Here is a 57,033-nt window from a genome sequence, read left to right as displayed (position 1 = left end):
AGTCCCTGGACTTCACCTTGACTTCCTTTTAGATCACTTCTCTCCATAATCTCATCTAACCCCATTATCCAGAGATTAACCCATATTTATCCCTCAGTCCTGACTATCATCCTGTAGGCTTTTAAATGCTTATCTAACTTTTCTATTAAGGACATATACTGGCCTCTCAAATGCATTACTCTTTTTTTAAAAAAAGATTTTAGGGGCACCTGGGTGACTCAGTTGGTTGGATGACTGCTTTTGGCTCAGGTCATGATCCCGGACTCCCAGGATCGAGTCCAGCATTGGGCTCCCAGCTCCGCGGGGAGTCTGCTTCTCCCTCTGACCTTCTCCTCACTCATGCTCTCTCTCAAATAAATAAATAAAATCTTTAAAAATAAATAAATAAAATAAAAAGGATTTTATTTATTTATGTGAGAAAAAGACAGAGTGAGAGAGAGCATGAGAGGGGAGAAGGTCAGAGGGAGAAGCAGACTCCCCCTGGAGCTGGGGGCCCAAAGCAGGACTCGATCCTGAGACTCCAGGATCATGACCTGACCTGAAGGCCTAACCAGCTGAGCCACCCAGGCGCCCCTCAAATGCATTACTCTTGACTTCCTTCTACAGGCTTCCAAACTCTGATGGCTTTTTATTTCCAATCCTTCAGCAAATCCTACTAATTGTACCATCAAATATAACCAGAATATAACCCATTCTCATCACCTTCACATATTAAACCCCATTCCAAGCCACTGTTATCTCTAATGTGGAATTCTGAACTAGCCCTCTAACTGGTCTTCCTGATTTCATTCTTACCCTCATCCTACACAAGCACCCAGAGTGATCTTTAAACAAAGATGCCTTACTCCCTCCAACAGCTTCTTATGCTTAGAATAAAATCTTGTTCCTTGCAATGGCCTATGGCCTTACGTGATCTGTTTTCTGTCTATTTCTCTGAATTCATCATTAATTTCCACTTTCACTCTCCTTGCTCTAACCACACTGACCTTCTTGCTGATCCTCAGATAAGTGAAGTACAGCATCTCCTCAGGACCTCTGCATTCCTGCACCATCTGCCTCAACACACACTTTTTTTTTTTTTTTTTTTTTGGCATGGCTAATTTCATTCAGGCCTCAGTTCAAAATTACCTCCTCTGGGAGATCGTCCCTGGTTATCCTAATCTAAGAACACAGCAAGCTCTCCACAAACATTGGCTGACTGGAAATACAAACCCAATTAAAAAAATAAGTAAGAAAAGCGGCGGGGGCTGGTCAAGCCGTGCGAGGTCAGCTGTGGAGGGCGTGAGAGCCTTCGCCACCCGGCGGTGGCTCAGCTCCGGCGTCCTGACTGCCGCCTTTTGAATGGGGAGTCTTCGCTGGTGACTGTCGCTTCAGCCCTCCTGTTGGGGCCGCGAGTCCGCACAACATTCTGAAATTTTTTGGTCATTGCAATGATCTCGATCGGGAGATGAGAAAATGCTTGAAGAATGAGTACATGGAAAAGAGGACCAAGAGCAGGGAGCGTGGCAATGCGATGAGAAAAAGACTTTTTAATCCCGCAGAGGAATCTGAAAAATAAATTAGAGGCATACCTCGCTTAAAAAAAAAAAAAAAAATAAGTAAGAGAATTATCTCTGGAAGAGACCAAAAGTAGCCCCCTCATCAAAACTAATAGGGAAAACTATAAGATACCTAGGAATAAACGTAACCAAAGAGGCTAAGAATCTATACTCAGAAAACTATAAAGTACTCATGAAAGAAATTGAGGAAGACACAAAGAAATGGAAAAATGTTCCATGCTCCTGGATTGGAAGAACAAATATTAAGAAAATGTCTATGCTACCTACCTAAAGCAATCTACATATTTAATGCAATTCCTATCAAAATACCATCCATTTTTTTCAAAGAAATGGAACAAATAACCCTAAAATTTATATGGAACCAGAAAAGACCTCGAATAGCCAAAGGAATATTGAAAAAGAAAGCCAAAGTTGGTGGCTTCACAATTCTGGACATCAAGCTCTATTACAAAGCTGTCATCATCAAGACAGCATGGTACTGGCACAAAAACAGACACATAGATCAATGGAACAGAATAGAGAGCCCAGAAATAGACCCTCAACTCTATGGTCAACTAATCTTCCACAAAGCAGGAAAGAATGTCCAATGGAAAAAAGACAGCCTCTTCAATAAATGGTGTTGGGAATATTGGACAGTCACATGCAGAAAAATGAAATTGGACCATTTCCTTACACCACACACGAAAACAGACTCAAAATGGATAAAGGACCTCAATGTGAGAAAGGAATCCATCAAAATCCTTGAGGAGAACACAGGCAGCAACCTCTTCGACCTCAGCCGCAGCAACATCTTCCTAGGAACATCGCCAAAGGCAAGGGAAGCAAGGACAAAAATGAACTATTGGGATTTCATCAAGATCAAAAGCTTTTGCACAGCAAAGGAAACAGTTAATAAAACCAAAAGACAACTGACAGAATGGGAGAAGATATTTGCAAACGACTTATCAGTTAAAGGGCGAGTATCCAAAATCTATAAAGAACTTAGCAAACTCAACACCCAAAGAACAAATAATCCAATCAAGAGAGCACTGGGTGTGGTGCAAAAATAATGAATACTGTTATGCTCAAACTAAAAAATAAATTTAAAATAAATAAATAAATAAATAAATGGGAAAAAAAAAAGAAAGAAAGAAAGAAATGGGCAGAAGACATGAACAGACATTTCTGCAAAGAAGACATCCAGATGGCCAACAGACACATGAAAAAGTGCTCCACATCACTCGGCATTAGGGAAATACAAATCAAAACCATAATGAGATATCACCTCACACCAGTCAGAATGGCTAAAATTAACAAGTCAGGAAATGACAGATGCTGGTGAGGATGTGGAGAAAGGGGAACCCCCCCTACACTGTTGGTGGGAATGCAAGCTGGTGGAACCACTCTGGAAAACAGCTTGGAGGTTCCTCAAAATGTTGAAAATAGAACTTCCCTATGACCCAGCAATTGCACTACTGGGTATTTACCCTAAAGATACAAACGTAGTGATCTGAAGGGGCATGTGCACCCAAATGTTTATAGCAGCAATGTCCACAATAGCCAAACTATGGAAAGAACCTAGATGTCCATCAACAGATGACTGGATAAAGAAGAGTGGTATATATATACAATGGAATACTATGCAGCCATCAAAAGAAATGAAATCTTGCCATTTGTGACGACGTGGATGGAACTAGAGGGTATTATGCTTAGCTAAATAAGTCAATTGGAGAAAGACAAATATCATATGATCTCCCTGATATGAGGAAGTGGAGATGCAACATGGAGGGTTAAGGGGGTAGGAGAAGAACTAATGAAACAAGATGGGATTGGGAGGGGGGCACCTGGGTGCCTCAGTGGGTTAAGCGGCTGCCTTCGGCTCAGGTCATGATCTCAGGGTCCTGGGATAGAGTCCCGCATCGGGCTCTCTGCGCGGCAGGGAGCCTGCTTCCCTCTCTCTCTGCCTGCCTCTCCATCTACTTGTGATTTCTCTCTGTCAAATAAATACATAAAATCTTTAAAAAAAAAAAAAAAGATGGGATTGGGAGGGAGACAAACCATAAGTGACTCTTAATCTCAGAAAACAAACTGAGGGTTGCTGGGGGGCGGGGGTTTGGAAGGGGGGTGGGGATATGGGCATTGGGGAGGGTATGTGCTATGGTGAGTGCTGTGAAATGTGTAAACCTGGCAATTCACAGACCTATACCCCTGGGGATAAAAATACACTATATGCTTATTAAAAAAAAAAAAAAAGAACATGAAAAAAAGAAACCTAAAAGGGAAAGGAGCTCCTGGGTGGCTCAGTGGATTAAGCTGCTGCCTTTGGCTCGGGTCATGATTTCAGGGTCCTGGGATCGAGCCCCACGTCGGGCTCTCTGCTCAACAAGGAACCTGCTTCCCCCGCTCTCTCTGCCTGACTCTCTGCCACTTGTGATCTCCCTCTCTGTCAAATAAATAAATAAAATCTTTAAAAAAAAACCCTAAAGGGGGAAATAATTAAAGGGGAATATGAGAGAGGAAGAATGGTAAATGTGAGTTGGAAAGGAAGTTCCTTTGGAAACTCATACTGATATCACTTTCCTGCTGAGACCTTAGACTTCTTTCCACAGGCCTTTGAAGAGAGCTTCACACAAACATCTCGAAGTGCGGCCACCTCACAGACCAGCTGTCTTATTGTCAGCAAGAGCTGCTCCTACGTGACTAGCTCTTATCCACCTGAGCTCCTTCTTCTTATCATGAATCTCAGCACCATCCAGGGTTCCTTCCCTTGCTCCAATAAGGAAAGCACATCTGGTTTAGGGATCTAACATCCAGCTTAAAAGAAAAGAAATGTCATATGGTCATGGCATAGGAGTCCCAGATTCAAATCCAGGCCATTGGACATCAAAGAGAGACACCGAAGGAAGTGACAGAGGACAACATGAAGATCTGAAGGATGGAAAACAAGAAGGCACACAGTGGAGCTGTTGACTTCTGTTGGTTAGGATGCAAGGGGAAGTTATTCAAAGAACAAATGTGTCTTAAAGTGATCAGCAGAAAGGAGGAGAAGAGACAAAAGCAGGGAAGGAATGTGTCTTGTTTTGTAGAATCCACAGTTCCAGTTCCAGCCAAGGAGACACCTAAGTAGGTGTTTCACCTGAGAGCCCCCTGCTAAGTGTGTCCAGCCAGATAGCCCCTCGCATGAGTCAGTTTGAGCTGGAAGGGAGCTAAGGACCTGTACAGAAGCCTTAGCTGAGCTGACCTGAAGTTACCTTTAGCCCGCTGTAATCTAAGATGTACTTTATGTTGGCTAATTGAATTTAAATTTAAAAATATACAAAGACATCCTCCTGTGAGTGGAATTTTCTGCCATGTTTTGAACATACAATACACACACTGGCATACTGAAATGCCAGGCATGTCCAACTGAACCAGAAGGGCACATATGAGTCCCCTGTCCCAGCGCCCTGCCACACTGCGTAAGAACTTCCTCTACTAACCCCACAGGGAGACAGTGCTTTCAGAGCGATCTCCCGGTGTCCTTACTTGTAACAAATAATAAAAAGGTCTTTGCTTTCAACATTTCCTTTGGGTTGTGCTTGATCTGCTGCAGGCCATGCTGTGAACTACTTGACTTTGATTACACTTCTACCTCCAAAAAACTCAAACCTTTCCTTAGGGAAAAAAATCAGAAAACCATAATGACACGGGCAGAAAATGTGGGAGTCAAGCTCTGAGTATTGTAGATGATCTTACCCAGTGAGATCAGGTTGCTGTAGTTCTCCAACATCACATCCCTGTATAAGTCCCTCTGAGTGGAGTTAAGGCATTCCCACTCTTCTTGAGAGAAGTTGATGGCCACATCCCTGAAAGTCACCAACCACTGAAACAACAAATCCACGTGTTATTGGTAAAAATATGACAATGACTTTGAGGTAAAGTGAGGGAAAAAAAGAGCAGGCCATGAATGAAGGGGATGACACAGTAAATGGGCCATGGCTGAACACCTTGTAACATTAAAGGAAATTAAGCCCCTGTACTATAGTGTCAACGGGATCCTTGATCACTCCATTGCACAGAGGAAGACAAAACTTCCTATGTATGATAGGATAATTCTATTAACCAGAAAAGTCCAGGAATACAAAAGGCCAGATGAATGCAGTTCTCTCATTAAATGAAATAGTATATGCATATTAAGCTTTCAAACCCCCCAAAATAGTAAATTCTCAATAAATAGGAGTTCTTGAGGCGCCTGGGTGGTTCAGTGGGTTAAAGCCTCTGCCTTCGGCTCAGGTCATGATCTCAGGGTCCTGGAATAGAGCCCCACATTGGGCTCTCCACTCAGCAGGGAGCCTGTTTCCTTCTCTCTCTGCCTACCTCTCTGCCTACTTGTGATCTCTCTCTCTTTGTGTCAAATAAATAAATAAAATCCTAAAAAAAAAAAAAAAAAAGAAATCTGTAGGCTAAAACATTGGACTTGGGGGGTTGGGGGGTACCTGGGTGGTTCAGTCAGTTAAGCATCTGATCTTTGGCTCAGGTCATGATCCCAGGGTCCTGGGATTGAACCCTGCATCGGGTGCCCCACTGGGCAAGGAGTCTGCTTGGGATTCTCTCTCTCCCTCTCCTTATGCCCCTCCTCCCACTCACACACACACTCTCTCTCTCCAAACAATTTTTTTTAAATATTAAAAAAAAAAGAATTTTTTGAAGATTCAAATTCTTGAAGTCCCAATATTATGTCACTGAATATAACTGACATTTCCATTTTATGGATGAAATGATCTGCTTATTTGGGAATATTTCAATTAAATTCTCTAATGTCTTTGAGCCCTAAGAATCTACAATTTTCAAGAGAGTAGGCATCTGACAGATTTTATTTCTTCTTCCTTTGGTGCAAGCTGATGGATGCCAATCTAGGTGTAATAGGCACCATGAACACATTTCTGGCCAACTCCAAGGTAAACCTGACTGCTGATCATCCTCTCATTGGTTCTGGAGCAAGAGGGTTGTGGTATATAGAATAACAGCCCCCCCGCCACAAAGATGTCCTCATCTGAATCCCTGGAACCTTTGAGTATGTAACGTTATATGACAAATGTAGATGTGATTAAGGAACGTTAGATGGGTAGATTTTCCTGGATTATCTGGTTGGGCCCAATGTAATCATAAGGGTATTTTAAGTGATAGAGGCAGGCAGAAGAGTCAGAGAAGGAGATATGATAATGAAAGCAGATGTCAGAATATGAAAATGGAAGGAAGCCATGAGCCAAGGAATGTGGGCAGCCTACAGGACCTGGAAAAATGCAAGGAAATAGATTCTCCTCTAGAACCTCCAGAAGAACACAGACCTACCAACATATTTATTTTAGCCTATAAAGCCAATTTCAGACTTTGACCTCCAAAACTATAAATAATAAACTTGGGTTGTTTCGAGTCACTAAGTTTGTGAAAATTTGTGACAACATCAACAGGAAACTATACAAGAGGCAAGATCTCTTCCTTCTCAGACTCAATCTTAAAAGCCTCGCAGAAAATGTCATCATATACTGAGACCTGGAACATCCAGCAGAAATGCTGTCATTTCCAAGTGGGAAACCTAGGTTTGTAGAGATCAGTGTTATGGGTCCCATATAACTACCTCACCAAACCGTTATACTAATATTGCTCTTAAGGGGAGACGTTTCTGTTTCCTTAGGGTTCCTGGCAGAAGACTTTGCATGTAAAAAATGTTTGAAACGGCGGGGGGGTGGGAGGTTGGGGGAACCAGGTGGTGGGTATTAGAGAGGGCACGGATTGCATGGAGCACTGGGTGTGGTGCAAAAACAATGAATACTGTTATGCTGAAAATAAATAAATAAATAATAAATTAAAAATTAAAAAAAAAAGAAAGACAAAAAAAAATGTAAAAACAAACAAACAAAAAAAACACCTAAACACTGATGAGGGGGAAAGCATTTAGAGAAGAATGGATCTCTTTGCTAGGATCAGTCACTGAAATGGGAAAAATTTGGGAACAGTTCCCTTAGGAAACTAAGGAAGGCAGAACATTTTGAGATAAAGAAATCTGGTATTCACATCACACAACAAATGACTGCACTTGAAGGAGGAAAAATGAAATAGCAACTCACATGGGGCATGTTTTTTAGAACTGTCAGGACTGATCGGTTTTCTGGCTTCTTCTTCTGGAGATGTGTGGAGTCCAGAGAAGGCAGGGCTGGAGAGGGAAAAAGAAGCCATGAGGTCAGGCTTGCCTCAGAGCCTACAAAATGAGCACCTTGGGACTACCTTTATTTCACCTCTTTGAAGGAGTTTGGAAAAAGCTTAGCCTTCCTTCAAATCCAGTGGAATATAGCTGTGGCACAAGGAATTCAGGCCAGACTTTTCCTTAATCCCCATGATGCTGAACAGGACTTCAGAGAGTGCTAGTTTTCTAGGGTATCTCACATCCTGATATAGGGGCATACCTAGGAAGCACAGCTGCCCCAGGTATCTCTCCCCCACCCCCACACACATACATACAAGGATAAAGTGAGATGCTTTGTTCCCACAGCTTAAGGGCTCAATCCCACAAGGCTGTGCCTAACTCCAGAAACCAAACTGAACTCCCTAGCCACCAGTACTTCTGACAAACTAGCTATAGACTGGGGGCTCCCACAATCTCCTGCTAAGTTTTATACTTTGCTAGGATAGCTCACATAACTCAGGAAGGTATTCTACTTACATTTATGAATTTATTATAAAGGATACAGCTCTGGAACAGCCAAATGGAAAAGATGCATAGGACAAGGTATTGGCAGGGGGAATGCTTGGAGCTTTCCATGCCCTCTCTAGGAATGCCACCCTCACAACAACTCAGTGTGTCACCAATCCAGAAGCTCCTAGTGCAAGATCCTAGTGCAAATATCCTAGTGAAAGAGTTTTTATGGCCCTTAACCTCCAGGGCCAACCACCCCTTTCCTGGAGGTCAGTGGATGGGTTGGAAAGTTCCAATCCTCTAATCACTCAGTCTTTCTGGTGAACCCAACTCTATTCTGAGACGATATAGGGGCCCACCCCTAGCCACTTCATTAGGATAAATTCAGGGCTTCTTATGAAAAATGAAAGACACTCCTATCAGAAAAGGGTGTTAGGAGCTCTGTGCCAAGAACTAGGGATAAAAACCAAATATATGGGGCACCTGAGTGGCTCAGTGGGTTAAGCCTCTGCCTTCAGCTCAGGTCATGATCTCAGGGTCCTGGGATCGAGCCCCGCATCGGGCTTTCTGCTCAGCAGGGAGCCTGCTTCCCCTCCTCTCCCTCTGCCTGCCTCTCTGCCTACTAGTGATCTCTCTCTCTATGTCAAATAAATAAATAAAATCTTAAAAAATATATATATATATTATTATCTCACAAATACTACTGCATAATTTGACATACCAGCAAACAAAAACCCAACAGCATGTTTAAAAAACTATCATAATTAAGTGGGACTTTCTCTGTAATAAAAAGATGGTTTGATATTACCACGTTCACTAATATAATCCATGATATTAATCATTCTATGGAAGAAAATCATACTATCTTCATAAATACCCCCAAAATTTCCCAAAACTCATGATCCACTTCTGATAAGAACACAATAAGAAATAGGAATTGATGACTATTTTAATGATAGCTGGAAAGACTGACATGAATGAAGCCTTTTAAAATGAAGCCAGATGGACCACTTGAGAGAAACTGTCTTATGCCTCTCCTTTTGAACTGGCCCAAAACCTGCAGACTGAGCAAAACAGCAATTGTTTCAGGCAACTGCTTGAAATGTCAGCCGGAAAACAGAGTCTGATCATAAGACTGATGGTTATAGACTTTCTAAAGAAATAATCAGTAGTCATTCAGTGTATAACCAAGGATAGCTTAGCCTTTTCTTTTTTTTCTCTTAACTAATGTAGGAAAAAAAATCCTTGCTTTCACTCTCCAAGTGGGACATTATTTGGTTTCTGCCTGAGTTTGTGCTCCCTGAATTGAAATTTTTTTATCCTAATAAATGCTTGTTTGCCTTTCATTGAAGCACACTATTTCCAGGTTAATAGTAGAAACAAGGCAAGAATACCCACTATTCTCACTGTCATTTATCACTGTATTAGTTATATTAGCCAATATAAATAGGCAAGAGAAATCAACAAGACAACAAGAATAGAAAATAAGCAAAACTCCCTCTATGAGATATGACAGCATGCCTAAAATCCCAGGAGTGCAATGAAAGAAAAAGTGACGACAAATAAAAAGAGAACTTAGTAAATTAGCAGGATATAAAACTAGCATGAAAAGAAATGACCTTTATATAAAAAACAATAATCACACAGAAAATATAATAAACAATAGCCACAAAAAAGGATGAAATACATAGGCCCAAGCTTGACAAGAAATGCATAAAATGTGCAAGAAGAAAAACTTGAGGAGCGCCTGGGTGCCTCTGTGAGTTAAGCCTCTACCTTCGGCTCAGGTCATGATCTCAGAGTACTGAGATTAAGCTCCGAGTCAGGCTCCCTGCTCAGTGGAGAGCCTGCTTCCCCCTTTCTTTCTCACTGCTTGCCTCTCTGCCTACTTGTAATCTCTCTCTCTGTCAAATAAATAAATAAAATCTTTAAAAAGAGAGAGAGATAAAGAAAGAGGGGCACCTGGGTGGCTCAGTGGGTTAAGCCTCTGCCTTCTGCTCAGGTCATGATCTCAGGGTCCTGGGATGGAGATGTGCACTGGGCTCTCTGCTTGGCAGTGAGTCTGCTTCCCTCTCTCTCTCTCTCTGCCTACTTATCATCTCTGTCAAATAAGTAATTAAAATCTTTTTTTTAAAAAAGAAAGAAAGAAAAACTTGAACCACCCCTGAAAGACCTAAAAATAGATTTGAGCAAATGGTTTGAACAGCATTTCTCAACAACTTTTTCCATCATTACTCCTCTGAAGAGCCATTTTAGACACTTTTTTTCCTGTCCCCCTCCACCATGAAATTTTAATAGGACAGGTATACTGTAAGATACGTACTTATATAAGTATATAATATAAACAATGTAACCAAATTTTTAACATATCATTCAAACCATTCTTTTCCAGAAAAAAGTAAAACAATTGAAAAATTAATTTCTTAAAATTTTTAGTGAACTTAACTTTTACTAGATAGAAGAATCCTTCAATTAGTTGCTTGATCTTCATTCCTATATTGTCAACATTTTAACTTCTCAGCGCTTGACATAATTGATGGATTTCACAATATTAAAATTTACCCAAGATCTATGATCCTGAAAAATAGCCGCGATGAGAGATACCCAATCTTTGTGGATTAGGAAACAAATGAATCTCCTTTCCCCACATAACTTAGATATGACTGGAGGATGACCCCTCCCCCGTTTTCCAACCTACAAGGCCAGGCAGAGCCTCCAAATGGCTATTCTTTGTCTCATAAATGACTAGCTGAGCTGCTGGACGCCACTGACTAATCTGGACAAAATGCCTGATAACTTCACCTGACCACACTTTGGTCAGATTTCTCTCCTTCTCTCAGGCCCTTGAACTTCACAGGCCTACCCTGTGTTCTGAGTCAGCACAGGATGCAAACAACCCTCTTAACAATGACTCAAACCCCTCTGCAGCTGACTTGCAAAGAACACAATCTACACAACTAACCACCCACTCATCCCACACTGCCACATCCACTTCTTTCTGGCCTTGTTTACCTTCCTTATAAAAGAAAATTATTGGGCGCCTGGGTGGCTCAGTGGATTAAGCCGCTGCCTTCGGCTCAGGTCATGATCTCAGGGTCCTGGGATCGAGTCCCACATCGGGCTCTCTGCTCAGCAGGGGGCCTGCTTCCCTTCCTCTCTCTCTGCCTACTTGTGATCTCTCTCTGTCAAATAAATAAATAAAATCTTAAAAAAAAAATAAAAATAAAAGAAAATTATTTTCTGCCTGACCTTTTAAATGCCTGCAGATCTATAATTGGGTGTAATGTTCTCCCACTTACAAGTCTTCCTCCCCTCACTGCAGTGATCCTTTGAATAAAGTCATTCCTTAGTTAAGTCCAAATTGTCTCTTATGAGACATGTTGAATAACTTTATAGATAATAAAACATTCTTTTTATTTAATCCTCAAATCCCAAGTCAAACACAGAAGCATGATCAAAGGCAGCCAGTGGGCCCATGCAAGGCCTCCTCTTGTGATACAACTTCAAGATTGAGCCATCATTTGAAAGAAAGTTCTCCATTTCCAGACACCTATTTGCCACAGTTTGGAGCACTGATCTTTTGTGGTAGCATTTATCTTGCATGCATACATATTCTATCACCTCAATGTCGGTGCTGTTCATATGATAACCCAAGAAACGCCAGTGAGAGAGTAAATAATGAAGAATAAGATTTTGTTGGCTGAACTGCATTTCGGAGAGCCACAAACCATTACTGTAGCTAAGATTTCCTTGCTCCATCCCCACCCAACACCAGTTTTCATCCCCTAGGAAGCGGTATCACCCTTATTGAGAACACATGGGATAAAATGAGATTAATTCTCTGAATTAAAGAGGTTAATTCTCTGAACATGGATGGGATATTTGATATATAAGTTAAACTGTAAATTAAATATGCTCCAAATAAAAATACTAACAAGTATGGCAATAGACACATTAAATTTAAATTCATTAAGCAAGAAAATAAAAAAGCAAGAATAGCCAGAAAATGCCAAAAAAAGGAAGAGAACAAAGATTTTAAAGATACTAAAAAATCTCTATCACTAAAATACTGGCTACTGGCACCCAAATAGACATTCAGATTAATGGAATTGTAGAACCTTTGATCTCTAGGGAAAGACAGATTATTTAATGTTATTGAAAAAAGTATAATTGGACCCACATTTTATACCACATCCCAGGATTAACTCCAAATGTTTAAGAGATCTAAGCATTAAAACCTGAAATCATAAAAATACCAATCTTAGTTCATTTGGGCTTCTATAACAAAATACCACAGACCAGGCAGCTTACAAACAACAGAAATTTATTTCTCACAGCTCTGGAGGCTGGAAGTTCAAGATCAGGGAGTCAGCTTGGCCAAATGAGAGCCCTCTTCTTGGTCACAGACTTATTGTATCCTTACTGGGCTTCTTTTATAAAGGCACTAATCTCATTCATGAGGAATTTACTCTCATGATCTCATTACCTCCCAAAGACTCCACCTCCAAACACTACCATTCTGGGCATTAGGATTTCAACATATGAGTTTTTTGAGAAGGGTCAAACATTCAGCGCACAGGCATGCTAAGGGAAAAAATGGTTGAGTTCCTTTTAGGTTGAGAGGTGAAAAGCCTTTCTATTTCTTACAGTCAAATGAATACATTTTACTGTATTTAAAAACTGCCTAGAGAAAAGAATACGAACACAAATAAATTGGGAGAAGATATCGACAACCTAAAAAAAAAAAAAAAAAAAAAAAAAGAGTGACTCTTCCTAAGACCAAAAGAGCTTCATTTTAAAAATGAGAAAAAAAGAGAAAAATTAAAAATCGTTATTAAAAAGGACAAAACAGAGGCACCTGGGTGACTCAATCGGTTAAGCCTCTGCCTTCCCCTCAGGTCATGATCCCAGGGTCCTGGGATGGAGCCCCGAATAGGGCTCTCTGCTCAGTGGGAAGCCTGCTTCTCCCTCTTCCACTCCCCCTCTTGTGTTCCCTCTCCTGATGTGTCTCTCTCTGTCAAGTAAACAAACAAAATCTACACTATGGAGTAGTATTATGCCTCCAACAGAAAGGACGAATACTCAACTTTTGTAGCAACATGGATGGGACTGGAAGAGATTATGCTGAGTGAAATAAGTCAAGCAGAGAAAGTCAATTATCATATGGTTTCACTTATTTGTGGAGCATAACAAAAAGCATGGAGGGCATGGGGAGTTAGAGAGAAGGGGGTTGGGGTAAATTGGAAGGGGAGGTGAATGATGAGATACTATGGACTCTGAAAAACAATCTGAGGGGTTTGAAGTGGCAGGGGTGTGGGGGGTAGGGGTACCAGGTGGTGGGTATTATAGAGGGCACAGATTGCATGGAGCACTGGGTGTGGTGAAAAAATAATGATACTGTTATGCTGAAAATAAATAAATGAAAAAAAAAAAGCAGGAGTCAGGTGGTACTCAAAATAAACAGACTCACTTACTTTTGGGACTCTTTAGGAGATTGTATGACACCAACTAATTTCTCTGAAAACTAATACATAAAGGGAAAGAATCAAATAGATTTTTGTCTATGTGAACTAAATTTTAAGATAACCAAATAGCTGACAAAGAAAAGTTCTTATTTATAGAACCCCCAACTAAGAAATCCAGAAGGAAGTGAGAGAATTTTAAAAAATCACTAAAAGTAGGCAGATAGCCTCTGCTTTGCTGTCTTGCCCACCAACCCCCTTTGGTATATTCAATAAACTTCCATCTCCTTTAAAAATAAATAAATAAACAAGCAAATAAACAAACAAATAAATATCACTATATGTGATATAGTGAAATCCTTAATGGAATAACAGATTTCACCATCAATCATAAATGGATGTTATAACCTTTAGATTAGTGTTTCTTAACCTTATTTTTCATTATTAGTTCCCAAAGAACCTTTTTTTCCCTATCACCAACTATGAAATTTTAATACTACAAATATACTGTATTTATGTGTTTGTGTACTCTGTGGCTTCAAGGGCCACAAACCATTGTACCCTTCCCTACTAAGTACCAAGTTTTAGCCCCTTGTGGCGGGGCGCGTGGGGGGGGGGGTGCGCAATACCTTCTTCTATTAATAGGTGTAAAAGGAAGGGAGAACATTATAAAAGGATTAAGTGGACAGCACTTGAACATTGATCAATATAGCATCACCACAAGTGGGACTTCAGGCTCTAAAAGGATGTGAATAGGAAGTATACAACACCAACTATGAATTATTTTTGCCCAAATATATGGCTTATGCAAAATATGATCTGAATTTGATGAAGCCCCTAGATCTAACTACTTGTTTACAGAAATATGGGGCAATGGGAAACAAATTATATGACACCACAAGTTAGTAATTAGCCAAAAGCAAAACGTAGAATATTCTATAAAAAACCTAGTTTTCCTCAGAATGTTGAAAATAGAACTTCCCTATGACCCAGCAATTGCACTATTGGGTATTTACCCTAAAGATACAAATGTAGTGATCCAAAGGGGCACATGCACCCGAATGTTTATAGCAGCAATGTCCACAATAGCCAAACTATGGAAAGAACCTAGATGTCCATCCACAGATGAATGGATCAAGAAGATGTGGTATATATACACAATGGAATACTATGCAGCCATCAAAAGAAATGAAATCTTGCCATTTGCGACAACATGGATGGAACTAGAGCGTATCATGCTTAGCGAAATAAGTCAAGCAGAGAAAGACAACTATCATATGATCTCCCTGATATGAGGAAGTGGTGATGCAACATGGAGGCTTAAGTGGGTAGGAGAAGAATAAATGAAACAAGATGGGATTGGGAGGGAGACAAACCATAAGTGACTCTTAATCTCACAAAACAAACTGAGGGTTGCTGGGGGGAGGGGGTTTGGGAGAAGGGGGTGGGATTATGGACATTGGGGAGGGTATGTGCTTTGGTGAGTGCTGTGAAGTGTGTAAACCTGGTGATTCACAGACCTGTACCCCTGGGGATAAAAATATATGTTTATAAAAAAAAAAAAAAAAAAAAAAGAAAGGACCAATACCCAACTTTTGTAGCAACATGGACGGGACTGGAAGAGATTATTATGCTGAGTGAAATAAGTCAAGCAGAGAGAGTCAATTATCATATGGTTTCACTTATTTGTGGAGCATAACAAATAGCATGGAGGACATGGGGAGTTAGAGAGGAGAAGGGAGTTGGGGGAAATTGGAAGGGGAGGTGAACCATGAGAGACTATGGACTCTGAAAAACAATCTGAGGGTTTTGAAGGGGTGGGGGGTGGGAGGTTGGGGTACTAGGTGGTGGGTATTATAAAGGGCACGAATTGCATGGAGCACTGGGTGTGGTGAAAAATAATGAATACTGTTATGTTGAAAATAAAAAATAAATTAAAAAAAAAAAAGAGAAGGGAAAAAAAAAAAAACCTAGTTTTGTTGTTTTTTTTTTTTTTACAAAACAGTGATACCAATTAAAATACAATAAAAGCAAAAAACAGAAGGGAAACTTGTAGATTAAAGAAATTTAAGAGGCTTGGCAACGGAATGCACTGTGTAGACCTTATCTGGAGCATGATTTGAACAAACCAATTGTAAAAACCTATCTTTGAAAGAAATGGAGAAACCTGGATATGTACTGTGTATGTGCTATTATGGAATTAACTGTTTTTAAAGTTGGGATAACATCACAGATATTATCTAAAAATGATATTGGTTTTGGTTACATATACATACACATGGATAAAATTATGTAATTCTTGAAATGCTACAGAAAAAAGGAGAAAGGATAGATATAAGCGTATTTGTAAATGTTTTAAATTATGGCTGGGTGTTGAGCACATTGGGGTTCATACTATTTTCTTCTATTTTAATTTTTTAATTAAATTTTTAAATTAAAATAAATCAAATTAAAATAAAAATCTTCAGATTTCTTCCAGAAAGTCTAGTTCTCTCTCATCAAAATTCAGGCCAGAAAGGGCTGATCTATCATTGGGTGGAAAGGAGAGGAGTAGTGTGGTTGGAGAATGGAGTTAGCTTTGTGAGCTTATCCCTGCAGCGTCATCATTTATGGGGACAGCTAAGCCTAATGACCAATCACTGAAAGGCTGGTTCCTCCTTAGGGTGTTTGTTGATGGAGGTAGCAATATCCTGAAAAGTAAGAAATTTGAGGGAAGAAAGAAAATGACAAGTTATTTTAGGCAAGCTTTTTAAACGTGCAAGATTATTTTTCCTTTCCTGTGTGGACCTGTTGTTAAAAGAACGGAAAAAACAATCAGAGCCAACAAAACAATTTAGGATCATCTCCTACAACTTCAAGCCAGAGAAAGGGGTTGGCTTTCCCCACAGGACTCTCCAAGTAGAAAAGGGCGTCCTGTTACGATGATCTCCCTTCTGAGGGCACTTCCAGGTGTAAATCCTCATTATAGCGGCAGTTTCAAAATAGGCACGTTCTCTCGGCACAGTAAGGCGAAGGAATTACAGCAGCTGGAACCGCGCGATTCCCAAAGGGACTCTGTCCCTTACAGAGGAGGGTTAAGTACACAGGTGCGAAGGATCCCAGCCGCCAAAAGCATTAGATGACGACAGGTGAGCCTATCGTGGCGCCACAGATGGGGACACACACACATACCGTGCGGTGGAACGTTAAGGGTAACATATTCCTGATTCCCTCCTCCCGGAACGAAAGTCATGGTGCTGAGTTTGCCAGCGGAGAGGGGTGCCAAGTGCACTCCACTATAACCCCGGCGAAGGAACGAAACTAATAACGCCCCGCCCCTGCCGCTCGGAACCGAAGTGACCGCGCGGATATGGGCGGCAGAGAAGGGCACAGGCACCGGACAAGCGCAAGGCCGACTTCCGTAAGGAATTATTCTGGAGCGCTACGACTCAGGAGAAATGTAGTCCAGAGCCAGGGTCGTCCTGGGTCCTGTCAGCACCGAGCCCCAGCCGGCATACCAGTATTCCCAGCACCACGCGGCAACTTTTTTCTGGGTGCTACAAACCAAATGCAGCGTATGGGTCCCAGTGAAGCGGTCCACTCACCTGGCCGCTGCGGACTGGATCCTTGCATCAAGACGTAACGGAATAAGTGGACGAAATGGCGCAGGGACGCGGTGGCCTCCGGGAAATGTAGTCAAAAGTGTGACCCCCCGCTCGATCCCAGAAGATGCAGAGGCAGTGGCCACATTCAGCCCTGAATCGGGCGCGCCGTGAGTCTCCCGTGCTCCAGTGGGGGATCTCGCGCTACTCAGATGTGAGCCGACCTATTTCCTTTTCACTCACATGACCCCAGAAAAATCCCATGGAGGTTCCCAGAAATTGGGTCTTGCAGTGATGCCTTCAGAGAAATGGAGTCCGGATCTGAAAAGCTGCGCAAGGCCAGTAGGTAGGGTCTGGGTTTCTCAGACCAAAGCTCTGGCTCTCTGGCTCCGTCGCAGTAGTTGTGACTACAGGTTTCTGCTCAAGAGGCACTGGGGGTTTGACGCTTACTTCACGGAAGCGTGTTTATATCCAAGTGTCCTCTGCAGGGGATGCGGGGACTGTCGGGGAGTGTGCCATGTGTCAGATGGTGTTTGCAACTGTGAGAGGGATGTTTGTTGAATAAGCGTGGGATCCTTTCGGGATTTTGTGCGCGCGTCTCGGGGACGGTGTGACTGACTCTAAGGCTGCTGTCTGGGATTAATCAGACAGTCTGCAACTAAGTATTTTTATAACTTTTAACAAAGAAAATGCTTTTTCTATGTTTGCATGGTTATGAATTTAGAATAGATTCCTATGTAATTCTAAACTTGTTAAATGAATGATACACAGAGTTCACCTGTAGCAGTGAATGTGGGGAAAGAAGCGCATGCAGCACTGAGTAATAGTGGTATCTCTAAGCTTCTGTTTCCTCACCTGTAAAATGAGGTTGACATTTATGTAATGTTTTGGAGCACCGCTGTCCAATTGAACTTTCTGTACAACTAGGTTCTGTGTTCTGTATCTGCACTGTCCAGAACAGTAGGCACTAGCCATATATGACTGTTGAGCCTCTTAAATATGGCTAGTTTGAGGAATGAATTTTTCATTTTTTTTTTAAGATTTTGCTTATTTATTTGACACAGAGAGAGATCACAAGTAAGCAGAGAGGCAGGCAGAGAGAGAGAGGGAAACAGGCTCCCTGCTGAGCAGAGAGCCTGATGCCGGGCTCCATCCGAGGACCCTGAGATTATGACCTGAGCCGAAGGCAGCAGCTTAACCCCCTGAGCCTCCCTGCCTGCCTCTCTGCCTACTTGTGATCTCTCTCTGTGTGTCAAATAAATAAATAAAATCTTTTAAAAATGTAGAAACTTTCTGAGGTCATTGGCCTTACCAAAACAAGTGACAGGTCATATTTAATAATTATTAATAGGGCATCTGGGTGGTTCAGTGGCTATAGCCTCTGCCTTCAGCCCAGGTCATGATCCCAGGGTCCTGGGATGGAGCCCTGCATTGGGCTTTCTGCTCAGCAGGGAGCCTGCTTCCCTCTCTCTGCCTGCCTCTCTGCCTACTTGTGATCTCTGTCTGTCAAATAAATAAATAAAATCTTTAAAAAAAATAATTATTAATAATTATGAGTGTGAAAAGACAATTGGCTTGACATATATAAAGCAAGCTAAAACCTTTGGAAATCCTAGTTATAATTACAGTTGCTAAAAAATCATTGCTATCAAATCATGTGTATATAGGACAACAACAGAATGTTGGTGGAAACATTGAAATCAAGAATGGCTTCTCCCTCAGATTGCTTCAGAAATTCCTTTAGGTTGTTCTAACTTAAAGAAATTGAATCTGGATGATAGCCTTTGTGTGATGTGTATAGTATGGTAGGCAGAGTTCTAAAATGGCCCCAGGACATTTGAACTCTGGTGTTATTGCTGTGATTATCTGGATGATCTTCTCTGTTGCCTATTGCTATGTAACAAATGATCCCAAAGCTTAATGCCTTCAAATAACAACAAATCAGTTTGGGTCAGAAATCTGTTTGCAGTTGAGCTCATCTTCAGGATCTCTCACAGACTGCAATCAAGGTGTCAGCTGAGGCCACAGTCATGCCAAAGCTCACATGGAGAAAGATCTGCTTCAAAGTTCTCTGTTACAGTTATTGATAGAATTCAGTCTTCATAGCTATTGGAATGTGAGCCTCGGTTCCTCATTGGCAAGCCAGAGATTATGCTTAGCTCACAGGGAGGCAGCTTACTTCATCAGAGCCAGAAAGCACAAAGAACCAGAATGTGTGAGCAAGACAGAAGTTACAGACTTTAACTGTAACTTTAATATCACTTTAATATCAAAAGTGAAATCCCATCACTCTTGCCATGTTCTATTCATTAGAAGCAAGCCACTAAATCTAACCCACACTAAAAGAAAGAAAGTACAATAGGATGTGAATATTTGGAGGCAAAGATTCCTGGAAGTTGTTTTGGAAGCATCCTACCATATATTCTTACTTGCTACTCTATTTTCCATTTCTCCCCAAATTTCTCATGCCTGAGCCCCACATTGGCTCGTTCCTGAGCCAGAGAATACTGTTATAGGTTAATCCAGTCACGAACATGTCCCTGAAATATGTACCTCTTCAGATAAAAAATTAACATTGCTATAGGTTTTCATCTCTCAGGATCCCCAGGAGAGACCCCTTTACCAATCTGTAAGCAGGCTCCAATCATTTCCATACCCACCATTAAAGGAGATTTCACCACATACTTAAACTGAGGCCAGTCAACTTTTCTGAGGGCCATCAAATGAGATCATCCTTTCCTTATCATCAAATGGGGATCTGACAAGAGATGGTCAAGTATCTCTCTGAAGGGACTTCATTTTTGCTCCATCTCTGCTCTAGGCCAAAGACTGTGTATAGAGGATATGCTGACTTTTTAGTACACATATGAAGGGATTTTTTAGTACACATATTAAGCAAACTGGGGCACATAGGAGGGACCTGGATAACATCCCTCTAAAAATGGGAGGAACTGGGGGACAATTCTGGTACATAAAGAAGTTTCAGAGTAAAAAATTAAACTCTTCACATAACCAGAATTCAACATTGAAAACCAACTTACTTGAGCCATAGTTTTAGAATTGCAAGAACCGAACAGTGCCTCTTGGAGTTTATCTACTTGAGAAGCCTAGAATCCAGGGAAGCCATATCCCTAAGGAGGAAAAAATGAGACCAAATTTGCCATGGAGTTAATAAAATGTCCAGTTTTCTTTTTTTCCAAACCAACCCCCCACCTTCATATATACACTAGGAAGATTAGCAGGAATTTAGATATCTCTATGCTTTTCTCAAACTCCAGAGAACTCTGATATAAAACAGGTGGACTCTAGCAGAAGCTCTCCTGCACAAAAGCAAAAGTCAGCACTTTAACAGGATTTCCAGAAGTCTTCTGTTCTGGGATGCTGAGCTGCACTTGTGACCAGACTGTTCAGACTTCCTTTTCCAGGCTTTAGGAGGGACCATTTCATCCATGTAGAAGCTCCTTTAAGGCTTTGGGAAACTGCCTGTTTTTCCACATCTGAACTAAGAAAACTGCACAGACCACACCTGGCAGTGACTAAACTACACGTTACCCATGTGCAGCCCTTTTCCTAGCCAGGATTACAACTTCCAGAGCTCTCAGGGCTCACCAATCTCTCTTAGTATTCAGAGGATGAAATCGTGGCCACTATCTCTAGACAAAAATAAATACTTTTGGTCCTTTTTTTTTCTCCTTTTGCAGGTCAAAGCCCTAATCTATCACTGCCTGCTATGAGATTAAGAACAGTGTGGGGGCGCCTGGGTGGCTCAGTGGATTAAGCCGCTGCCTTCGGCTCAGGTCATGATCTCAGGGTCCTGGGATCGGGTCCTGGGATCGGGTCCCGCATCGAGCTCTCTGCTCGGCGGGGAGCTTGCTTCCCGCTCTCTCTCTCTGGCTGCCTCTCTGTCTACTTGTGATTTCTCTCTGTCAAATAAATAAATCTTAAAAAAAAAAAAAAAAAAGAACAGTGTGAAGAACCTGGCTGGCATAGCTGGTTGACTTTTGATCTCCAAGTCTGAGGTCAAGCCACAGAGATTACTTAAACAAACAAACAAAAAAACCCCAAAAAACAAACAAACAAACACACACACACCATAGATTACCAGACCTACCTTGTTGAAGGACCAGGTGCCCAAAACACATATGCATTAGGTTATACTTAGAAGAGATATAAAGAGGCAACTACCATACAGTCTCATTCTTCTTCCACTTGATTATTTAAATTGAGGTATAATACACACACAGTAAAGTGCATAAAGGGCCTCATCATCTTTCCCTCAGCAGCAGCAGTGGATTGTGCAGACATGGCCAAGATTAAGGTTGAAGACCTTTGTGGCAAGAAGAAGCTGCTTAAACAGCTGTGAGACCTAAAGGTAGAGCTGTCCCTAATAAACAGCACCAAGGTGACAGGCAGCACAGCTTCCAAGCTCTCCAAGATCTAAGTTGTCTCCATATCTAACCCCTGTATTCTTACTGTCATCAACCAGACACAGAATGAGAACCTCAGGGAATTCTACAAGGGAAAGTACAAACCCCTGGATCTATGGCTCAAGAAAACACGTGCTTTGGCCACCCAGGTGGCTCAGTGAGTTAAAGCCTCTGCCTTTGGCTCAGGTCGTGATCCCAGCGTCCTGGAATGGAGACCCACATAAGGTTCTCTGCTCAGCGGGGAGCCTGCTTCCTCCTCTCTCTCTGCCTGCCTCTCTGCTTACTTGTGATATCTATCAAATAAATAAATAAAAATCTTAATTAAAAAAAAAGAAGAAGAAGACACGTACCTGCTGAATGACCAGAAGAACGAAGACCAAGCAACAGCAGCAGAAGTCGCAGCTGTACCAGCTACAGGAGTACACAGTCCATGCCTGAGAAACCACGACAATAACCCCCCCACAAAGTGTATAAAGCACACTGATGTATACAGCTTATTTTTCACTTGTGTGTATACGAGAGTGACCACCACCCAGATCGAGATGTATGTTAGATTACTACATAGGAAATTACGTCTAGAAGTTCCTGAGTGATGTATGTATTGATAAAGGATTCATTGCTGTTTTTTCCCATATCTTTCTGAAATGGGTTTGTTTGCTTCCAAATACCTTCTAGACATAATGTTCCTCAAAATGTTCTTCAAACATCTTATCCTAATAATCTCCCTTTGCATCTAATGTCATTTTAATAAGAGGTGTAAGGCATGTAGCTTTCTGCATAAATCCATTCACCTCTAGAGAGCCTATGGATTTAAATTAAGTTGCAACTTGCCAGAAAGTCTTTCATTCACATCTTCAGAGGTATACCATCTAATTTTTCTGGAGGCCTTTATCACACTCTACTTCAGATTTATCCCTATGAAGATTACATCTTTCTTGCTCAATTATGAATATCCAAAGGATAGCTACTACATTTTTTAATAAACATATAATGTACTTTTATCCCCAGTGGTAAAGGTCTGTGAATCACCAGGTTTACACACTTCACAGCACTCACCATAGCACATACCTTCCCCAATGTCCATAACCCCACCCGCCCTCTTCTAAACCCCCTCCCCCCAGCAACCCTCAGTTTGTTTTGTGAGATTAAGAGTCTCTTATGGTTTGTCTCCCTCCCAATCCCATCGTGTTTCATTCATTCTTCTCCTACCCCCTTAACCCCCCATGTTGCATCTCGACCTCCTCATATCAGGGAGATCATATGACAGTTGTCTTTCTCTGATTGACTTATGTTGCTAAGCATAATACCCTCTAGTTCCATCCATGGCATCACAAATGGCAAGATTGCATTTCTTTTGATGGCTGCATAGTATTCCATTGTGTATATATACCACTCTTCTTTATCCAGTCATCTGTTGATGGACATCTAGGTTCTTTCCATAGTTTGGCTATTGTAGACATTGCTGCTATAAACATTCGGATGCATGTGCCCCTTCAGATCACTACATTTGTATCTTTAGGGTAAATACCCAGTAGTGCAATTGCTGGGTGGTAGGGTAGTTCTATTTTCAACATTTTGAGGAACCTCCAAGCTGTTTTCCAGAGTGGTTGCACCAGCTTGCATTCCCACCAACAGTGTAGGAGCATTTCCCTTTCTCCGCATCCTTGCCAGCATCTGTCATTTCCTGACTTGTTGATTTTAGCCATTCTGACTGGTGTGAGGTGATATCTCATTGTGGTTTTGATTTGTATTTCCCTAATGCCGAGTGATATGGAGCACTTTTTCATGTGTCTGTTGGCCATCTGGATGTCTTCTTTGCAGAAATGTCTGTTCATGTCTTCTACCCATTTCTTGATTGGATTATTTGTTCTTTGGGTGATGAGTTTGCTAAGTGCTTTATAGATTTTGGACAATAGCCCTTTACGTGATATGTCGTTTGCAAATATCTTCTCCCATTCTGTCAGTTGTCTTTTGATTTTGTTAACTGTTTCCTTTGCTGTGCAAAAGCTTTTGATCTTGATGAAATCCCAATAGTTCATTTTTGCCCTTGCTTCCCTTGCCTTTGGCGTTGTTCCTAGGAAGATGTTGCTGCGGCTGAGGTCGAAGAGGTTGCTGCCTGTGTTCTCCTCAAGGATTTTGATGGATTCCTTTCGCACATTGAGGTCCTTCATCCATTTTGAGTCTATTTTTGTGTGTGGTGTAAGGAAATGGTCCAATTTCATTTTTCTGCATGTGGCTGTCCAATATTCCCAACACCATTTGTTGAAGAGACTGTCTTTTTTCCATTGGACATTCTTTCCTGCTTTGTTGAAGATTAGTTGACCATAGAGTTGAGGGTCTATTTCTGGACTCTCTGGACTCTCTATTCTGTTCCATTTGTCTGTTTTTGTGCCAGTACCATGCTGTCTTGATGATGACAGCTTTGTAATAGAGCTTGAAGTCTGGAATTGTGATGCCACCAACTTTGGCTTTCTTTTTCAATATTCCTTTGGCTATTCAAGGTCTTTTCTGGTTCCATATAAATTTTAGAATTATTTGTTCCATTTCTTTGACAAAAAAAAAAAAGGATGGTACTTTGATAGGAATTGCATTAAATGTGTAGATTGCTTTAGGTAGCATAGACATTTTCACAATATTTGTTCTTCCAATCCAGGAGTATGGAACATTTTTCCATTTCTTTGTGTCTTCCTCAATTTTTTCATGAGTACTTTATAGTTTTCTGAGTATAGATTCTTAGCCTCTTTGGTTAGGTTTATCCCTAGGTATCTTATAGTTTTGGGAGCAATTGTAAATAGGATTGACTCCTTAATTTCTCTTTCTTCTGTCTTCTTGCTGGTGTAGAGAAATGCAACTGATTTCTGTGCATTGATTTTATATCCTGACACTTTACTGAATTCCTGTACAAGTTCTAGCAGTTTTGGAGTGGAGTCTTTTGGGTTTTCCACATACAGTATCATATGATCTGCGAAGAGTGATAGTTTGACTTCTTCTTTGCCAATTTGGATGCCTTTAATTTCTTTTTGTTGTCTGATTGCTGAGGCTAGGACTTCCAGTACTATGTTGAATATCAGGGTGATAATGGACATCCCTGCTGTGTTCCTGACCTTAGCGGAAAAGCCTTCAGTTTTTCTCCATTGAGAATGATATTTGCGGTGGGTTTTTCATAGATGGCTTTGATAATATTGAGGTATGTGCCCTCTATCCCTACACTTTGAAGAGTTTTGATCAGGAAGGGATGCTGCACTTTGTCAAATGCTTTTTCAGCATCTATTGAGAGTATCATATGCTTCTTGTTCTTTCTTTTATAATGTGTTGTATCACATTGATTGATTTGCGAATGTTGAACGAACCTTGCAGCCCTGGAATAAATCCTACTTGGTCGTGGTGAATAATCCTTTTAATGTACTGTTGAATCCTATTGGCTAGTATTTTGGTGAGAATTTTTGCATCTGTGTTCATCAAGGATATTGGTCTGTAGTTCTCTTTTTTGATGGGATCCTTGTCTGGTTTTGGGATCAAGGTGATGCTGGCCTCATAAAATGAGTTTGGAAGTTTTCCTTCCATTTCTATTTTTTGGAACAGTTTCAGGAAAATAGGAATTAGTTCTTCTTTAGACATTTGGTAGAATTCCCCTGGGAAGCCATCTGGCCCTGGGCTTTTGTTTGTTTGGAGATTTTTTTTTTAAGATTTTATTTATTTATTTGACACAGAGAGATCACAAGCAGGCAGAGAGGCAGGCAGAGAGGGAGAGAAAGAAGCAGGCTCCTGGCTGAGCAGAGAGCCCGATGTGGGGCTCGATCCCAGCACCCTGGGATCATGACCTGAGCGGAAGGCAGCGGCTTAACCCACTGAGCCACCCAGGCACCCCTGTTTGGAGATTTTTGATGACTGTTTCAATCTCCTTACTGGTTATGGGTCTGTTCAGGTTTTCTATTTCTTCCTGGTTCAGTTGTGGTAGTTTATATGTCTCTAGAAATGCATCCATTTCTTCCAGATTGTCAAATTTGTTTGCATAGAGTTGCTCATAGTATGTTCTTATAATAGTTTGTATTTCTTTGGTGTTAGTTGTGATCTCTCCTCTTTCATTCATGATTTTATTTATTTGGGTCCTTTCTCTTTTCTTTTTGATAAGTCTGGCCAGGGGTTTATCAATCTTATTAATTCTTTCAAAGAACCAGCACCTAGTTTCATTGATTGGTTCATTTTTGTTCTTGTTTCTTTCTATTTCATTGATTTCTGCTCTGATCTTTATTATTTATCTTCTCTTTCTGGGTTTAGGGTTTGTTTCTTGTTCTTTCTCCAGCTCCTTTAGGTGTAGGGTTATGTTGTGTACTTGAGACCTTTCTTGTTTCTTGAGAAAGGCTTGTACCACTATATATTTTCCTCTCAGGACTGCCTTTGCTGTGTCCCACAGATTTTGAACCATTGTGTTTTCATTATCATTTGTTTCCATGAATTTTTTCAATTCTTCTTTAATTTCCTGGTTGACCCATTCATTCCTTAGAAGGATGCTGTTTAGTCTCCATGTGTTTTGGTTCTTTCCAAATTTCCTCTTGTGATTGAGTTCTAGCTTCAGAGCATTGTGGTCTGAAAATATGCAGGGAATGATCCCAATCTTTTGATACCGGTTGAGACCTGATTTAAGACCCAGGATGTGATCTATTCTGGAGAATGTTCCATGTGCACCAAAGAAGAATGTGTATTCTGTTGCTTTGGGATGAAATGTTTTGAATATATCTGTGATATCCATCTGAACCAGTGTGTCATTTAAGGCCTTTATTTCCTTGTTGATCTTTTGCTTGTATGATCTGCCCATTTCAGTGAGGGGAGTGTTAAAGTCCCCTACTATTATTGTATTATTGTTGATGTGTTTCTTTGATTTTGTTATTAATTGGTTTATATAGTTGGCTGCTCCCAAGTTAGGGGCATAGATATTTAAAATTGTTAGATCTTCTTGTTGGACAGATCCTTTGAGTATGATATAGTGTCCTTCCTCATCTCCTATTATAGTCTTTGGCTTAAAATCTAATTGATCTGAGGATCAAGGATTGCCACCCCTGCTTTTTTCTGATGTCCATTAGCATGGTAAATTCTTTTCCACCCCCTCACTTTAAATCTGGAGGTGTCTTCAGATCTGAAATGAGTTTCTTGTAGGCAACATATAGATGGGTTTTGTTTTTTTCATCCATTCTGATACCCTGTGTCTTTTGATTGGGGCATTTAGCCCATTAACATTCAGGGTAACTATTGAGAGATATGAATTTAGTGCCATTATATTGCTTGTAAGGTGACTGTTACTGTATATTGTCTCTGTTCCTTTCTGATCTACTACTTTCAGGCTTTCTCTTTGCTTAGAGGACCCCTTTCAATATTTCCTGTATATCTGGCTTGGTGTTTGCAAATTCTTTCAGTTTTTGTTTGTCCTGGAAGCTTTTTATCTCTCCTTCTATTTTCAATGATAGCCTAGCTGGATATAGTATTCTTGGCTGCACATTTTTCTCATTTAGTGCTCTAAATATATCATGCCAGCTCTTTCTGGCCTGCCAGGTCTCTGGATAAGTCTGCTGCCAATCTAATATTTTTACCATTGTATGTTACAGACTTCTTTTCCCAGGCTGCTTTCAGGATTTTCTCTTTGTAACTAAGACTTGTAAATTTTACTATTAGGTGATGGAGTGTGGACCTATTCTTGTTGATGTTGAGGGGGGTTCTCTGCACCTCCTGAATTTTGATGCTTGTTCCCTTTGCCATATTAGGAAAATTCTCTCCAATAATTCTCTCCAATATACCTTCTGCTCCCCTCTCTCTTTCTTCTTCTTCTGGAATCCCAATTATTCTAATGTTTCGTCTTATGGTGTCACTTATCTCTCGAATTCTCCCCTCATGGTCCAGTAGCTGTTTGTCCCTCTTTTGCTCAGCTTCTTTATTCCCTGTCATTTGGTCTTCTATATCACTAATTCTTTCTTCTACCTCATTTATCCTAGCAGTGAGAGCCTCCATTTTTTATTGTTCCTTATTAATAGCTTTTTTGATTTCAACTTGGTTAGATTTTAGTTCTTTTATTTCTCCAGAAAGGAGAACTCCCGAGAGAGTTTCTCTAATATCTTCCATGCCTTTTTCGAGCCCGGCTAGAACCTTGAGAATCATCATTCTGAACTCTAGATCTGACGTATTACCAATGTCAGTATTGATTATGTCCCTTGCCTTTGGTACTGCCTCTTGTTCTTTTTTTTTTTTTTTTTTTTGTGGTGAATTTTTCTGCCTTGTCATTTTGTCCAGATAAGAATATATGAAGGAGCAAGTAAAATACTAAAACGGTGGCAACGACCCCAGGAAAATACACTTTAACCATATCAAAAGAGACCCCAAATCGTGGCTGGGGGGGAGAAAGGGGATAAAAAGAGGTTCAGAAAAAAAAAGAAACAATAAAAAAAAAAAAAACGAATAAAGAAAAAATATATATGTATTAGATAAACTAGTTTAAAAACATTTAAAAAGAAAAAGGTAAAAGTTAAAAAAATTTAGCAGAAGAAGGAAAAAAATTGAAAAAAAAAATTAAATTAACTGCAAGACTAATGAATCATGGGGAGAAAGCCATGAGTTCCGTGCTTTGCTTTCTCCTCCTCTGGAATCCGGCTGCTCTCCTTGGTGTTGAACCTACACTCCTTGGTAGGTGAACTTGGTCCTGGCTGGATTTCTTGTTAATCTCCTGGGGGAGGGGCCTGTTGTAGTGATTCTCAAGTGTCTTTGCCCCAGGAAGAGTTGCACTGCCCTTACCAGGGGCCGGGCTAAGTAATCCGCTCGGGTTCACTTTCGGGAGCTTTTGTTCCCTGAACACTTTCCGTAGAGTTCTGGAGGACGGGAATGAAAATGGCGGCCTCCCAATCTCCGGCCCAGAGGAGCCGAGAGCTCGGGGCCCCATTCCTCAGTGCGCCCTCAGAGAATAGCACCCAATAACTCCTGTCTCCCTGGCCTCCCGCCCCACTCTGAGCTCATCCAGGCTGCGACTGGTACAAGTTAACCCCAAGCTGAGAGCTCACTGCTCAGCTCTGTCTCTGTAGATGGCTTCCCCGTTTTAATACCTGCAAGCTCTGCGACACTCAGACACCCCCAATCCTTCTGTGCCCCTGTGGGACCTGGGGCCACGCTGACCCCGCATGGGCTTCACCCTGGTTTAGCCTCTGGAGCAATGTCCCTCGGCAGAACAGACTTTTAAAAGTCCCTATTTTGTGCTCCGTTGCTCCACCGCTTGCCGAGAGCTGGCCCCTCCTACCACGGTCTATCTTCCCATTGCTTTGGATTCACTTCTCTGCCAGTCCTACCTTTCAGAAAGTGGTTGATTTTCTGTTTCTAGAATTTCTGTTCTTCTTCTCTTCGATCTCCCATTGGATTTGTAGGTGTTTGCAATGTTTAGATAAGCTATCTAGCAGATCTCCTGCTACCTGATGTAGCCTTAGCCTGCTACTTCTCCGCCATCTTGACTGAATCAGCAACTACATTTTTAATGCTGGTATCTCTTATACACTAGCATACAGTCTGGTATATTGTGAGCAATTATTAAATGTATAACAATTACTCAGAAATTCAACTTCTAGGAAAGTATCATTGGGAAAGAACTATAAAATGCATAATGAGACATACCTCAGGATGTATCAGAGAATAACATGTTAGAAATAAACATATCTAATAAGAGTTAAATTATGGTCACCAATTTAGTAATATATTGTGCCATATACCAATAATGATGGTATATATTTCACATAACTGTTGAAGAACAGTATTCCTGATGAATTACTGAGATGTAAAGCACTGAATGCATGAAGTTGGAGGCAATATTCAGTCATAACTTTTTCCCTCCCTCCCTCCTTCACAACTTTTAAAGTGGGCTTTGTTGTAAAACTTCTCAGATGTGAATCTCAGCTCTTATAAAAACTCACCATGTGCATGAGATGGTGACATCTCATTGGACAACTTGTGTTCTGGGGTCCAGTTTCATCATCTTACTTTAAAGTGGAGATAATAATTTAGAGTTACGTGTCATTTAAAATAAAATGAACAGGTTTTAAACACATGCTATTGAAGACTCAGAAGGAAAAAAGAAAAAGAATGGGACAGAAGAGTATTTAAAAAAATAGATGAAAAATTTCCCAAACTAAAGCCCGTCAGGCTATAGTTTCACAAAAGCCCAAGAAGAATAAATACAAAGAAAACTCTGCTGAAGATTTTAAAAAAAGAAGAGGAGGAAGAAGAAAATTTTTAAAGTATTAAGTAGTGGGGTGCCCAGGTGGCTCAGCTGACTGTCTGATTCTAGATTCTAGCTCAGGTCATGATCTCAGGGTTCTGGGATCAAGTCCCATGTCAGTCTATGCAATTAGCTTGGAATCTCTCTCCTTCTTCCCCCCATCACCGCTGGCACATGCGCCCGCTCTCTGTCTCAAATAAATAAATAAATATTTTTTTAAAGAGTAGTAGAGAGAAGGCAGCTGATATATCCAAACCAACAAACTAAAGCCACAGCAACTAAATGATATCTTCAACATACTGAAAGAAAAATGTTCAACTAGAATTCTATACTAGGTTAAAAACCACCTTCAAAGAAATGGTGTGGGCACTTATTCTTGAAATGAGTTTGCTTGACTGACTATAATTTCACAATACTGATTGAAATTCTCACTCTAAATTGACAGAATAGGAGAAGATATTTGCAAACGACATATCAGATAAAGGGCTATTGTCCAAAATCTATAAAGAACTTATCAAACTCAACACCCAAAGAACAAATAATCCAATCAAGAAATGGGCAGAGGACATGAACAGACACTTCTGCAAAGAAGACATCCACATGGCCAAGAGAAACATGAAAAAGTGCTCCACATCACTTGGCATCAGGGAAATACAAATCAAAACCACAATGAGATACCACCTCACACCAGTCAGAATGGCTAAAATTAACAAATCAGGAAATGACAGATGCTGGCGAGGATGCGGAGCAAGGAGAACTCTCCTACACTGTTGGTGGGAATGCAAGTTGTTAAAGCCACTCTGGAAAACAGCTTGGAGGTTCCTCAAAATGTTGAAAATAGAGCTACCCTACCACCCAGCAATTGCACTACTGGGTATTTACCCTAAAGATACAAATGTAGTGATCTGAAGGGGCATATGCACCTGAATGTTTATAGCAGCAATGTCCACAATAGCCAAACTATGGGAAGAACCTAGATAACCATCAACAGATGAATGGATAAAGAAGAGTGGTATATATACAATGGAATACTATGCAGCCATCAAAAGAAATGAAATCTTGCCATTTGCGACGACGTGGATGGAACTATAGGGTCCACAGGCTAAAGGTTCAGTCCCACGATACTGATCACCCTTTCAGATGCCAATTGCTAGTAGTAGGTGTCCAGATTACCTAAAATTTCTGTCCAATTTAGCTACAAACTGAAGGTTCCTATGACCTCCTCTGTTTCAATTAATTTGCTAGAGTAGTTCATGGAACCAAGGGAAACACATTTACCAGTTAATCAAAGGACATGATAACGAATACAGATGAAAAGCAAGATGAAGAGGACACATTGGGTAAAGTCTTAAAGTACCCCAAGTACAAGAACTTATGTCACCATGGAGTTAGGGTGCATCACACTTTTGGTGGAGTAGATTTGCAACCTAGAAGCTCTCTGAACCCTATAGTTTGGGTATTTTTTTAAGACTTTATTTATTTGACAGAGAGAGAGAGAGATCACAAGTAGGCAGAGAGAGAGAGAAGGGAGGAAGCAGGCTCCCTGCAGAGCAGAGAGCCCAATGCGGGGCTCGATCCCAGAACCCCGGGATCATGACCTTAGCCGAAGGCAGAGGCTTTAACCCACTGAGCCACCCAGGTGCCCCTAGTTTGGGTATTTTTATGGAGGCTTCATCATTTAGGCATAATGGATCATTAACCCCATTCCCAGCCATCTACTTCGCAAGGGAAAAGGGGTAGGGCTGAAAATTCCAAGCTTCTAATCATGGTTTGGTCTTTCAGGACCAGTCCCCATCTGGAAGTCATCCAGCTGCAGACCCAGAGTTGCCTCATTAGAACAAAAGACACCACTATCACCTAGGAAATCACAAAGGGTTTAAGAGCCCTGTGTTAGCAACCATGTGAAAGACCAAATATTAGAACAAGAGATGATCATATCGTTATTACTTAGGAAATTACAAGTTTTAGAAGCTCTGTGCCAGGAACCAGAAGCAAAGACCAATATATATATTTTCTATTATCTCACACTACTCCTTGACCCGCATATCTATGAATTATGAATATTGGAGAAATAACCCTATATCAGATGCTGATTCAGAGCATATAGAGTACAAGATATTCACACCCAGCTGGTGCTATAATTGCATCTTTGAAGTGTCATTCCATCATTCTACCAAGCCAACTGTTTCAGATTGTTGGGAAACATAAAATGATCAGTTTATTCCATCAGCATGGACCCACTGCTGCACTTATTTTGCCATGAAGTGAGTTCCCTGACCAGAAGTAATGCCATAAGGGATACCATGACAGTGATAAAGCATTCTGTAAGTCCACGGATGGTAGTTTTATGAGAAACTTTGCATGCAGGGAAAGTGGATCCACATCCCAAAACGCTGCCTCTTCCTTGATGGTCCAATGTAATCAACCTGCTTCCAGGTAGCTGGCTGCACACTCCAGGGAATAGTGCTATACTGGGGAGCTCAATGTCTCTGTTACTGGCAGACTGAACACTCAGCACCACAGCCAGTTCACCCTTGGCGACTGGAAGTCCATGTTGCTGATCACATGCATAATCTCCATCCCTGCCACCACGAGCACTTTGTTCACAAGCCCATTGGACAATGACATGGGTGGCTGGGGGGAAAAAGCTGTTAGCTACACAATAGTCCATTCCATCTACTAATTAAAATCCTCCTTTGCTGAGGCTACTTATTTATGAGACACAGGTATCTTCAAATTTTGCCCTGATTCAGAGGTCTATTCACCTATCTCTTCCCCAGATTTTATTGCTCAAATTTCCAATCATGTTCCTTCCACTATAACAACACCATACACTATATCCATTCCCACCCTTGTTCCCGGATTTGTCTGGATAAGTTAAGAAACTCTAGTTCTTTTGGACTACAGCACTCCTCTTCATGGTTCACACTTCACACTGTACTTCTAGGAGCTTGCTGGGACTTGAGTCTGGAGATTAGTCTGCAAAGAAAAGGGGATGGTTGTGGGGGCTTCTATTGCCTTGCATGGCCACTGTCTCAAAGGGAGGTCATTACAGTTCCTTCAGGCAATGAATAGTTAATTCCATAAGATAGGAATGTAAAGACTGATGCCACTGTGGATGGGGATTCCACTGTCACTAGGAGTGGAAAGGCCACATCTGCTGATGAGGCTGCTTCCACTGGTAAAGAAGACTCAGAATTTAGGAGCTCAATGTCCCAGCTACATCAGAGCCTTCCCACTTGTCCACATGCCATCTTAAAGGATTCCATTCTTTCCCAATCAATGCCCTCACTTTAATAGCATTTTAACACCACTTAACTATTCAGCTAAGAATTTTCCAAGTATCTGTTCTTTCTTCTTGCATTTTAATCAGTCAGGGAGCCAAGGAACCAAGCCACACCTTCATTTTCATTACTCAGTTCTACTTCGCACAAAACATTAGACAGAACATAATTTTGCCAAGTTCTTTGTCACTTCATAAAAAGAAATGCCTTTCCTCAGTTTCCAGTAACATGTTCCTCACTTCCATCCAAAACCTCATTAGCCCTTGCCTTTACCATCCGTATTTCTACCAACATTCTGTCAATAATGTATTCTCTAAGATTGAAGTTTTCTTTTCAGCTCTCTTTTCTGAGTATCACCAAAATTGGCACTTATGTCCTTATTTTTTGCATGCATCTAAAAACTCTCCCAGCCCTTACCTATTATTCAGTTCCAAATCCACTTCCACATTTCTATGTATTTGTTACATTAACACCCCACTTCAGGGACCAATTTCCATCTTACTGATTTTTGGCTGCTATAATGCGGTACAATAGACTGGGTGGCTTATAAACAAATTTCTCCCAATCCTCAAGACTGGAAGTCCTGACACCAGTGTGCCAGTATGGTCAGTTTCTGGTGAGAATCCTCTTCCAAAATGAAGACTGCCATTTTGGGGGCACCTGGGTGGCTCAGCGGGTTAAGCCTCTTCCTTCGGTTCGGGTCATGGCCTTGGAGTCCTGGGATCGAGCCCCGCATCGGGCTTTCTCGGCAGGGAGCCTGCTTCCCTTCCTCTCTCTCTCTGCCTGCCTCTCTGCCTACTTGTGATCTCTTTCTGTCAAATAAATAAATAAAATCTTAAAAAAAAAAAAAGACTACCAATTTCTTGTATCCTTACATAACAGAAAAGTGTAAGAGAGCTCTCTGGGATCCCTTTGATAAGGGGACTAATCTCAATCAGGAGGGATCCACCATCATCACTTAAGTACCTCCAAAAGGCTCTACTTCCTGTCAGTACATTGGGGGTTAGATGTCAACATGAATTTTGAGCAGACACATTCAGTCCATTTCAAAGCCCAATGGTTTCACTTGGGTTTCACCAAACATTTAAATAATAATTAATGATTCTACACTACCTCTTCCAGAAATTGAAAGGAGGCAATACTTCGAAACCTATTTTTGAAGCCACCATTACCATGTTAGCAAAATGAGGGACAGCTGAATAAAAGAAAACTACAGATCAGTATACCAGTATTCCTCATGAACAGTGATACAAAAATCCTCAAAAAAAAAGTCCTCAGCAAAATATTAGCACATCATAGCAATCACAGTAAATCCAGCAATATATTTATGTACTACTACGAAGTATGCACTACAAACAAATGGAATTTATTCCAGCGATGTAAGGCTTAGCCAATGTTTGGAAATTCATGAAGATAATCCATCATAACACAGGAAAAGAGAAAAATCACATTTTACTCATTGTATCAATTGGTGAATATTTCAAGTAGAATTTCAAGGAAATACAGAGGGTTCCATGGCAGTGTTTCCAGATAACAAAGGGTTTTCAAAGTTATAATTGGGACTGAGAGGAGAAAAAAATAAAAAAAATAAAAAATATGGTGCTGTCCTAAAAATGAAGCCTCAGAATAAGGAAGAACCTAACTTAGCCTTTCTGTGAAATAGCAGGGCTTCTAAGAATTTCAAAGTCATTTTTCCACAGTGGCCTCATAGGAGCCCAACAAAAAGAAGAGCCTGTTGATCTTTTGTCTTAGTGAAGCCTAATAAAATCCATTTAAAATACAGTTGTTAAGACAACTAGCTTCAACTTAATGGGACAGAAACAATACAAAGTGAAAGGGGCTTGGGATCCCAAAACATCTCCAGGCTAGAAACAGTCTGAGAAATCTACTCAGCTATAAACACGGGCTACCTTTCATGAAGAGGGGTGGGGAGGAGGGCGGTGGAGCATGACTCAGTGTAGAACCAAGACCTCAGGATGCAAACATGCTACTTAGGAGCAGAAAGATACTAAAATTGGGTTCTGTATTATGTAATAATGTAACCCACTGGATATCACAACAGAGAAATTCTGCAAGAAACAAAATAAATTACATTCTTTTTAAAAAACTAAATCTTCAGGAGTGCCTGGGTGGCTCAGTGGGTTACAGCCTCTGCCTTCAGCTCAGGTCATGATCCCAGGCTCCTGGGATTGAGCCCCGCATCGCGCTTTCTGCCTGCCTCTATGCTTACTTGTGATCTCTGTCAAATAAATAAATAAAATCTTAAAAAAAAAAACCTAAATATTCAAAACCTCATGTGCATTTTACAGTTTACCATCATTTTAATTCAAACTAGCCACAATTCAAGTGCACAGTTATGAGTGCTCAACATATTGCTGGTAACTATCTTATTAAACACTGAAGGTCCAGTCCATTAATTTCCACATTTAGGTGTAGTAATTGCTTTTAAATTCATTCTTTAAACATATGAAGTACTATGGGACAGGCATGGTAACAGAGGTAGTAACAGGTAAACTAGATAAAATCTGGACCCTCAGTTTTTATTTCCCAAAGATGATATAGCATATTTAATATACCAATGTGCAGAGCTTTGACAACATCCACAAATTTTGTTATGTAGTAACTTTTAAAAAATCATTTACTTCAATTGGGTTATAATACCATAGCTAATTTTATCTTTAAAATAGTACTATGGGAAAGTTGAAATACATGAAAGTAGAGAAAGTAACAAAAACAAAATAAACAAAAACCATGTACCCAAGACTCATCTTACCATCACTCTGACAAACAAGTTATCCATTCTAATTTTTCTTTTGCATAAGCATTTTTTAAAAGTTCCAGACATTAACATCGTCTTGTGTATAAACTTACCTCTAACATTTTTACATAACCACGATGCTATTATCACACCTAACAAAAACATAATTTTTAAATATTATCTAATGCTGTCCATACTCCCATTTCCCCAATTGTTATAAAAATGTCTTTACATGTTTGTTCAACTCGTGAATCTAATTCATTACATTTGATTGGTATGCATTTCTTCAGACTCATTTAATATCTTAGAGTTCCACCTCCCCTTTTTCAATGCCATTTTATTGCTTGAGAAGCTAGGTCATTCATCTTGTAGAATTACTCACATTTTAGATTAGTTTAATTGCTTCTTCTTCTATCATATTCTTCTGTTCCCTGAATTTTCTCTAAAGTGGGAGTTAGATCTTGACGCTTAGATTCAGGTTCAATATTTGAGGGCAAGATGCATATGCTTTATTGTAACTCATTGGGGGTACAAAGTGTTTTATCCTACTTTTCATGAGATTAAAATCAATTGATGGGTATCTACTGGTCTTAACCTCTACTGAGAATTGTGCCTAGATCCAGTATTTCATTATGTGTTGCAAAACTCTAATAAAGAATTTTAGCTCATCAACTTCTAGTTGCCCTAAAATACAGTTCAATAGGAAATGCAGGCTAAAGGACTTTCCTTTCAATTATCATTTTTGGGATGAGTTAGGTGCCCTAGCAATCTCCATAGGTATATTATAAAGATGGGAAGAATAGATGTGATACAATAGATAAGATCAAAAGCTCTCCTATAGTTACTCCTTTAAGAGTTTCTTTCTAGAACAAATTTCCTGAAGTTTAACATGGTTTTTAATGCTGAGGAAAGGCTTTTACAAATTCGTGAAATAAATATATCCTTTCCTTCAAATAAAACCTCTTATTTAGCTGAGTTCTAAGCATGAAGCAAAAGGGATTCCTATATTCAATAACTTCCCCTAGAATTTATTTTCTAATGCCCTTTAACACAAAATTCACAGTAGAAGGCTTTCCTATAATTACTTAGTTACATTATGAATTCGCTGATGGTAAGTTAGATGGGAATGTTGTCTAAATGCCTTTTTACATTCCTTACATTTGTATGGTTTTTCTCCAGAGTGAATTCTCTGATGTTGAATAAGTGATGAATGAAGTCTAAAGGCCTTTCCACACTCCTTACAGTCATAGGGTTTCTCACCAGTATGAATACTCTGATGCTGAGTAAGTTGTGACAGCAGTCTAAAAGTCTTCTCACATTCCTTACATTTATAAGGTTTCTCACCAAAATGAATACTCTGATGTTGAGTAAGTTGTGAAAACAGTCTAAAGGTCTTCCCACATTCCTTACAATCATAGGGTTTCTCTCCAATATGAATACCTTGATGTGAAATAAGTTCTGAGTAACGGCGAAAGAACTTCTGACATTCCTTACATTCATAAGGTTTCTCACCAGTATGAATTCTCTGATGGAGAGTCAGATGATAGCCACGACTAAAGGTCTTCCCACATTCTTTACAATCGTAGGGTTTCTCACCAGTGTGAATTCTCTGATGGAGAGTGAGTTGTTGCCGCACCCTAAAGGCCTTTCCACATTCCTTACATTCATAGGGTTTTTCACCAGTATGAAGTTTGTGATGTACTCGAAGGCCTGTACTACACAAAAAAGCCTGCCCGCAGTCCTTACACTCATAGCACTTCTCAGCAATATTAAGTCTCTGATGTCGTGTAAGGTGTGCGTACTGCCTAAAGGTCTTCCCACATTCCTTACATTCATAGGGTTTCTCACCAGTATGAATCCTTTGATGGAGATTAAGTTGTCCTCGCACTCTAAAGGCCTTCCCACATTCCTTACATTCATAGGGCTTCTCACCAATATGAGTTCTCTGATGTACTCGAAGATCTGCACCACATGTAAAGATCTTTCCACATTTTTTACATTCGAGGAGTTTGTCAGAAGTGTGAATTCTCTGATGTCGACTAAGGTGCGCACACTGTCTAAAGGCTTTTCCACATTCTTTACATTCATAGGGCTTTTCACCAGTGTGAATTCTCTGATGGAAAGTAAGTTGTTGGCGCACTCTAAAGGCCTTCCCACAGTCCCCACATTCATAGGGTTTCTCTCTATTGTGAATTCTCTGATACAGAGTAAGAGATGTGAGTTTTTTGTAGGTGGGCATTTTTTTCACTTGCCTGAAATATCCTTCTTGAGGATTTTCTTGTCCCTCAAACTTTTTATATTTATAATCTTTTCTGATAAAGGAGTCTTCAAGGCCACAACTTCTAATTCTTCCCATTATCTCCCATGGAGATAAATTCATTTCAAAAATATCCTTTTCTTGAAATAACTTTTTAGTGTCATATCTGGATTCTAAATCTGAAAGAAAACAAGATAAATACATGCTATTTTCTTATTCTAGAAAAAGTAAACCAGCAAATAAAAACTTTGTAATAGAAAAAAAAAATAGAAAATAAAACTCAGTTGAAGTAAATGAGCTAAAAACCTCTAACATAATCATGTATTTGATGCAGTTAAAGAATCTTTACTTGAATTTTTACTTATTTATTAGAAGATTTTATTTATTTATTTGAGAGACAGTGAGAGGGAGCGAGCGAGCGTGCACACAAGAGGTGCACAGGAAGAGGGGGAAGCAGGCTCCCTACTGAGCAGAGAGCCCAATGCAGGACTCCATCCCAGGACCCTGGGATCATGACCTGAGCCACAGGCAGACACCTAACTGACTGAGCCAACCAGGCACCCCCTTAAATTTTGAAATGATTACTCCTTTTAAATAAAATAATGTACAAACATCTTATCATGAATAACATGGCTTCTGTTTACCATATCACCTTGTCATTGTCTCCTTTGTTCCCTATACTCCTATTCCACTAGCCTCCTTTCAGCTCCTAGAATATGTCATAATCTTTCTATTTCTTAGAGCTTTCACTGGCTATTAAATCTCCCAGAACTGCCAGCTTGCATTTTCCACATAGTTGGGGTCCTTTTATCCTTTAGGTACCATGTTAAAAATCAGACTATGCTGATTCCATCTAATTTATATCCTTTACTTTCTATCCCAGTAGAAATTTGTTCCTTGTTTCTTAACACTTTTTCAATTTTGTTTTACATATATATTCATAAATTTTCCTACTTTTTTATACTCTTTATTATCACAAAGCAGAACAAATTATAAAACTCATCCTATGGAGAACGGGGTTGGCTCAGTTGGTGGAACATGTGACTCCTGATCTCGGGGTTGTGAGTTTGAGCCTCACTTCGGGTATAGAGATTACTTAAAAATAAAATCTTTAAAAAATAAAACAACTCCTTCTATAAAACTTAAAGCTTTTCATTACAAAAACAGAACATTCTCAATGTGGATATAATGAAACGGACACTCTCATATATGCCCCTGACATTTAGAAGACATGCCAAATCAAGACTTTGCATTTTGAATATTCTCAGCTTGGATACTACAGCATGAACGCTGAGCTGTAATCTTATGATCTGTGTAAACAAAAAGTCAGCTATATTTGTTCGCAAATTTGTTTATGCCAGTTCTTATCCCTGCAAGCAACTAAGACCATCATTCCTATAAAAACAAAGCTGAATACTTTAGGATCTTGTTCTACTTTAAACAAACTGAAACTAGAAATAATAGCCTTCACAATGTATGTGTGATCTAATCAAGAAAGAACTGGCTGGACCTACAATGAAACAAAAGGTTGAACTTAAATACCAAAAGATTGGCCTACATTAAGAAATGTTAACGTTACAACTTTTAAGATATATGTAAAATATTTAACCATTTAAAAGTAATAAACCAGGGGTGCCTGGGTGGCTCAGCGGGTTAAAGCCTCTGCCTTCGGGCTCAGGTCATGATCCCAGGGTCCTGGGATCAAGCCCTGCATAGGGCTCTCTGCTCAGCAGGGAGCCTGCTTCCTTCTCTCTCTCTGCCTCTCTGCCTACTTGTGATCTCTACCTCTCAAGTAAATAAATAAAATCTTAAAAAAAAAAAAAAGTAATAAACCAAACACTAGTTTGGATTCTACTGAATCAAGAACTTTAGTAAACAACGCCAATGTGCAAGCAAAATACTACCCCCTCTTAGATCAATATAAAAGAAGAAACGTTATTTCCATTTGCAGGGTATCAGCTTTAATTAAAAAGAAAATGAGAAGCATATTACCTGGCTATAAAATTAATTTGTTTCCCAAGGAATGATGTCTTTAATCACCTTTTTTCTTTTGTTGATGTAAGAGGATATGGGATATGTATTTATGACAGAGGCAGTTTTAGTCACAATAACACCAGGGCGAATGTATTAAGAAATCTGTAAATATTAAAACCCTATAACCATGGAGTGTACTACTCAGAATCAATGCTGACCAAATACTGAGTAATCCATACTGAATTCCAATAAAATACTAAATAATCCTCATATTCTGCCAATAATCCTACTCTTTATTTCAACATGAAATCAGAAGCAATTGAAAGAAAAACATGTACTCTTCCCTTCACATTATTCAACCAACCTGTGTCCATATCCTTTTCATATGCATGGGTTTTCTTCATAAATTGGCTCCTACTTCTTCCTATCTACTGAAGGTCATTCTTTACAAAATTATCCTCTCTACTCCATCAATTTTCTTCTCTTTGAAATCATTCCTTTCAACATATAAATATGTTCTAATACCTCACATCTTAAAAGACATTTCCTATATCCCATGTGTGTGCCCTAAAAAGGGCAGAAATTCTCCAAGACTTGCATATAATTGTATTCACTACTCTCTCACCTCTCATTTTCTTTTTATCTCCCCATAACTTTAAAATAAAACTTTTTATACTACAGAGTATCTCTAACGTACACAAAAGTAGGACAGTATAATGAATATCCATGCATCTATGACCCAACCTCAACCACCACCAACCCGTGCCCAATCCAGGGCTGTATGCACACCCCAATCCACTTTCCTCACATTATTTGAAGCAAATCCCATATACTAATTTTTTCTGCTTAAAGGATTTATCTCTAATCATATACTATTATCCAAACCTAAAAACGTGAACAGTAATTCTTTAAGATTATAAGAAACAGTGTTCACACTTCCAATCATCTCAAACATAAAATTTTAAATAATTCAAAAATAGTAAATGGATCCCCCCAAAAAAGTCCATAGAGTACAACTGGTGGACAGGTCTTTTACATCTTTTAATCTAAATGTTTTGCTGCTTTCTTTAAATTTCCCTTATAATTTATTTGTTGAAGAAACTATTTTTTGACCCTATAGGATTTCCTATTGCTTAATTTTGCTGACTATAATGCCAAGGTGCAGCAGAACATGTTTCTCTACCTTCTTCTTCTTTTTTTTTTTTTTAAAGATTTTATTTATTTGAGAGAGAGAGAGAGCATGAGAGGAGAGAGGTCAGCTGGAGAAGCAGACTCCCTGCTAAGCAGGGAGCCCGATGTGGGACTCGATCCTAGGACTCTGGGATCATGACCTGAGCCAAAGGCAGTTGCTTAACGAACTGAGCCACCCAAGTGTCCCGTTCCTCTATCTTATTCCCATAAATTGGCAGTTGCCTTTAGAAACTCATCAGATGTAGGACTAATTTTATTGGCAAAGTTATTTCATAGATGATACTGTATCCTTTCACTAGAAGAAACAGGTCTGATTATCCCCATTCCTGTGATGTTATCAGTATGATGTTTAATGCCCACATCCAACTGTTCATTATGGGTTCCAAAATGGTAATATTCTAATTCTGTCATCTTTCATTTATTAAGAAAAACATCCCTCTATCTACTATTGGTACATTTCTTATAAGAAAAGGAAAATACTTCTTTTCCTTTTTATTTCCCGAATTAGTTAAATCTCTAGTAGTTTCCAATGCTGAACAATTTATTATTAGTATCACTAAGAATTTGTGGAATTAAGCATATTTTATGTGTTATGTTACATTGCAGTTATGTGCATAGATAATCAAGTGGTTCCATCTTTGATCAGCTGGAGCCTCTTATAACTGGTTCCTCTTCTCTGACCACCCTATCTAAAGTTACCCCTTTCAAGCCATCACAATTCTCCATTTTCTTACACTACTTACATTTCTTCATAACTTAATCACTTCATGATATTTGGTAATCCATTTGTTTATCTGTGTATTGTATGACTTCCCTACTACAATGTAAACTTCATGAAAAGAGAGCACCAGAGAAATATATATACAAAAGATGAACCAAAAACGAATTTGATCCAAAATACAGGTAAAATGGTTGCCATTATGAAGTTTCCCCCACTGAAATGACAGGGAAATATGAGAGTGAAGAAACAAGTAAAGTATAGATGAAATTTCCTTGCGGGCTCATGCGGAGATCTAAGTTTTCTTCCCAAGTTTCAGGTCTTCTCTTCATTATCAACGTCTATGGGGTGTGTTTCCTTGCCAACCTGCAGGCTGTGCCATGCCAGAACCACGAATCTCTGCCTGAATAGCATTTACTCACCAAGGCTCCTTTTTCTTCTCTCATCCCTCACAACCATCCAGGGTTCTTTCCCTTGCTCTAGTAGGGTGATCACATCTGGCTTAGAAATGGAACATCCTGCTTGAAAAAACATAACGGTACATAATAAAGAATTAACTTGATTGAGCCTTCAGGGACTGAAAAACATTCGTATTGGTGTTACTTCAGGACCACAAAGAACATTAAGAACAGAGAAATAGGAACACTGTCTTACTTTAATTTAAACTCATATAGTCTCTTTCTTGAGAGGAAGTAATGATTTTTTTAGTTTTTTTGAGAAAGTATTGATTTGAGAGCATTGGCTTCAAATCCTCCCTCTGCCACCTGGGTCACTATGGCCTCAGTTTTCTCAGTTGTTAAAAGGAGGTATTATGTCTACCCATTGGACTGTTGTAAGGTTTGATTTTATAAATGTAAAGTGCCTGGATGAGTACTTAGTACATAGTAAACACTGTACATACTTATTAGATACTTTTATTAGGTATTTTGCTAAGAGGAAAATAATTAGTTTCTTACCAGGATATACATCTAATATTAAATGCAAAAATTCATGTATTCTAAACTTTTAATCACAAATCAATTAAAAGGTAGTTACGTCTGCTGGGGTAAACTGAATGTGTCAATTTGAGTTTTAACAAACTGTTGACTGAACCCAGCAACATATATGTTGTATAAGCTTTTTAAATAGATATGGGGAGCCAGAATCTCTAGTCTTCCCACTCACATTACAAGTGAATAACAGATAACAGGCCATCTAGAGCAGTAAGAAACCTGATTTCTTTGACAATGGTTTTGCTGTGAAGTGTCTGAGAATTTATATCTAGCTGTCACTAAAGAGGAATAATTACAGAAAAGGCACAGAAAGACATAAAGGTCACTGGATTATGGGGGAAGCTAAAGTGCTATTTAATTGCTTAACAACAACAGGTGCCTATTCCTAACTACAAAGAAGATATTCAGCTAGTTTCTAGGAAGAAATTCAGTCCTGTGAATTTCTAAATTATATGACACAGATAAGCTTACCCACTGACACCAAGTTGCTATAGTTCTCTAGTATCACATCTCTGTACAAATTCCTCTGATATGAGTTCAGGCATTCCCACTCTTCCTGAGAAAAGTCTACGGCCACATCTCTGAACATCACCAAATGCTGAAATGACAAACCCGTGTATTATTTCTAAAATTATTTATTTCTCTAAAGGGCCAATATTTAAGCTTTGCATGCCACATATGATCTGTTTCATATCCTTCCCCTTTCCCTTCTTTTTTAAAACAATTCTTTCAAAACATAATGAGCTCAAAGGCTGGAAAAAACAGGCCAAGGAACGAATCTGGCTCACAAGTTGTAGTCTGCCAACCACCGCTAAAGAAAATACTTCATATATACCATCGGATACCTAATTTTACTTATTTCTAGGTATGTTCACATAGTTCATCAGAATTTCACAAATAACTGAAATAGTGTTCATAAGAACACTGCTTGCATTGGGCCTAAGTGAGCCTAAAAAAACTCTCAATAAATGTATGCTTTATTCTAACCTCTCTTCCTTAAAGGATTAGAGGGAAAAAAACAGATGGATTTCTTTTCCTCCAAATGAACCATTATATCTCTATTTTTAAAAAGTAGAGTCTGTGTGAAATTACAGAATTTCTTCCAGACCTAACTTCATCACTATAGCATTTTTCTTTGTTATAACAAATACTTTACTGAATGTTTTTAATTTACTAAAAAATAGTCCATTTGTGTTAGACTTGGGAATGATTATATTTAGGTATTTCTATACTTTTAAAGGTATTAAGTTATATTTAGAATTTAGGTTACACAAAATCTCTGAAGCTGCAATGTCCAATATGCTGGCTTATACATGTTATTATCGAACACTTAAATTGTGGCTAGTCCAAATTTAGATATGCTATAATTCAAAAATACATACCAGCTATAAAAAACTTTAGAAAGAAAAACAAACATAAAACACTTTTGAAATGGTAATATTTTGGTGCCGTATATATATAAATTTTGGCTATATTGAGTTAAATAAAACATTAAAATTAACTGCATGGGGCGCCTGGGTGGCTCAGTGGGTTAAGCCGCTGCCTTCGGCTCAGGTCATGATCTCAGGGTCCTGGGATTGAGCCCCTCATCAGGCTCTCTGCTCAGCAGGGAGCCTGCTTCCCTCTCTCTGTCTCTGCCTGCCTCTCTGTCTACTTGTGATCTCTGTCTGTCAAATAAACAAATAAAATCTTTAAAAAAAAAATTAACTGCATGTGTTATTTTTTAATATAACTTCAAAAAAGTTCAAGATTATATAAGTGCCTCGCAGATTATTCTATACTTTTTATGAGACTGACATGCTGCCAACTGCCCTTAAGAAAGTACTAATTCTACGTTTTAAAAATACCCCCACTAGAAAATTTTAAATTATACAGGTCACTCACATTATAATTCTTTTGGACAATGCTACTCTAGTGTTCTCCACTACTAAGAGTCTAAGATCAAACAACTCCCTCTAGGGACTTCACTTCTACCTTATCTCTGCTTTAGACAAAGACTGAACACAGTCAATACACTGAATTATTTGGTCAACAGACACATGGACATGGGTGGAAAAGAGTGAAGCACATGGGAGGGGCCTGGCTGCCTGGTTCCATCCCTTACTAGAATGGGAAAGACTGAGGAAAAGCTATTGGACAGGGCTGTTAGGAACTTTCTGGATAGTTAATGAGAATTTTCACATAACCTGAAAAACATTACAGTGCTTCAAACAGAAACACCAACTTACATGAGCCATGATTTTAGATTCCAAGAATTGGTCAGTTTTCCTCAAAGGTCATTTACTGGAGAAGCAGAGTCCACAGAAGCTAGAGCTGGGGGAAGAAGGTGAAGCCGTAAGACTACAATTGCCTCAGAACTCTCCAATTTTAAAACGTCACACTATTTCTCCCTTCCTACACTCCTCCCTGCTCCAACACACAGACAATGAGAGATAAGAGGTAGTTTAGAAAAATACATGTCCTCCTCAAAACCACAGGAAAATCAGTTGCACAAGGACAGACAGAGAGCAGAGACTTGCCCTGGAAGATCATGTCCAGACACTTTAGCAGCAGGAGGGTTTCTAATTAGTCCCCTACCCTAGGGAGGCTGATCTGGAACTGAGCACGGGCTGCCCAGGCCTGTCCTGAGCAGATCCATCTCCCTCCATTCCCACCTTCCCAGCTGAGAAGTGGTTGTTACATCATCTGAACCAGACATCTTTCCAAGACTCAGGAATGTGGTTGGCCTCCCTAAATGTAGAAACAGAAAATACTCTGGGGGCACCTGGGTGGCTCAGTGGGTTGAGCCTCTGCCGTCAGCTTGGGTCATGATCTCAGGGTCCGGGGATCAAGTCGGGCATCGGACTCTCTGCTCAGTGGGGAGCCTGCTTCCCACCCCCCTCTGCCTGCCTCTCTGCCTACTTGTGATCTCTGTCTGTCAAATAAATAAATAAAATCTTTAGAAAAAAATACTCTGGACAAGAGTTTCCCCAACTTTGCTAGACACTGGAACTGCCTGCAGATCTTTAAAATATACTGATGCCTGGCTCCTAGCTCCCAAACATTTTTATTTCATTAGTATAGAGTGTGAACTGGGAATCAGGATTTTTAAATCTCCCTCAGATTTTATAAAATTTCTGATAGGTCATCATAATGGGCAACAAAGTTTGATGATTAAACTTTGTGTACATCAGAATCACCTGGAGGGCTTATTAAAACTCAGTTTGCAGGGCCTCACTCTTAGAGTTTGGCATTCAGTAGAGGTGTAGGGTTGGGCTTGAGAATTTGCGGTTCTAAAAAATTCCCAAGTGATTCACAGACCTGTACCCCTGGGGATAAAAATATATTATATGTTTATTTAAAGTAAATAAATAAATAAATAAACAAGTAAAAATTAAAAAAAAAAAATTAAAGTCAATGCATTCATGTGGGAAGAAATTTAAAAAAAAAAAAAAGTTTCCAAGTGATACTGATGTTACTGGTCCTACTGACACAATTTGAGAACTACTTGTATATAGCCCACGCTAGCAGAATTTATCATGACAAAACTATACTTGCACACTGGAATCCCTCCCTGGGGGAAGGGTGAACTACCATTCCCAAATCCTCAGAGCTCACCAGTCATCATTTGCCTGTTCAGAATCATCAATACTGCCTGTAGAATCTCATTTATCAACCCATCTCTCTTGGTACCCAGGCTGGGAAAAGTGAATTTGTGAAACCTAAGCATGACTAATTCTCTAGAAAGTAGAAGCAACTTATTAGTTAAAACTAGCTAGTGGGGTACCTGGGTGTCTCAATGGGTTAAGTCTCTGCCTTCGGCACAGGTCATGATCCCAGGGTCCTGGGATTGAGCCCCATATCAGGCTCTCTGCTCAGTGGGGAGTCTGCTTTCCCTTCTTTCTCTGCCTACTTGTGATAGCTCTCTGTCAAATAAATAAATAAAATCTTTTAAAAAAAAAACAAAACACACCTCACTAGTAACTAAGGAAATGCATATTAAAGGAAGTAGACAGGCGCCTGGGTGGCTCAGTGGGTTGAGCCGCTGCCTTGGGCTCGGTTCATGATCTCGGGATCCTGGGATCGAGTCCCGAGTCGGGCTCTCTGCTCAGCAGGGGGCCTGCTTCCCTTCCTCTCTCTCTGCCTGCCTCTCTGCTTACTTGTAATCTCTCTCTGTCAAATAAATAAATAAAATCTTTAAAAAAAAAAAAACAAAGGAACTGGACTGGCAGATTTGAAAAATTGATGATACTTATTACTAAATGGAAGGGAAATGGATACTCATAGTACGATATAGAAAGAATATGTGTAAAGTGTTTATAATGGGACCCAAAAAAGCTAGAGAGAACCTAAATATCCTTTAGCAGGTTAAATAAATTATCGTGTTCACACAATGGCACTAAAAACCCACTAAAAATGAGGATGCCTGACTAGCTCAGTCGGAAAGCATATGACTCTTAACCTCAGGGTCATGAGTTCAACACCCATGGTGAGTGTAGAGGTTAGTAAAAAAAATAAACAAACATTTAAAAAATAACTTTTTAATTAAAAAAAAAAACACTAAAAATGAAGGTAAAATTCTATCTGATATCATGGAAAGACGATCACTACAAATTGTCGGGAGAAGGTAGGTTAGAAAATAATTTTGGGGGGCGCCTGAGTGGCTCAGTGGGTTAAATCCTCTGTCTTCAGCTCAGGTCATGATCCCAGGGTCCTGGGATCGAGCCCCATATCTGGCTCTGCTCGGTGGGGAGCCTGCTTCCCCTTTACTCTCTGCCTGCCTCTCTGCCTACTTATAATCTCTGTCAAATAATGAAAAAAATCTAAAAAAAAAAAAGAAAGAAAAGAATTTTATACTATAATTGTATATTTGACAGAAAAACTACATACATACACATACATGAACACACAGGTTCATAAAACAATCTGGGAATGGAGTTAGAATAAAATTTTATTCTGTTACCTCTACTTGATGATATCCCAGGTGATCTTTATCTTGTTCTCTAACGGTTTGTATCACATACCTGGACATAAATTTAAAATAGTTCTGCAAGGAATATTATATTACAAAAAGCTCCAAAAGTTACATCACTGCTATCCTTTTCCCTAGCTTCTAAATCTAAAAACTACCTCTCTCAGCTATTTCTTTTGGTATTTAACTCCATACATTTAACATGCTACTATTTTTACTTCTGAATTTTTAGTTTTAGTCACTCTTTGCTGAAATTAAAATAATTTTGGTTTTTGTAAGCTTAATTTTCTAGGAAATTATCATTCATTCATTTCTCAAACTCTCACCCAAATCAGGAGGACGAATGAAGTTTTTGGCATAACAAAGCAGACTGGTCTATTTCATGTTGTGAGAATCCTCCAGAAATTCAGCCAAACACTTCAGAGTGTCCCTGTAACCCATTTGAGTAAGTAATAGCACACAGAAAGCCTGTTGAAGGAATTGCTCAGGCAGTCTGAACATTACTGCCCAATAGCTTATTTCTTATGTGATTTATAAAACATCCATAAAATAGAATACTAAAGTTATCATTAAATACTAAGTTCTAGAAGACTGTTAAGGAATAGAAAGTATTCAAGATATACTGAAAGAAAAAAAAATCAGTTTATAAAACAATATATAATATAATTAGCTATTTTAAATCATTAATGTGAAACAGACCTCAGTAGATGGGTGAAAATTTCCCTATTTCCATTCTGACACTTACAATTAACTTTAAATTATAATTAAGTCTCTCACTTTAAATGCTATTTCTATCACAAGAATTATAATTACTTGGAAGATTTCTCAAATAAGAAGGGGGATGCTGGGATTTTACCTTTCTCCATATACCCATGATAATCCATGAGGGTACTGAATGTCTCTTAAACTAATAACTAGAGGTCTTGATTTCTTTTAAATTTTCTATTAGGGTTACCCCATTATTTGGAAATAAAACCATACACAAAAACACATGCTTATAGAAATATTTTGAGAAAATATGCTATAAATATTAATAGTGATTATTTCTGGATGTTGAGACCATGGATAATTTTAATTTCTTCCCTTTTAGGTCCCTTGGTTACTTATTATTTTACACTCCTGCATTAACTCCACCAGAAATATTGTTTTAAAAAGCATTCCCCGGGGCGCCTGGGTGTCTCAGTGGGTTAAAAAGCCTCTGCCTTCGGCTAAGGTCAGGATCCCAGGGTCCTGGGATCGAGCCCCACACTGGGCTCTCTGTTCAGCGGTTAGCCTGCTTCTACTTCTCTTTCTCTGCCTGCCTCTCAGCCTACTTGTGATCTCTGTCTGTCAAATAAATAAAATCTTTATTTATTTTTTTTTTAAAGATTTTATTTATTTATTTGACAGAGGGAGATCACAAGTAGGCAGAGAGGCAGGCAGAGAGAGGAGGAAGCAGGCTCCCCGCTGAGCAGAGAGCCCGATGCGGGACTCGATCCCAGGACCCTGAGATCATGACCTGAGCTGAAGGCAGCAGCTTAACCCACTGAGCCACCCAGGCGCCCTAAATAAAATCTTTAAAAAAAAACAAAACAAAACACCATTTTCGGGGGCGGGGGGAAGGCACCTGGGTGGCTCAGTGGTTTGGGCCTCTGCCTTCGGCTCAGGTCGTGATCTCACAGTCCTGGGATGGAGCCCTGCAATGGGCTCTCTGCTCAGTGGGGAGTCTGCTTCCCTCTCTCTCTCTGCCTGCCTCTCTATCTACTTGTGATCTGTCAAATAAAAAAATAAAAAAATTTTTTAAGAAAGCCATTCCCTAAAAAGAATTTTTTATTTCTCAGTCATTTTTTATTTCTTATAGTCATTAAGAAACTGTCATTAAATAGGCCTACATAAATTGTAACAACAAGGAAAACAATGTGACTGAAAGAATAATTCCTACCAATTCTTTCTTTTAAATTCCTACCAATTCTTGAATACTGTCTCTCATCAATACCTGAGATCCTTCTGTGAAGGATCACAATGCTTTTCCAAAGTGATTATGAGAGAGAAAAACAAATGCTTATTTCACAGCAGCTGCTCAATAACTTGAGCTTAACCTTCCCAGGCTCCAGTCAATACACCAGTTATTAAATCCCTGCAATGTGGGCGCCTGGGTGGCTCAGTGGGTTAAGCCTCTGCCTTCAGCTTGGGTCATGATCTCAAGGTCCTGGGATCCAGCCCCGCATCCCGCTCTGTGCTCAGCAGGGAGCCTGCTTCCCCCACTCCCTCTCTCTGCCTGCCTCTCTGCCTACTTGTCATCTCTGTCTGTCAAATAAATAAGTACAATATTAAAAACAAATAAATAAATAAATCCCTGCAATGTATCTTATAAATTGTGTTTATGATACATATATAACTTAACAATTTCTCAAATATTTTTATTCATAAAGATCCTTTTCAATATTATATTTATACATAAATATTTTCCTGATGATTAACTAAATTACTAATAAATGTAATTTTTAGTATTGCATAACATTCTACCACAGGGATGGAGTGTGAGTTACTTAATCATTTCCATATTGCTGGATACTACTTTTATAAAAGGTTATCCCAAAAGCCATTTCTAGTTATACCAGATTTTTATTCTATAGTAGTAAGAATCAATCTTGTTGGGTCTTATATAACTTTGATGATATTATGAAATGATAGATTTCCTCCCCACTAAATTACCTGCTGACAAATATATATAACAATCCTGTACATAATCTTAGATTTTTGTCATCCTGAAAACCTATAAATAGAGTCCAAAGACTTCACATTAAGAATCTCTCTTTTGCGGACCACCTGGATGGCTTAGTGGATTAAGTGTCTGATTTCAGCTCAGGTCATGGTCTCAGGGTCCTGGGATGGAACTTCCCCCTTGGCCCCACTCTCCCCATGGCTCCAAGTTCACTGGAGCGGCTCCCTCTGCACCACCCCCACCATTCCTGCACATTCTCTCTCTCTCTCTAATAAATAAAATCTTTTTTTAGGAAAAGAATCCCTGTTTTGGTCCATTCCAGTGTCTGATTCATTTTCCTGCTTGCAAGCATCCATCCTAATTAATCTCATATTCTCGTTACTCTTTTTTTTTTCTAAGATTTTATTTATTTGACAGACAGAGATGACAAGTAGGCTAGAGAGGCAGGCAGAGAGAGAGGTGGGGTGGGGGTGGGGGGTGGGCAGGCTCCCCGCTGAGCAGAGAGCCCTATGTGGGAATGTGGGGCTAGATCCCAGGACTCTGGGATCATGACCTGAGCCGAAGGCAGAGGCTTTAACCGACTGAGCCACCCAGGCGCCCCACATTTTCATTACTTTTGAGAATACAGAAAGCTGATATGGAATGACTAAGAATCATCATTAAAACCAACAGCTAAGGGACACCTGGGTGGCTCAGTTGGTTAAAGCAGCTGCCTTCGGCTCAGGTCATGATCCCAGCATCCTGGGATTGAGTCCCACATGGGGCTCCTTGCTCAGCGGGGAACCTGCTTCTCCTTCTGCCTCTGCCTGCCATTCTGTCTGCCTGTGCTCACTCTTCTCTCCCTGATAAATAAATAAAATCGCTAAAAAAAAAAAAACAAAACCCAACAGCTAATATTAGTTAAGCACTCTTCTCATGTGCCTGGTACTCCTCAAGAGCGTTAAGAGATATTAATTTAGGCAATCTTTAAAACCGCCCCGTGAGGTAAATATTATTGTAATTCTGGATTTACAGATGAAGAAACTGGAACTAAAAATATTGCTTAGACTCACTCAGATTTAAGTAGCAAGAAGTATTCAAATTCCTTTAATCTAGGTTCAAAAAATATTTTTTTAAGATTTTATTTATTTATTTGACAGAGAGAGAGAGAGAGATCACAAGCAGGCAGAGGGAGAGGGGAAAGCAGGCTCCCTGCTGGCTCCATCCAGAACCCTGAGACCATGATCCCAGCAGAAGGCAGAGGCTTACCCCACTGAGCCACCCAGGTGCCCATAGGTTCAAAATTCTTAAACACCTTATATACCTGAGTCTACTGAAAACACAGCCCAAACAAATTCATGCTACAAACTTTCAGTCATAAGATGAGTAAGTTCTGAAGACCAAAAGTACAGCACAGTTACTGTATAATACACCTAAAATTTGCTAGGAGAGTAGATCTGAAGTTTTCTCACCACACACAAAAGTAGCTCTGAGGTGATGGACCTTAATTAATTAGTCTGAATGTGGTAAACATTCCATTCCACAATGTATACATATACTGAAGCATGTTGTACACCTTAAATATATACCATTTTGTATTTGTGAAAAATAAGCAAAACAAACCCATGCAACCAAACCTCCAACCAACCACATCTGCCTGGTAGTAAAAATTTACAATCACGGAGTCCTTTGGAAAAAAATCCCCACCCCGGGACGCCTGGGTGGCTCAGTTGGTTAAGCAGCTGCCTTCGGCTCAGGTCATGATCCCAGCGTCCTGGGATCGAGTCCCACATCGGGCTCCTTGCTCCGCAGGGAGCCTGCTTCTCCCTCTGACTCTGCCTTCCACTCTGTCTGCCTGTGCTCACTTTCGCTTGCGCTCTCTCTCTGACAAATAAATAAAATCTTAAAAAAAAAAAAAAAAATCCCCACCCCTAATCTGGAATCACTGAAGGTATCTAAACAAACCCTAAACTACTCCTTAAGAAACCACAGTCGAAAACAAAGCACGAACACTGACTTCCCAAAGCGGTATTTCCACAATCAGAATCCTTAAGAAAAAGTGCTCACAAAGCAACTGAATATATAGCATACGGTTAACTAACAGCAGAATTGCACTAAATGGACATTAGAGAGCGTTACCTATTAATTAGGTCCCCTGCCGTTATCTACACAGGGAAATCTTAAAGCCCAAATCGATGAATAGACCATTCTTAAGCAGCACATTCCAAGGGAAGAAAATCAAGAAGCCTAGTGTTCTGAAAATCAAATGCATTTCACGGAAACAAAGAGCAGCACAAACTCACATAGAACCTGGCTTGCCGAGGCGCCGAGGCGGTTCCTTTCACTTCAAAGGCCTTCTCCGGAGACTGGCAGGGCTGGGGAAGCAGACAGTGTTCATTAACACCCCAGGCTTTTCTTCATCGGTTAGAAACCACCCTCCGTGCCCTGCGACCCTCCCTAACCACCAGAGTTATGCACAAACGGAAACGAGAGGCAAATGTGGAAAGGTTTGCGGTCACCCGTGTCCAGGTTCGCGGCTCTGCGAACGCGGTAGTTCGGACATCGCCAGGGCTCACCCCGTGGGACGGCCCACCGCGTTGTCTTCTGTCCAGCGGATACTCCGGACCTCAGAGGTCACTGAATCTAGCTCCAGCGTTTTCAGGGAACCTTTATTCTGGGGCTCCACCTCCGACTGCCCTCTACGGCCGGGCCTAGGTGGTTGAGGAGAAGAGAGAGGAGCGTAGGACCCCGAGGAGCGTAGGACCCCGAGGAGTGTAGGACTGCAATTCTCGAATTGCAGAATAGGCCGCGCCCACAAACCCGGCCCGGCCCCGTCACTGCCGCACGAGTTTAAATCCACCCGGTCCGGGTCTCCTCACTCTGGAGGAATCGCCCAGTAGTCCGAGGCCCCAGAGCCCACTCCCAAGTCCGGTCCGCAGAATCCGGCCCTTCCCGTACTCGTTTCTTTCCGAAAAGCCGCGGCCACAGCAAAGCCGGGCTCCGCGCGATCCTGCCGCGACCGGCTCTGACGACCACCCAGCCTTCAAATCTCCAAGCTTCCAGATAGCCTATCGCGGCACGAGTGCGCAGGCGCGCAGGGGGCGGGGACAAATGTCTCGGTTCTTCAGGAAGGGCTGGCGGGGAAGAATGGGGCCAGGCAGTCAGCTTTCCAAGTGGAGAAGTAGAGTTCCGGCAGGGCCAAGGTTTCTCAAGCCTGCAAAGGTGATCCTGTGAGTGACCGGTGCTACCGAGGATAATCCGAGCCTGCTCCCTTTTTGGAAATGTAGTCCAAAATCACTGTGTATTCTAGCTTTCTACTTTTGGCTCTTGGCTCGGTCCCCCCGGGAGTAGGTTGGGGGCGGGGCGAACCCTGACCTTTACTGAAGTTGGGGAGACTCTTGGAGCAACAACCATTGGAGTCTGCGCCTGGCTTGGGGCCTCTCCAGATCTTTATTTAGGCTTGAAGGGATGACCCTGAGCGATAACCAGTGCTCTGCTCATGGTTCATGTGTTGTTTGCTGGGGTACTGGCGTGGTGTCTCGAGTGCCTGAGTGTGTGATCGAAGACCGGGTTTGTTTTTTCCTGCTTGGAGCTGTTTCCCCGCATATGTGCCAGTCTTTCAATGCACCGGGAAGGAAGGACTGGGAAGGCACCACAGAGAATACTGTGCGTGATTATGCCTGACTGTGATGCCAGGTTTGTCTGAAGTCTCTGTGGTTTGTGGCATTTAAAAAATAATAAAGTGAAATTCAATGGAGTGAATCAGAAGATCTAATTGGCTTTATTTAACTATTCGTGAGTTGGGCAGTATCCCTACTAATAAATAGATATTCCCAGGAGTTTTACAGAATGGAAAATTTTAGAGGCAGGATGGTGGGGCAAGGAAATTATTAGCAGAATAAAAGAAAGGGCTGTTTCACGCCAGGTCATTTTTTTGAGGGAAGGGAAGAGTCTTATTTTTCAGATTCCCTTTCTAGTGCTAATCAGGAAGTTTCAAATGGACTGTTCAAAGGTCACATATCTGGGAGTAGTTAAAAGTGCAGTTGCTTATTATTTAAAATTGTTAATCTTGGCTTGCTCTCTGTGGGTAAGTGATTCCATTTGTGGGCCTGTTTCTTTTATAATTGTGAAGTGCCTCAAAGTGTGTGTATCATTGAAAGTGGATGTTCTGTGAAGGAAGGAAACCAGGGACTGTAACCTCCATATATACCTTTTTGACATAAGAATTATTTTGAATTAGAGGCAATTTATAAGCATGAAAGTCAGGAAAAGCACTCTCTTCCCTCCCCCCACTTCTGTCTAAACACAGGGTATACATTCTCCCTTATTGGAAACAACTCTAGACTCTTAGCCCATAGATGGCACCAAAGGAATCTGCAAATAAACCATACTTCATTAATTGCTTTCACAGATTGCCATCCTTGGAAGCCTAAAACTGCTTTAATTTATCCTATCATTTCTCTAGAAACTTACTATTTGTTGAATGCGAAGCCACCACTTTTGAGTTACTCTTGTTTTCTCCCATATGACATGTGCATACATGTTAATAAATTATTTGTCTCCTGTTATCTGTCTTTTTTGTTGCAGAGCCCCAGCTGAAAACCCCAAATGGGTAGAGGTAAAAAAATTTTCTCTCCTGTAGCCCTATTGTGTGTTATTTCTGGCATAGTTTTGATAGGCCTGCACTTCTGCTTCTTAACTTTCCATGGACATTATGCTTGTGGGTGTAGGGGAGCAGAATTTGCCACCGAAAATATGTCTTCTTTAGCATAAGGATTATTTTAGGCTGATTATTTTTAAGAAGCTGCAAACACAGAAGGTCTGAAACTGGGTAGAAGTTACTTATTGTAAGAAACATTTACATTTAGGGCATTTGGGTGGCTCAGTCGTTAAGTGTCTGCCTTCAGCTCAGGCCATGATCCTGGAATCCCAGGATCAAGTCCCGAATCAAGATCACTAGTCAGCAGGAAGTCTGCTTCTCCCTCTGACCCTCACCCCACTTGTCTTCTTCTCTCTCTCTCTCAAATAAATAAAATCTTTTTTAAAAAGAAACCTTTACATTTGTAGGGGTGTCTCCCTCACTGTACCAAGAAGAAGGTACCTAAATTTCTAGAATATTATCAGTGGAGAAGGCATGGACTTAAATCTACATAACAACCTTATCCTTGTTGGGGCACCTGGGTGGCTCATTGGGTTACAGCCTCTGCCTTCAGCTCAGATCATGGTCCCAGGGTCCTGGGATTGAGCCCAGATCCTGGGCTTTCTGCTCTGTGGGGAGCCTGCTTCCCTTTCTTTCTGTCTCTGCCTGCCTCTCTGCCTACTTGTGATCTCTGTTTGTCAAATAAATAAAATTTTAAAAACAAAACAAAAAACAACCTTATCCTTGTTTATTCTGCTTTTTGTGGTAACCCCCCATAACTGACCGTCCACCCCCAGCATCTTTTTTTGTCTTTAGCTGAAGATGGTAATGAAGGTGATGACTTTGGCCACTTGGGGGAGTCACTCAGTTTTCCTAGGTCTCTCCTTTGTATACAGGAAATATACATGTTATTAAACTTTTGTTTACCTCCTGTTAATCTGTCTCATGTCAATTTAATTCTTAGATCAGCCAGAAGAATCTTGTAGAACAAAGAAGAAAAATTTTTTCCTCCCCAACATGAATCACTATGTTACCAGGTGTTGGAATCTTTTTTTTTTTTTAAGGATTTTATTTATTTATTTGACAGAGAGAGACACACGAGAGAGGGAACACAAGCAGGGGAAATGGGAGAGGGAGAAGCAGGCTTCTTGCTGAGCAAGGAGCCTGATGCAGGGCTCAATCCAAGGACCCTAGGATCATGACCTGAGCTGAAGGCAGATGCTTAACCATCTGAGCCACCCAGGCACCCTTGAGAATGTGGTGCTATGGCATTTAAATGAGTAAAATAATTAAAGGCAAAAAATATATAATATGATTATTGTTATTTCTGAGTGATAAGATTGTAGGATTATATAATCAGGAAGTTGAAATTAATAGGATTTCATAAAACAATAGAAGGGCACTTTACTTTCTCTTTTTGCTGCACTTGCAATATTCATCTGTCAATTAGGTTTTTTTAGTTTAGCTTTTAGGTTTTGGTTTTTGGGGGTTTTTTTACCTGTACCTAGATGAAATCTTGGATGAATTCAATGATGTTTTCAATCAGTCTTGGATGATACCAGTTTCTTTGAACAATTTTAGCTAAAAGATCAGTTTCATTTTAGTAATTAAAAATGTCTTTAGTAATAAAAATATCTGGTGTAATAATATTTCATTTAAAGTA

At 40.1% G+C, this 57,033-nt stretch overlaps 2 protein-coding genes across 48 annotated transcripts; both read right to left on the bottom strand.

Moving 5' to 3' along the window:
- Window positions 1-4,205: 4,205 nt before the first annotated feature.
- LOC309852425 (zinc finger protein 30 homolog) lies at window positions 4,206-17,335 on the bottom strand. Of its 2 annotated transcripts, XM_082709065.1 has the most exons (4): window positions 17,258-17,335; window positions 7,646-7,731; window positions 5,274-5,400; window positions 4,206-4,352 (listed from the first exon to the last, which is right to left on the bottom strand). In XM_082709065.1, the coding sequence occupies exons 1-4, from the start codon at window positions 17,283-17,285 to the stop codon at window positions 4,342-4,344; spliced, it is 252 nt and encodes an 83-aa protein (XP_082565191.1). In that variant the 5' UTR covers window positions 17,286-17,335; the 3' UTR covers window positions 4,206-4,341. The 2 variants fall into 2 exon arrangements, with proteins under 2 accessions (XP_082565191.1, XP_082565190.1); XM_082709064.1 differs by lacking the exon at window positions 4,206-4,352 and having other exon boundaries at window positions 5,119-5,400.
- Window positions 17,336-34,512: 17,177 nt separating this feature from the next.
- ZFP30 (ZFP30 zinc finger protein) lies at window positions 34,513-54,075 on the bottom strand. 46 transcript variants are annotated; one of them, XM_082708979.1, is made up of 9 exons: window positions 53,251-54,069; window positions 53,035-53,106; window positions 49,655-49,799; window positions 48,375-49,374; window positions 48,040-48,100; window positions 45,326-45,410; window positions 43,569-43,695; window positions 42,528-42,626; window positions 34,513-38,401 (listed from the first exon to the last, which is right to left on the bottom strand). In XM_082708979.1, exons 6-9 carry the CDS (start codon window positions 45,332-45,334, stop codon window positions 37,047-37,049), a joined length of 1,590 nt encoding a protein of 529 aa, XP_082565105.1. In that variant the 5' UTR covers window positions 45,335-45,410; window positions 48,040-48,100; window positions 48,375-49,374; window positions 49,655-49,799; window positions 53,035-53,106; window positions 53,251-54,069; the 3' UTR covers window positions 34,513-37,046. The 46 variants fall into 46 exon arrangements, with proteins under 46 accessions (XP_082565105.1, XP_082565088.1, XP_082565068.1 ...); XM_082708962.1 differs by having other exon boundaries at window positions 42,528-42,623; window positions 48,375-48,478; XM_082708942.1 differs by having other exon boundaries at window positions 49,205-49,374; window positions 53,308-54,069.
- Between the last annotated feature and the right edge of the window lie 2,958 nt (window positions 54,076-57,033).

The sequence above is a fragment of the Mustela nivalis genome (assembly GCF_964662115.1).
Source record: "Mustela nivalis genome assembly, chromosome: 18".
Lineage (NCBI taxonomy): Eukaryota > Metazoa > Chordata > Mammalia > Carnivora > Mustelidae > Mustela > Mustela nivalis.
Note: the sequence above shows the minus strand (reverse complement) of the source record. Positions and strands in the feature narration are given on the sequence as shown.

Bases quoted from the DNA above. Each gene is read 5' to 3' on its own strand.
- LOC309852425 (XM_082709064.1), bottom strand. From the start codon at position 17,285: ATGCAAGGATCCAGTCCGCAGCGGCCAG. The intron at 7,732-17,257 runs GTGAGTGGACCG...TTCCCTCTCCAG, and splicing joins ATCCAGTCCGCAGCGGCCAG to CCCTGCCTTCTCTGGACTCC. The intron at 5,401-7,645 runs GTGAGTTGCTAT...TTGTTGTTTCAG, and splicing joins TTCTAAAAAACATGCCCCAT to TGGTTGGTGACTTTCAGGGA.
- ZFP30 (XM_082708952.1), bottom strand. The intron at 42,627-43,568 runs GTAAGCTTATCT...TGTTTTTTCAAG, and splicing joins TAGCAACTTGGTGTCAGTGG to CAGGATGTTCCATTTCTAAG. The intron at 38,402-42,527 runs GTGAGTAAATGC...GTTTTCTTTCAG, and splicing joins GAGAAGAAAAAGGAGCCTTG to ATTTAGAATCCAGATATGAC.